Source organism: Rattus norvegicus, chromosome 5 (assembly GCF_036323735.1).
Source record: "Rattus norvegicus strain BN/NHsdMcwi chromosome 5, GRCr8, whole genome shotgun sequence".
Lineage (NCBI taxonomy): Eukaryota > Metazoa > Chordata > Mammalia > Rodentia > Muridae > Rattus > Rattus norvegicus.
Window position 1 is genome coordinate 82128899 of NC_086023.1, and position 72089 is coordinate 82200987.

The window sequence follows — 72089 nt, forward strand, 5'->3', positions numbered from 1 at the left end:
CAGTCTTCCAGGAGAGCCTGGATATCCCTTTTTGAAGTCACCCCTCGCTTTGTTGAGGGCCCCCCAACCCCCCAACTGTGTCTGTGCAGTTCACCTTTAATAAAGTGTTTTCTACCTGCTGATTCTGCCTGCTATGTATATCTGAGACTTCCCCTGCTGCTACTGGTTGTGCTTGAGATTTCCCCCTTGCCTTTTAATCCTTTAATTGACAGAGAAAATGAACCCATAAATGGCAACACAATGCCTTGATATTCTGGACTAGAGTCTTTCTTTTGGAGAGTCACTGTCTCCAGTGTTATTTTCATTGACACTGCTTAATGTGCCACAAAATGCTCAGACCGAGATAAGTACTTATTACTTTTTTGTGATTGAAATAGTTCAAGTCAGAATATATATATTTTTTTGGCATGGGAAGTTATTAGGTATGCCGGCATTGTAGTAGAGAGAACACTGTGCTGTGATAATAGATCCTGCTAAAACTTCAGGGAGAGATGTTAAGTCCTAGGCCAAAGACCTCCTCATGTGGAGGTTTTATCTGGGAGATACAGGGAGGAAACTTTGAGTCAGAAGTCTTGTGAGAGGAAGACTGATTTTGTGGACCATCAAGTCTCCTTCCCCTCCTCAGGGAGGAGCATTTTCTAACCTTCTCCAAAATGCTGGAGGAGGCTGATTATCCCTTTTCAGAAGTTCTGAACATCTGAAATTGTAGTGCTCCCAAGACCCTGGAGCTCCTGGTGTTGGTCTGGAGAAAGGAGTGAATGACAGCTGGTAGACCTGAGAGGGAAACCTGGGTCCCCAGGGAAATGCTGGGTGGACGGGATCTTCCTTCAGGGTGTGGAGTTCACTCCTTGGGGATTGAGACTTGTTAGTGTTTCTTTTAAGTAGAGGACAAATTTGAGGAAGGGCCTCTTGTAGGCAGAGACTGCATAATGGGCCAGCCAGAGACTGAACAGTTGAGAGAATGGGGTGGGGTGTTCAAACCTCCATAGAATCTAACACAGTGGTGGCCAGGAGAGTTTGGTTCCCAAATAGCAGTCTTAAGGAATCATATCTTGCTTCTTTAAGGAAGCTGTCTGTATCTGGTCCCTAGAAGGAATTTCAAGAGCTTGAGAGTCCGAGGACCCTGATCCTGGAGAGCTCAGCTTGTCCTTAACAGTCCTCTGTGGACAGGACTGTGAATGAATTCTGAGCAACAAGGAGATACAGCACACTCTGGCTGCAGAGGGGAATGGACAAGAAGGGTAATAGACCAATGGGCACAGAGGGAATGGACAAGAACAGTAATGGACCAATAGGCACCAGAGTTTTCAACACTCTTTATCCTAACCTTTACAATGAGGATGAGGGCACAGAGACAAGAGCTGCTTTATGAGATGGAAATTAAAAAAAAATGAACTAAGCTATAATAAAAGGCATGGGCTGTTTTAATATTTAAGATGTCTGAGGTAGAACTAGACTAGGGATCCAATTTTCTAGCAACAGATGATGATGAAGAAAGAATTTGAAATGTGGTGTTTTATGGTCTTCCTAATAGCTGTTTGGAATAGCTGCGGTCTTCAGTTCTAGTGACTTGCTAAAGATCGCCCTGTGGAAACCTGGATTGTTATTTTCCAGTGTGACAGCAACACAGACTTGAGAAGGTGTAGAAGGGAGGCAGCATTGCTGGTGTTTGGAGAATAGTGAATCTGGGGACAGATCCTGGAGGAACTGACACCTGAACTGAGGTTTGAATGGCAAGCAGGAATTTCCCATGGAAGGACCAGGTGGCTTAAGAATCTTCAGAGAGAGCAGAGGGGACAGGCCCAGGTTTGGTGATAAGGGAAATGAGATATGTTCTCAGAACTACACTGTATCCTATGCAGCTGGCACTTCTGTTGGCTACTGCTGTGGTCTTTTTCCCTGACAGGCATGTTCCTAAGTAGACATCCTCTAGTGATGTACAGTGGTGATGTGATGTGGAGATGTACTGCAGTACCATCTCCCCATGTCTCTTGCCTGACTTAGGTACTCACTGGAAACACTTCCTGTCAGAGATTTGGACAAATCTCATCTCAACACATTTTTTTTTGTGTTTTTATTTTTGGTTTTGAATTTTTTTTGGACTGCCAGTCAAGTTTCAATGTTTTGTTACATATTTATTGGCTATTTTTTTCTGATTTTGTCTATTTACTCTGTGTTCATTTTTTTCCCGAGATGTTTGATTTTCTTCTCGGTTTGTCAGAATGCCTTAATGGCAGATTTGTTAGTAGGTTTCCTAGTGTTTTGTTTTTCTAAAAGAAAAATCTGCACTGGGACTAAAGAGACGGGTCAGCAGTTAAGGGATTGCACTGCTCTGGCAGGGGATAGTGTTTGGCACCCAAAACCACATGGGAGGCTCATAGTCACCTGTAACTCCAGCACCAAGGATCTGACACCTCCTGTCTTTTCAGATATTCACACTTGTGTGCACACAGGAACACACATATACACACACAATTAAATATAAAAGTGAATCTTAAAAAAATCTTGCTCCATGGAAGCTTAAAATATTTATTTTGTCATAGTGCACTTTATTCAATCATCAACATTCTTATGGAGAGCTCAGTTTTTATATGTGCAAACTTTTGTGTGTTTATGTAGGGGGGTGTAGTTTGTTGAGCACACCCACGTGTGCATCCTTGGAGGCTAGTGGTTAGGTATCCTGTTTTATTACATTCTATCTCATTCTTTTGAGGCAGGGTACCTCACTGCATCCGGAGTTAAGCTGACAGCCAGCAAGCCCTAGGGATTGTCCTGTCTTCCCCACCCTCAGAGCTGGGGTTAGCATATTGCCAAGTCAGCTTTTTACATGTATCCTGGGGATTTGAACTCAGGTCCTTAATGCTTGTATAATAAATGTTCTTACCACGGATCCACTTCTTTGACCTCCATATGTAACTTTTAATTCCTGTATTCTTATAGCTCTCCTACTGTTTTCTTTTTTATGACCACTGAATTATTACTTCACATTGCTTAGTTTTGGTAGATTTATAAATTGGAAGTTAAGCTTAGTAAAATGAGGGATTTCATTTTAATTTTAGCTTGAGTACGTGCAACTGTGAATCATCTGAGAGTTTTCTTCTCTCTGAGTCACTTAAAATTCTTCTTCCAATGCTCTTCTAACCAGGCAACAATTCCGTGGAAGCTTAAAGCTGACCACATATTCCTTGCTAACTCCCTATTATTGAAAGGTTGAGTCTATGACTGCATTCCTTGGTCCTGGGCTTAGTTTCATCAGTAAGAAACAGTAAACACAGAGCTCTTGGACTTGTGAAACTATCTCTAAGGATCCCTGCAGCTTCTGCCTAGGTATTATGGTCCTTCTTTGAACTTTTTTCCCCCCCAGAGTTGAGATGTCTTAAGATCTCCAAACTGTATGGGGAGCTCATATATAAAAGCAATGATTAATGGACTAAGCTAAGCACCAGTCAGTAGATAGCATCAAATTTCAGTCATTGAGGGGGTCAGGTGACCATCACAACTTCCTTCCCAGTACCGCGTGGAAAAAGGTCTATGAGATCATGAGAGATGATAAACTGTACTTGTTACTCAGTGACCACCACATTGAGACTCTGTTTATCAGGTGTGTCAATGTTCTACACGCTGCCTAACTCTCATCTCTTTCCCAGTACCACTTCATGTGGTCTGCCAGCAGCATCACCACAACACTTAGAACACTCCCCCTTTCCTGCATACATAGGGCAAAACCTCCTCTACTCTTGCCTGAAATCATCTGAACAAATCTCCAAACTGTCGGCCTTCCTTCCAATCTTGCAGCAATGCAATCTGCTCTCCAGCCTGCCTACATATTGATCTTTGAAAATACAGCTCTGATTCCATCAATGCCTTGCTTAGCTTTAATGCCTATGGGCTGTGGCCCAATGCTTCTTCTTTATACAGAATCTCTTTGATCTGCCTCCTGCTGTTGCATCTCATCTTATAGCCTACCCCTTCCCTTTCCTTTCGTCTCTCCTTCTTGGGCTTTTTGTTGACTCCTCAAGCTCTTGCTCTTGACTCACGTTAAAGCCTTCCTATAGCTTACGCTCTCTGCCTGTGTTTGCCCCTTTGATCTGTAGTTGGCTCTTCACTGCTCACACTACCACATGGCACAGTCCATCACTGTATTTCTGATCTTTATGTAGTGGTTGGGTTCTTCCCTATTTCGTCCACTACGATACCATCTTCCCAAGTCCGCAGACCGTTATCTGTTTTGCTTCCTGTGAAGGTTCTAACCACTGGGCATGCTGTACACATTGCACGGTTACCTAAAGAACCATTCATTTCCATCTCTGAATTCTTTACAATTCCCTTCCACCCAGAGGTAAATAAAATGGTGTGTAAATGGAAAACACAGCGAGTCACCATGGCAGGAAGCCAGCTGGCAGAGAGCAGTCTCCTAGAAGCTCCAGCTTGCCTTTCTGTTTAGTTCCTGCAGCACTCTCCCGATGGAGGCCCAGCTCAGGAGGTCTGAAGTCTGCTTTCTACGTTGTTTGGATATAACCTGCATCACTGCTCTATGCCTTTTTCTCTCTCTAGCAAACTCATCTCCTCTAAATAACCAGCTCCCCTCCCTGTTTCTGTGTGTTCCTTACTGTTCCCATGGATGGAAAGCCCAATCAGTTTTTGTTTTCAAGAGCCACCCTATGCCCTACTTCATTATGGTCACACCTTTTATTTAGCTCCAATTACAAGCTAGCCATGTTTCAACATGAGCCTTCAGGTGGCCCTCTCAGCAGTAGGTAGGGCAGGACCACACCTGCCATTCATTTTAGGGATGGGTGACAAAACTCTGTCTCTAGACGAGTGGAGAAAACTGGGGGAGGCTGCACTGGAGTGAAGGAAACTCCTGGAATTGTCTCCCATGATTCTTCAGCAGAACAGCTTTACTTTATCTAGCATTGGATCTTGGACTCTGAAAATGCCTTTCTTTGGAAGATGCAAATCTGGAGAGCCATTCATGAACGTGGTCATTTATATCTCCAGGGGGACTGCTAGTTGTTTAGTGAATGGACATCTTCTATTTGCTGAGCACGCTGCGTGGGCAGTATCCATTTGTATCTTTTAATGATGGAATCACCTTTAGCTCACATTCTTAAAGGAAATGTGGGTTGAGACCTTCTAGAGGCCCAGCAGTTACATTTGTTCACTTGCAGAATCCCACAATACCTGTCTTACTAATGTTGCGTTCTTAGGCAGTGCCATGGTAGATTGGGATCCTGCCCACTGCCCACTGCCCACTACATTTTAAAAGCTGCTGACATTTCACTGTTTTTCAAGATGCAGGGGTTGAAGCCAAGGCTTGAATTTTGCCAGGCAAGTGCTGTACCACTGAGCTATATGCCACCCTGACATTTCATTTGAGTAAAAGGCTCTGCTACTAACATAGTGACACTCGAGCTGTGCAGCCTATGGTCTTATGTACATTAGCAATTGGTGAATTAACATTATGCAATATGCATCTGTAAGATGTCTTAGAGAGGATCTGAGGCTCACAGCATAATTACTGCTTTTTGAAGTTCTAGGAGCAGGGCATTCACTACCTTGTTCCATAAATACAAATCTGACGACAGCAATTTCCCTAGAAATATGAATTTGCTGAATTAAGTTCAACTGCTTTGAATAAAAAGAATGTTATCAAGTTCTTCTTGTGTGTGTGTGTGTGTGTGTGTGTGTGTGCGTGTGTGTGTAGGCCGTTTGATGCTGTCCTCAGTTGCTCTCCATCATGTGTAAATATATATGCATATATATGTGTGTGTGCGTGTATGATGCATACGCACATGTAATGTATATGTATAATGTATATGTATATGTATAACACACACACACACACACACACACACACACACATATACACATACAAAGTCTTTCACTGAGTCTGGGATTTGCTGGTTCAACTCAACTGGCTGACCAGCAAGCCCAGGAATCCTCCTTTGTTTGTAGCACTAGGTTCCAGGTGTCTGGTTTTATGTAGGTTCTGGAGATCAGTCTTAGTCCCCACAAGGTCCTCACATGGCCCTCACATGCAGACACAGTAAGCATTTTACCAACTTTTGTAACCCATGGTTTTCAATCCCACCTTCTCAGAGTTTAAGGTCCTTGAAGGGGTAAGTTTGAAGATTTGACAGGCAAAGGTTCTCTTTTTTCCTTCTCTTTTTGAAACAGGGTTTCTGTTTAGCCCTGGCTGTCCTAGAACTTTCTCTGTAAACTAGGCTGGCCTTGAACTCAGAGAGATAGGCCTGCTTCTGCCTCTTAAGTCCTGGGATTAAATGTTTGGGCCACTCCTTCCCAGTTTGGAAAAGATTCTTACCTGAGGAAGCTCTAGGCAGATTCATTAAGCATGTCTGAACAATCGAGATTTCTAATCCTTTGTTAAAATGTTCTGGTGAATTCAGAAGAAGAATCTTTCTGTCATCAACAGAGTGGTCCCATGGGCTTGATGGTATTTTAAGTTAATGTATTCAACTCAGTCATCCAATCTAAGCTTATCAAGTGCTTATCTTCTGCTCAGCAGTTTCATATGAACCATGCCAAGCCAATGGTACAGGCAGGGGCCTTACGCTCCAGAGCTTGCATTCCTGAGGAGCTTACAGAAAGAGATAGATCTCTGCTGTTTTGAGACAGGTTAAACCTCTTCTGTGCTCAGGGCCTTTGTCTCTGTGTTAGGCCCTCTTCCCTGACCTGAAAATGAATGGTCCCCTCCCCTCTAGTCAGGTTATCGTATTATAAACATCTCCCCAGACCACTGGCTTCTTCAATGAAGTAATTTTTTAAAATGAATTTCTTAGTTGTCTATCTCACTGAATCAGGGCACGAAGGATGAGACATTGTCTTTCTTGTGTGCTGCCAACATCTCCAGTGCCTAGAGTAGAGCTGGGCTCAACAAATATCTAAGAAATGAATGAATCCAATTTGCGCATGTTTAGGATGCCATTCCCCCTCTAGAATGCAAACATGATCTGTACTAAACTGCAGATAGAATTTCAAAGTGTGGAGCAAGTCAAAACCAGGTCTCCTAACCGAAGCAGTAGCAGGGCAGTGCACATCCTGTTAGGACAATGTCCTTTCCTGGTCTATAGTTCACTAGCTTCTGGAGAACAAGGAGCCTGTCTGTCCTATGTACCACTGGGTCTCAGATTCTTAAAACCTGGTGTGTAATATGTATCTAAAGTCATCCGGATAAATAATAGGTTGTGGTGATTTGAATAAGAATGACCCCCATTGGCTCATATATTTGAATCCTTAATCAGCAGGAAGTGGAGACTTTTACACTTGATCTTAGCCAAAAGGCCAAGAAACAGCGATGCAGTGGAGACTTTTAAAAGGGATTAGAAAGGATAGGAGGTGTAGCCTTGTTGTAAAAACTATGTTCCTGGGGGTGGGCTTTGAGGTTTCAAATGCCCAGACCAGGAGCAGGTTCTCTCCCTCTGCTTGAGTTTCAGAATGTAGCTCCCAGGTCCAGCTTCAGCTCCATGTGTGCCACCGTGCTTTCTGTCATGATGAGAATGGACTAAACCTCTGAACGCAAACCCTTAATTAAATCTTTCTTTTATCAGAGTTTCCTTGGTCATGGCGTCTCCTCTCAGCAGTAGGACAGTGACTAAGACATAAATAGATGCTAAGATTTGGTTTCATTTGAAATTAGTGATTGCCAGACACCTGGCTTGCCATTGCTGCACAACCATGAACGAGCCTCCAGAAATGAGAGCAGAAGCTCAGGTGGGCCGAGAGGTTGAATGACTGACTTCCTTCCTATCAGCACTGCAAGAACAGTCGAGCGATCCAAAAGCCCAGCCCTTGTGTTTGGGTGAGCCAGCGCCTAGGCCACAGCTTTGGGTTTCTCCTGCTTCTTTTACAGTCCAAATGATCCAAGGGGTAAATGTGTGTGTGTGTGCGTTCGTGTGTGTGTGTGTGTGTGTGTGTGTGTGTGTCTGTGTGTGTGTGTGTGTGTGTGTGAATATTCATGGCTATGTATGGGGTGAACACTATGTGTACAGAATGTGCATGAGGATGGATGTGAAAGTGCATGTTGCATGTCTGCAGTTGGATAAGGGTGAGGGGAAGCCTGAGAGCAAACACAATAAAGCAACCATGAACACATTTTCTGAGGCTCCGTTTTGTTCCGGAATCTGGGAGGTTAATGCTGTTTTCACAAAGCTAGCAACTTTGTCCAGAGATGCACCTGGCAGCTTATCTCACTCTCTCCAGGACTCCTGTTTTCACCCTTGCAGTAAAATTTAAATGAACTCAACATGCTTTGATGGTCTCCAGTCCACATGACAGATTTTACAAGTAAAATAGTGCCTACATTAGCAAAGAAAAAAAAAAAAAGAAAGAAAGAAAAGGAAAAGGGGTAAGAACATTCGATAGTGTTCTGTGCATGGGAATAGATTCCAGGTTAAAGACAATAATGGATACCACCCATGGAGCCCTCGAAGTGGCTAGTCCACACGTGGAACTAATGACTGCTCAGAGTCCTGCAGAGCGAGGAAGCACAATGATCTCTATGTTCATATTAGCCACGATGAGGTCACGGCCCGAGCAACTGCCCAAGGTCATGCAACTGATGCGTGGTGGTGGCCCTGAGCTTCTGTCAAGAAGGAACTGGAGAGCAAGACCTCAGATGCTTGACCCTAAGCCCCTGACTTTTCTAAGGTTTTTGCACCCTTGTGCTTTTCAAAGATTTCCCCTCACAGTGGGGTGTCATTTAGAAAGATGTCAATTGCTTTGCTTTTTAATGGATGAGAATAAATCCTTTTCCTTAGATTTCTCAGGGACCCACATCTCCCTGACTGACTCCCTGACACTTTGGTTTCAGAGTGTTCTGTGAGTCAGTACTAGGAGAGTTGAGATATCAGCTGCCCTGAGTTCTCTGGCTGACTGGAGATCGTCATTGTTTATATTTGGAGACACACCCTGGCTCACAGGCTGGGGAGTTGTCCAAAGGTCACATGGTGGAAAGTTTTGGGCTAGTGACTCTGAACACATAGTTGGTCTTTGTTTTACAACAGGTTCTGGGTCGTGCAGTTTCCTTGTTTTGGTGGAACTGGAAAATTCCACACAGTCAGGAACTCAAGTATGTGAGTTCTAGCTCTCCCTTCAAGAGAAGGGTTTGGTCATTCAGTTGGTCTTTGTTTTACAACAGGTTCTGGGTCATGCAGTTTCTTTGTTTTGGTGGAACTGGAAAATTCCACATGCTCAGGAACTCAAGTATGTTCAAGAGAAGGGTTCAGTCATTCACCAACTCCCAGTCTTGTTGGTGTTTGTTCTGGGTGTTGTTGGAAGGCTGAGCTCTCAATTGCTGTGGCTATGGAGCCATTGTCGAGCTAGGCCCAAACATTAGGACTCCTTTCTTGTTATTCTGGAATTAACATTCTAATTGGGTGATAAACACAGGCCCATGTTTATCAGAGTGTGTGGGGTGTGTGTGTGTAACTCACATTTCTCATAGGTTTTCATTTTAGAAAGTTCTTAGTATCATAGTATCTGTTCCCATTCCAAGTTCTCTTCTGCCCAGAGGAGACCATGGTTCCTGTTTCTGCCTTTGCAGCTTACATTGGTTTAATTTACAAGCACACACACATGGGCTATGCAGCCCGCACTGTTCGGGATCTCAGTTTCACCCCACACATATTTCTAAGAGCTGCACATGTGGTCACAAGCCAAGCACTATCTTGCTGTATAAAAAATTTGAAGTTTGGGCATTTGAGTTCTTTCCACATTTTGACTACTTTAAATAGTTCTTTTCTATTCATTCTTTTGGGAACACGATTCACTTTTCCTATGAAATAAACAGGTAGGTATAGAATGGCTGGGTCCTAGGCAGTTATACAAGTGAAACTGACAGACAACAGGGATGTAATACGGAAAAACCATTTTACATTCCCTCCAGCCACATGTAATGGTTCCAGTTGCTCCATATCCAAACATTAGGTAATGCCTGTGCTTTTACGGTGGGCCAGTGGTTCTTAACCTTCTTAATGCTGTGACCCTTTCACACAGCTCCTTATGTTATGGTAATAACCACTGCTTTCTGCTTTATAACTGTAATTTTGCTACTGTTATGAACCTTAATGCAAATATCTAATATGTGACCCCCAAAAGGGTCATGACCCACAGGTTGAGAACCTCTGCTCTATGCCATTCTAGTGTGTATACCATGGCTTCTTTTCCATTATTCTAATGACTAATTTTCTTAAGTGCATTTTCACATCTTCATGGTCATTTTCATATCATGTTCAAATCTTCACTCATTCTTTTTTATTGACAATGTTGTCTGATTTTTTTAAAATTAAGTTTTAGGCATCCTTGGTATATTCTAAAACCTGATTTTTCATTTATGGGGGAGATTTTCTCTGCAGAGTCTGAAAGTTATCTTTGCTTATCCTAGGGTTGGAAAGAAAAGATCTTCTCTTTTTTGTTTTTATATTTAGGGCCTGTGATTCTCACATGATATTATGATACGCGTGTTGTTAGTTTACAGGCATATATGGATGTTCTAGTATCATTTGTATAGAAGTTTTCCTTCTTTGATGCTATGCCATTTACGACACATATGTTGGAGGTTTTTTAATAAAGGAGTAGCTTTGGCTCTCCTTGTTTATTCTACTGGCATGATCATCTATTTCTGTGTCAGTAGCCCAGAGTCTTGGTTACCATAGCACTCTTCTATGTCTTAGAATCTGAGGGAGAATCCTTCAATTGTTGTCCCCTTCAGAGCATTTAAAGTGCTTTACCATCGCTCATGCATTTTAGAGTCATCCTGGGGGTATTAATTTTATGAAAGCCTACTGGGATTTGGGTTCCTATGATATTGAATTTATCAATAGTAATAGGTAGATATGACATCTCAGTCAGAGTGGGTTTTCTAATCTGAGCAGAATGAGTTATTTTCTGTAGCCTTAGGTCATCGTTAGTTTCTCTCATGTTACAGTTTCTAGTGTGGAGCAGAAGCTGGCACACTATTATTCATACAGGGCTAGATGGCAGCCGTTTAAGACTTTGGGACCGAGGTAAAATCAAAGATATTAGTTATAATCATGCATTATATTTTCATACTGGCAAAATTCAAAACATTAAGTAAAAACCTTATGGGTTCTTTTTGGGTTCAATGTTTCTATCTCATTCTACCTTTACTAACCTTTTTAAAGGATGAAAGTCACAGTTATGATTTCCCAAGTATCATGAACCTCTATTCTTATGTTAGCTCTTTTTATAGCTATCACTTATTGGAGTTTCTGGGAAGTGAAATTCTGAGGCCAGCAGAAATTCACATGTACTCAAGACTCTCTTACAAGGGGAACTTTGCTAAGGAAGAATAGCTATCTCTCTGTTTTTCCTTTAACGTCATTTGGAAAACAGGATTTAGGCTGAATCATTTTAAATATATTTCACAGATTTAGTGTCTCATAGATAGAGTTAAATCTTTCAGTTGATTTATGCTGTATATTTTGATTATGTGTTTTTCTTCCCAGAGCAGACAGCAAATATTTTGATAAGATTCTCTCTCTCTGTCTCTCTGTCTCTCTGTCTCTGTCTGTCTCTGTCTGTCTCTGTCTCTGTCTCTGTCTCTCTCTCTCTCTCTCTCTCTCTCTCTCTTTCTCAGGTTTATTTGTTTTAACATACCTGGTGGGGAAAAAAATCCCTTCTTTGTTTGAGACATACTATGGCCTGCATATTTTAGTCATGGGAACAGGACCACATTTAATTCACAGTTGCTAGGAAACCCTGTACAGATTTTCTATGCATCCTAAATTGGGACACGGGTTGATGAGTTCTCCATAGTTCCTCTCCACTCATCACTATCCCTAGCATGTTTTTGTTGTTGTTGTTGTTGTTAAAATTTCCAAAGAAAAAAATTCCCCAGAAAAAGTTTCCAAAACTTTTTGGTGGTGGTGGGGTATCTCTAGATGGACAAGTGGAAGTGGTTGTCCTTTTGATAGGAGATTGGCAAAGTCATGAGCCCTCTTATCCCATGAAGTGCTTATGATGGAATCCTTCTGCAGATGCCCAGATTACTGCAATGTTTCCCTTCTTACACACTAATGTCTACTTTGCCTTCCATGTACAGAATGGCTGAGTTGGGTGGGGACTGGTGTTCATTTATTGCTTCCTCCAGTTGATGAAATATGTAACCTTCCATCAACTGTGTTAAGCTGTGTTAAGCAGTTAGGAGTTACTTCTACCATTGTTTGCTATGACTGTCATTAAGAGTAGCACGGTAGCAGACAGACAGGCATGGTGCTAGAGCAGTAGCTGAGAGCTTACATGTATCCTAATCTGCAAGTGAGCTTGAGACATACAGGGAGAGAGGGAGAGAGAGAGAGAGAGAGAGACAGACAGACAGAAACACACACAGAGGGAGAGAGAGACAGACAGAGATAAAGGGATAGAAAGACACACACACACTTACAGAGGGAAGGAGGGAGGGAGGGAGGGAGAGAGAAAGAGAGAGAGAGAGAGAGAGAGAGAGAGAGAGAGAGAGAGAGAGAGAGAGAGAGAATGGATGAACTAAGAGGGAATGGTGGGTCTTTTCTTTTTATTCTCAAAGCCCACTTGCAGTGGCACACCTCCTCCAACAAGGCCACACACATCTCCTATCCTTCCCAAACAGTTCCACCAATTGGAATCCATGCACTCAAATATATGGGCTTATGGGGCCACTTTCATTCAAACCATCACTTGGTAATACTGGTGTTTATCTGTCTTTCTTTTATTCTGTCAGGATTTATCACATGTCCAGGCTTCTTTGTTCATTCCAGTGCTAGGGACTGAACCTTAGGCATACAAAACAAATACTCCATTACTGAGCTTTCTTCTCAAGTTTTGCTTTCCAGTCTCCTTGGGATGAGTACAATGCAGTACAGGCTACTGTTAAACATGGCTTTTCTGTTGTTGCTAGGGTTACAGAGACCTGGCTATGCGATGGCTTGTAATAACTTCATTTTATCCCTGTAGTAGGTGTGCTGTTGGGATTCTGCAGTCATTTCACACAATGCTTCTGTACATGTGTAGTCCTGCCTGAAGATGTCTGTAGCTCCTTCTTCTCCATCTCCAGCGCCCTTTTCTGTGTGCTTCTCCATGAAGTCCTCAACAGCCTCTGATGGGACATCTTACAGGCTAGGCATCCTTAGGTTAGAGACGGAAATACTTTCACAAAACAACTTAAAATAGGGTTCATTTGCCCTACAATTCCAGGTTACGGTTCATCTCTGCGGGGAATGTCAAGGTGGCAGTTCAAGCAACTGTGGATTGCATCTGCAGTTAAGAGCACAGAGGGATGAGTCAGTGTGTGCATACTGGTGCTTAGCAAACTCCCTCCTTTCCTTACAGTCCAGAGCCAGCCCATGAAATGCTGTGGCACACTTTCCAGGTGAGTTTTCCTATTTTAATTAACCCAGTCAAGAAAACTCTCCCACACATGCCTACAGACCAACCTGATCTGGACAGTACCTCATTGCAACGCCTGTCCCAGGTGTCTTCAGATTGTGTCCAGCTGACTCTTAAAAACTAAACATTACAGCCCCCAGAGCCAACGTGGGTTTCCCTCACCTTGTCGACACTGCACGCTGTCTTTGCGTTCCTCTTTCCAGAGTTCCTGTTAGGAAACTGGATGGGCAGCAAAGGTTGGTAAAGGTGGAAGAGACGCCATATACTTACTTCTTCCTAGGCTCACAGTTCCACGTGGCCTGCTATTCAGTGAGCAGAGTAGATGCTTCTAGTAGTATGTTGTCTAGTTTTACAGGGACAAGGTCACGGGGACAGTAAGATGTTGAGCCTTTAGTGTGTCACAGATAGAAGCAAAAGTCCCAGGCTCTTCTCCATCTGTTTTCTCAGATGTACCGCCCAGACCTAGATGCCTAAGGTTGACTGAATGGACGACAGTCAATCACTTTGTTATACAGACTGGCCAAGCACACAAGCAAAGGAAGATACAGACCCCGAGTCTCTCGGCACAGGGTTTGCTCTGCTGTCTTTCATTTTCTTCTCCTGTGGTTTTGAGTGAGGACTCAACGTTCACCGTGAATGGCTTTTTCTTCCCTTCTTGATGTAACCGACACCCACACTTGTAGTGAAACCACACTTAACCTTTTGGGATTCACTTTCAGGGTCTGTGGGGGAAGCACAGGGAAATGTCCAGGAATTTTCAGTATGATTTTTTTTTGGTTTCCTTCTTTTTTTAAAATAAAAATTATTATTATTTTTAACCACCACACACACACACACACACACACGTGTGTGTGTGTGTGTGTGTGTGTGTGTGTGTGTTTGTGCGCGCGAGAGTGCACGTGCCATGACGCATGTTCAGAAGTTAGAGAACAACTTTTTTGAGTGAGATTTTTTTTTGTTGCCGTCTTCCACCTTTCTGTGAGTAGTGGGGACTACATTCAGGTGCTTAGGTTGGTGAATTCAGTGCTTAAATCACAAAACCACCTTATCATCCCTGTGTTTCATTTCTCATTTAACAAAGCCACAGAATCCTTGGAGTATCTGTTTGATGAAATCAGCAGCTACCCCCCCCCCCCCTTTAAAATGTTCTTATTTTCTATTTTAGGTGCATGGGCAGTTTGCTTGCACGCACATTTGTATATCACAGGTGTGACTGGTGCCGATGGAAGCCAGAAGAGGGCTTTAGATCCCCTGAAATGGGAATTAGGAGGGTTGTAAGCTACCATATCGGTGCTGGGAATTGATCTTGGATCTTCTGGAGGAATAGTTAGTGCCCTTGATGGCAGAGCCATCATCTCTCCAGCCCCATTCCTGTTTTTTGAAAGACTCTAGTGAGTAGCCTAGTCCTCCTGTATTTCCTTCCTTTGTTTGTTTTCCTTCCTGTTAGATGATGATGCCATGCTGACTTCTGTTTAAGCCTCTCTGGGAACGATAGCTGCATGGGCAGGGGAGTCACAAGATTCTGTCAAAGAATTGTAAACCTCTAGAAGCTGAGTCCTGCTTTATAGGAAATTAGCAGCACTGTTCAGCCTTTTCAAGCTCTGTTAGCCTCAGTTTTATTTGTGGTAGTTACAGCATCTGCCTCCTAGGTAAGCTCAAAGGAATCAATAAGGGCAAGGCCTATGGTGCCTGCCTCAGAACCCACAGTGATGGGCTCAAACAGCCATTGACACACTATGAGTCCAAATCACTTTTTCTCTTGGAGTGGGTTTCCTTCAGGTGTATTGTCACAGTACAAAAGAACTGACTAACACAAGAACACTATGAGCCTCAGAAGTCGGCCTTAGGGAGTTATTAATGTGGGGGTAAAGGAGACCTCAGCCTGTCTTGGGGCACTTGATTGGAATTATAGATGTCTCCAAAATACCTTGTATCCCTGGATAGTTGGAGAAGGTGGATTACCCTAAGAGAACAGCAAGTCCTAAAGCCCTTGGACTCCACTTCCCTGTCTATGTCGGAGCCATAAACGCGTCTAAGGATTTAGTCTTAATGTGAGGTTTCTACAGTGGGGTTTCTCTGACCTTTTAGCACATGGACCATATTCCCCCTGGGAAAGCATCAAAGGGTTAGGTACATAGTGTCATGGCTATTCAGATTTGCTTAGACCCTGTATTCTTTGACTTTTTTAGCTTTTTCCTTTTTGAACCTCTCTTTATGTTCATTAAATGGACACTGTCTTTTAGGGCCCATCTCCTAACCACCACCATTCTTAAAACTCTTGGAAAGAGGAACATAGCTTATATTTTCCTTGTGATGTTAGACTACATTTTCTTATGCAAAGGTAAAAACTAAGAGAACTCCCCTGGACACAAAAAATAAAGCTTAGATGGACATGTTTTTTAAAGAACTGTGTGATAAGGTATTTTGGATCTTCTCCTAGCAGCTGTAAAAGAAACGCTTCCTGTCTGAGTGCACGGGACAGAGCATGCAGGCAGAGACCAAGGTGTGGCTTGCTGGCTTTGGCCCAGGGACAGCTGGCAACCAGCCAGTGTGTTTTGCCTCCTTGGTCTTTGACCCCCAAAGGTCTGTATATTGGAGTGAGTCACACTTGCTATTAGCTGATGATTGTATTGTGAAGTCACAAACCCAGTGTTACCTAAACCATGAAGTGTACAGTAAGCATCTGGGATACAAACCCTGAGTCACTTATCATAAAGGCCCTTTCTTTGATTTTAATCCTCAAATTCTTTCTTGTTTCTTTTATATCATTTATCACAATCACTTAGCAATTATTTAGTAATTCCTTTATTGTACCCTCTATTTCAACTCAATAGCGCAAAGCTTTGCTGAATCTGTTAACCTTATCTGTCTCACACATGGCACTTGGCAGAGCTTGACCTGCCACTGTGGCCTTATGGCTTCATATGTCCAGAGTTTAGTATGTCCTGTATCAGTGCAGGAGAAAAGAAGACCACAGACCATCAAGGTCATTTTCAGACAGAGTGACAGCTGGCTGTTTACTGAGCATGGACCAAGGATCTTGACAGAATAATCATCTGTCATTGTCATGTGTATTGTCTCAATTTTTCCACCTCAAGGGCATCACCCTAATCTTACTGCTTTGTAGATGGAGGAAGTAAGACTCAGACTGGTTCAGCTATCTGAGGTCTAAGAGCTGGAACACGGCAGAGGAGAGATCATACATCTATCAACCTCCATAGCTGTGCTCCATAGCCTCAGGCACCAGTGCTTTGAAAGCTCAACTAGGATGAATTAGCTGGGAGTTTAAAAACATACTATTCCTGTGTTCCACCTTAGAGATTGTGGTGGTTTGAATGAGAATGGCTCCCATAGGCTCATATATTTGAATGCTTCAGTAGATGAACTGTTTGGGAAGGATTAAGGGGTGTGTCTTTCTTGGAGGTGTGTTGCTCAGCATATGATTTGAGAATTCAAAAGCTCTCACTAGGCCCAGTCTCTCTCTCAATCTCTGTCTCTTTGTGTCTGTCTGTCTGTCTGTCTGTCTGTCCGTCTGTCTGTCTGTTTCTGCCTGCTGACTGCAGATCAAGATATAAACTTCTCAGCTACTGCTCCATTACTGTGCTTATCTCCTTCATGTCAAGATGATAATGAACCAACCCTCTGCAATCGAGTCCCCAATTAAATGCTTTTTAAATATTTAAAAAATAGGAATCACCTTGAGTTATGGTCTTCACAGCACTAGAATAGTAACTGTCTTAGGATTACTGTTGCTATGATGAAACACATTGACCAAAAGCAACTTGGGGAGGAAAGGATTTATTTAGCTTGTACTTCAACATCACTGTTTATTATTGGAGGAAGTCAGGACAAGAACTCAAGCAGAGCAGGAATCTGGAGCTGATGCAGAAGCCGTGGAAAAGTGCTGCTTACTGGATTTGTTCCTCGTGTCTTGCTCAGGCTGCTTTGTCATAGAACCCAGCACCATCAGTGCATAGATGATCCTACCCATTATTGGTTGGACCCATCCTATGAATCACTAATTAAGAAAATGCCACACAGCTGGATCTTTGGAGGGTTTTCTCAATTGAGGGTCCCTCCTTCCAGATGACATTGGCTTGTGTCAGGTTGACGTAAAACTAGCCAGCTGAGTAACTAAGACAGAGATTCTGATTGGATTGGTCTAGGACAGTCTATCCCTACCCTCTACTTTCACTAGTATGCATCCAAAATTGAGAACTTAGTGAGGTAAACATAGCCAGTTAGGACATTTTTCTTTGGCATGGATATAGGTATGGATTGTTGGAGAAGGTTTTGGTATAGGTATGGATTGTTGGAGAAGGTTTGGGCATGATGTTTCATGGTCCCTAGGACGAATAGCAACTTGGAGAGGAGAGGGCTCTGGGTATATCTTCTACAATAGCAAGGTTAGACTTCGTAGAACACAAGAATGATGACAGTTGTGCTAAAGTTAAACTAGAACCCGAGAGATTTAGATCTGTACTTGAATTTAGAGATCCCCTCTGAGGTCCAAAGGAGTTAGGTGACTTTGTCAATGATACACATAAGACACAGAGACACGGCTAAGACTGGAAGCAGAGTGAAACACTATGTGAGAAGATGGAATCACACTTATTGAAGGCCCAAGTCCACAGAGTTCCTGGGTTTCAGTGAACCTAACTTTCTTTATGTGTAGAAGAACCTCGATGAGAGGAGTTCCTGCTCTCCCAGTTCTGATGTGAAGATGAAGGGAAACTGTGCTTGCAAAATGCTAAGAAGGCTTGCCACAGGGCACAGGCTCCAATCAACTAAGGTTGAGTAGAGACTCTGCACCAGGAAGGAAACAGGGCTTACTTTTAGGGTGGGTGGTGGCATTTCAGAGGAACTAGAAGCCAATAGAGAAGAACCCCACATCGCTCTCTGGTTAGTAGCTGGAACTGGTCTGAGGACTTGAAGTGGCCAGAATTGAGGTTCCTGGTTTGGGCAAGGCTTGGGATGATGAACATTGCATGATGCTTGTACTTCTATAGGGTAGTAGGCATGAGGACCTAGTATGCCAGAAGAAAGGACATACCTGGGTAGGGTCTCTGCTGTGCTTACAGTGGTCAAACAATGCTTTGAATGGAAGACCCAGCCATCTTTTGAGGATTTCATGCTAATGCCTGAAGTTGCCAGTGGCAGTAGGATCAGGTATGGTTATTGACATGAACCCAAGGAAGTGATGCTCTGAGGAGTAAACGAGATGATGCGTGCCAAGTGCTTAGCTCTTACTTAGCTACTGCTGTAGATTACTGACTATGGGTTCTGAGAGGAGGATACTTTCTTCCTCTCTGGATTAGGATCTTGGCTTTGCAGAGTTACTTTGGGCCTGTGGGCTTAATCTTTCCAGCCTCATTTCCCTCACCTGTTCAGTGAGACAAGGCCAATTTTTATAACACTGTCGAATATGGTGAGTTATGGGAAGATTTAATCTCAGGACCTGGGAAACACCAGCTGTAAATACAATAGCAACCCAATAGGACAGTTTCCTTGATAATGTGGGATGGAGAGTGGGCCGCCAAGCCCCACGAAAGCCAAAAGGGACCAGTGGGAAGAGGGGGGTCAAAGAGTTGTGTTAACATGGAGCAGTATGAGTAGACCTCAGAATACACAGCTCAGGCCCAGTTAGCTTTCTGTTTCCTCCACTGAAAAGGAGAAAAATCCCTGTGCCTAGGGACATAGAGTTCTGCTTTCTCTTGGAGAAGTCCTCTTCACTCCCTACAGAAATCTGATAAAAGGAAGCACATTTGAAACTCACATGCTGTGGGCACAGACTTATTCAGCCCTGTTAGACTTATTCAGCCCTGTTATTTGTTTAATTAGATTTTTATTACTTTTATTCAGTATATTTTGATCATATTCTTTTCCTCTCTTAAATCTTCGATGGTCATCCCCATGTCCCCACCCACCCTATTTCATTCTTTCTTTCTCTTTCTCAAGGTTTCCCCCCCAAAAGCCAACAAACAAACAAATAAACAAGCAAGCAAGCAAGCAAGCAAGCAAGCAAGCAGGAAAACAAAGCAAAAAACAAATCAAAAACAAAAACCAAAAAGACTAAACTCAATAACCTGTAATGGAAACAACACCACCAAAAAGTACACAAAAAACCATGGAGTTTGTTTTGCATTGGTCAACCACTCCGGAGCATGGGGAATGTAACTTACATATCTAGTTTACCCCCATTGGAAAAAACTGATTGCCTCCCTCAGTGAGTACGAATTGCAAATAGCTTCTTGGTAAGGAGTGGGGCTTGCATCCACTCCCCTATGCTGGGATTGTGTCTGGCTTGAGCTCAGCAGGCCTTGTGCATACTGCTATGGTCTCTAAGTTCATACGTGCATCAGCCCTGGTGTGTTTGCAAATGCTGTTTCCTCGGGGTCATCCACCACTTCTCACTCTTAAAATCTTTCAGCTTCTCCTTCACTATAGATCCCAGAGTCTTTAAGGAAGGGGTTCGATGTAAACATTCCAGGGATAACTTTGAGCCCTGTTCAGAACAGAGAAGAAAATGGAAACTTACAGAGCCAAATTGCAACCACTGGGCAACATTAGTGATGATTATTATTGAGATGGGATCTGTGTATGTAGGGTGGGTAGATGGCAGATAAATACAGACTGTGATCACACTAGCTCACAGCCATAATGGTGACATCAGTCCTTTGGAATGGGGAATCTCATCTGTCCTGGGTGTCCCCCGTAGGTGACTAGGCTGACGCTGGAAAGAAGGTGAATGGCTTCAACTATTTGCTCTCCCAGGTTCTGGGGATGAAGAGTCCTTTTGAAAATCTGCTGGAAAACTTGTTTTTGGCGACCTACATTAGGCGTTCATCACTATTTTCCTCTGGAAAATGGAAATGAGTTTTCACTGGTATTAGCTTACAGTGATTCATTTTATGCTACAAGGATAAAGAACAAATTGTTCTCTGTCATTCCCAGGGATGGGCACAAAGGAATGAGAAGGGAACTGACCTCCAGAAGGACCAAGAGCCTTTCCCAGGCTCATTAGGAAGGAGATTGTGAGGCAGATGCTTCAGAGCAGAGCCTTAATCTCCCTACCCTTTGTGTCTGATTTTACCTGTAGAGGTAGAGATAAATTTTCTGATATGTGATTTTTTTTCTAACTCTTAAAAAATGTCAGTTTAATGCTGGGCATGGTGGGGCATTCTTTTCAGTCTCACTGCTTAGGAAGAAGAGGCAGGAGGATCTCTCTGAGTTTGAGGACCTCTTGGTCTACATAGTGAGTTCCAGGACAGCCATGGCTATATAGAGAGACCCTGTCTTCATACCTCCAAGAAACAGCTGGCAATTTAAAATAGTTCACATTAATTCCCAGTGAGCCCCAGAAGTGAACTGGTACCAGAAGTCCATTGCTCTGGGAAATGGGCAGAAATGGATGTCTTGAATCCTTTTGATTATTATTATTATTTCTGACAGAATCTCATTTTGCAGCTCAGGCTGGCCTTGACGTCATGTTCCTCCTGTCTCAGGCTCCTGAGTTCTGCAGTGACATGCATATACCCTAAGGCTAGCTGTATTTGAGTTCTTCCATTGTGGTTTGGGTACAAGTCTATGCATAGATTTGTGAAAGTGCATGTGCCTGTAGGCCAGAGGATGTTACCTGGGTGTCTGTCTCTATCACTTTCTACCATATGTATATGCGTGCGTGCATGCGTGCGTGCGTGTGTGCGTGTGTGTGATGGTTGATGTCAATAATCTTCCCCAATTGTTTTCAATCTTGCTCAGTGGGTGCAGGATCTCTCAGGTGAACCCAGAGCTCACTGACACAGCTCGTCTCAGCAGCTTGCTTTAAGGATCCCTGTTTTACCTTTCAAAGCTGGAGATATTGATAACTGGTACTCCCACCAGATATTCATGTAGCTTTAGGGAATCCAAACTCTATATTCTCTTGCTTCTATCATAAACACTTTAATGTCTTTGCCATCTACACAGCCCCTAGATGCATTTTTAAAAGAATCCCAAAGTTATCCTTGGAAAATAATCCAGAAAGAAATTAAGTGAACTGATTAACAAAAGAATTGAAACAATCAAAATTCTGTAGCCTTCAGTGTCAGTTTATTAAATTACAACCATTACATATGTTAACATATATAATTTTTCATTTACAGACATTAGAATTCATACATGGGATGCGTACTAGTTAATTATATACCCAACAACATACAATATGCATTTTTACCATGGTGATGTGACGTTTTAACATAAAACATACAACCAATGAAAGCACATGGGGCTTATCAATAAAATCAGGCGAACACCTACATCTGTTCAGCCTGTATACCCTCTGAAACAAAAGAGGGGCACGAGGTGTGTCTTAATGACTTTAAGACGAAAATCACATAAGTTTGCTTATCTGTTTACTTACTACTGTGAGCCTCCTTCATCTTGTGTGCGCACAGCAGAGTAGGACTTGCCTGTTATGGACCCTCTTGGCATGACAGTAACTGGGTGTGACAGGTGCTCAAAATAAAATAAAATAAAAAACTACTAAACAATCCATGGATCAAATTGAAAGGCTGTTGAGTGTGGTCAGGGGTAGGAAGTCTAGTTTTAGCCTCAAGACACCATCGAGCTACTGCTCAACACCAGGCTTCATAGGTTCCCTCTCCTAGCCTGTGTTTCTTCATTCTTGAAGAGACATAAGTTTGGATGGCAGCTCATGTTAACTTTAAAATCCCGTGACATTTTTCTCTACAGGCCAAGCCCCTAGAGTTGGTGAGGGAACAGATTACTCTTCTAGTTCTTTGGGAACCACTGAACTCTGGGCAGGGCTCTCAGTTTTGTCATGATCAAATAGAAGTCCACCAAAGGGTGGCCACATGGCTATAGATTTGGAGAAGGAATTCTTTGGATTAACCCCTCCCATGACCTCCATGATGCAATGGTTTCCACAAAGCTTTCTTTTTGCTTGACCCTTTCCAGAGACTACAAGAAAAATAATCCCTAAAGCTACAAGAAAAAAATCTATTTAGGGTCAGAAAATTGGTTTTAGGGATGAAACCAGAGATGTGACCACCATGTGTAAGCAGTCTCCTTGCTCTTCTACGTTGCCCCATGAATACTCAAAGATATTTCTGACTTCAATTTCTCCTTTAACTGAATCAAATTGAGTGCCACTTGCCAAGAGTAGAATTCTGGCTATTCCATTAAAAGAAACTTGTGAGTCTCCTCACAAGCTATATCTACAAGATGGGTAGATGGAAGAGCTGGGGGTAAGTGTGTTACGGAGCCCGGGAAGTTTTAACAGTAGTAGAATAGTGCAAGGCATGAATACAGACGCTCTGATCTAATACTGTCACTGCTAGTAAACTAGCCAGAGGCTAGCAGGCAATATCTTGGAACACTGCTAATATTCAGGACAATACTGCAAGCTTAAATAAAATACGACTGAAAACAGCAAAACACGCCCAGTATTCTCTAAGCACTAATAAAAGCAGGGGATTTTGAGGCCAGACATATCTGCATATATTTTGCAAGGGACAGAATATAAATAAACCTGCTTTAGCAATTAATTCCCAATGTCACAATCATGGAAACCTGATTGAGTCAGAGCTTGAGAGAAATACCATGCAAGAGAGAGCTGGCAATGGCTGTGCCTTGTGCACAGTGAACTCGTGGGGCTTCCACAATCCAGAGTAGTTGACAGGCACAAACTTGAAATTTCCCTTGGAGTGATGTAGCTTGTAGCAGAATGAATCCAAGGCTCTGGCATGTTCTCTGTTGAGTAGATTCTGACATGCACTGAGAAACAACATGGTACAAGTACACTTTCCTTTTTCCCCACTGTACCTTAGAAAATCAACAAATCCACCTTAGAGATTACAGCCTAGGAATTTGTGTTCTGTGAAACAGATGTAAAAACAGCTAAGGTAAAAATTCAAGTGACCTATTCTGCATGCTGATTATGCCTTTTGCTGTGAACATAGACTTTTCAAAGCACCTCTAGGCTGTCCATAAAGTCCTAACATTTTCAAAGGTGTTCATGTCAGAATTTGAGGCCAGTAAATAACAGTCTCTTTGAGAATGTTGTCTCAATGCTGGCTCTCACCACAGGGCACTGTATCCTGACACTCCCCTGGGCATTGATTTATGGGAAACTGCCCTTGATTAGCTAGTTTGTTTTTTTTTTTAAAAAAAAGAAAAAGAAAAAGAAAAAAGAAAACCACTTAAGTGGAAATTCAAACCATTTTGTTAATGATTGTTCTTTGTCAAATGCACCCATGTTCATAATAAGAAAGTATCAGTGTGTCTCAAGTTAGCTAATTAATTAGCTAATACAACCAGAGTGATTAAAAGCTCCACAGATGATGGAGATGCCAATCTGTTAGAACGAATGGATCTGAGACTAAAATAATTTATGTCTCTGTCTTCAGGGCAAGCAAGTACTAGGTAAATATTTATAGACTTGATTTGAGTTAAGCAACCTTTGAGACAGCATTCTCGCTAAATTAACTATTTTCCAAAACATATACCTCCTGATCCAAATCCATGAATATATTACCTTATCTCTAAGGACCAGCCTGTGGTCTTCTTCTTCTTTTTTTTTTTTTTAATTAAAGCAAGGTCTTGTTTTGTAGACTAGGCTTTCTTGAAAATCACAATTTAGCCCAGGCTCTCCTCAAACTCATGACAATCCTCCTGGCTCAGACTCCCATCGGCTGGGATTACAGATGTATGCCATTGACTCCATCACGTATTCTTAAAACTATTTTTTCCATTTTGATTAAAAAAAAAACCCATCATGCTCCTGTTTGCTATGGAAATGCTGGTTTGAGTCCAATATGTCAGGGACAAAGCCTCAAGCACCTTTGGATATCAGGAAATTCCTGTCTTGGATAAATTTCCAAGCCATCTAGATCACTTCTGGGCAGCTTTGAAGGGTGTTGGCACAAAGCTTGGGTTTAGTGGAGGAGGTGACCGGGTCACCCTGACTGCTTTTGGGCAAGTCTTTTCCCATAACTCTATGTTGCTCAGTGTTCTCATGCACCCGGAAGATAAACGTGGGCAGAGAGAGCATCTCACTCTCCTTTCTGACCTCGGAGCCAGACTGGAGTCATTGACAAAGCATCCTTAATTGACCAATGAACATTACTCTCAGGGTTTTAGACCTAAGCAATACCTCTTCCTCCTGGTCACCAAGTCTGCCCAGCTTCTTTCAGGTGTGATTTTCCCCTATGAAGAACAGGGGTGGGGGTGACCTCACTTTTCCCTGTGTTCTCACTGAGGCCTTTTTCAAGAAGTTGAAGACAGCAAAAGGACCAATGTAAGCCAGCTTAGCAGAAGTTAGATATTATACAACCTAGGTTTGGTAGGCAGTGGAGATGAATTTTGTAACAAATTATTACACAACAAATTTTGTTCAGCTACTACTACTCTACCAGTGGTTGTGAGGGAGCCACACTACCCAGCACTACTAATTTTTCCTAGCAGATGGCTCAGCAGTTATTTGGGGCCAAGTTTACCATCCGACTCCTTTGTGGCATCTGCCATCACATGAGCACTTCTAACAGAGATGTGGAATTGGAAGGAACTGACCACAGTTCACACCCACGTTTTATTCACCTGGTGGGATGTTGAATTTGGTCATGGAATCAAGCATCACTGTTAAAATATTATTGATCTTGTAAAGGTCACACAATAGGTCACATTATATCAAATGCATGAAGTTAATGTGCCTTCTTCTAATGGCCTCATTTGGTCTTGAAAAATGAATAAATTTTTGCTGAACAGACCAGTCAAGCAGCTAAAAGACCATGGTCACCCCCTCTTATCTCTGTTAGTATTAGAAAACCACACTAAAGAAATGAAACCAAGGAAGCACAGTAGGACCTCATCCTCCAAGTTCTCCTCCAAGAAGAGGCTTTGTCTGGGTTGGTTAATTAATTCCATATTTAAATCCCTTTGAATATTTTAAGGCAAAAATACCCATACAGCATTCTTCATTTAAAGCTGCAAACCAAACTTGAGAGCAGATCCAGATAGACTTCTCCAGATTTGATGATTGACACTTTGTTGGTTGTCGGAGAATAAGTACATTGAATCCTGGCATGAATCAAGTGTTCATACAGTGGTCCATTCCACCAGATATCTGTCTCTAATTTCCTTCAGTGTCTCTATCAGCTGGCTAGCCTACCCTGGACAGCAACAGAGAGAACATTTTCAGGAACGCTGTCTTGCATGACTTGAAATTTTTCTTTAAACTTTGCTTTAACATTTATTTATTTAGTTAGTATATGCATGCCATGGCATTTGTGTGAGGGTTGAGGATAGCTTGTGGGAGTCAGTTCTCTCCTTCCAGCTTTTGGGTTCTGGGAAGTCAAACTCGGGGTCTCAGGCTTGATAACAAGCACCATTACTTGCAAATCACCTTGATGGCTGACTTGAAGTTAGTCTTTGGAACATTCTGAGTGGTAGTTGATTAGGAAGTATGCATTGAGAATTCATTTAGTTTTTAAGTAAATTTGACTTTCTCTTCATGGTCCTGTGGACTGAGTGCCCAGAGCAGAGTAGGTACTCAAGAAACACGGTCTCACAACAATAAAAGTGTTCTATGTTCCATGTGCATGTGGAATTCCTACTGGCATGTTTGGATATTAAAGAATGCATTCAGAAGAAAGGTGAGCTTGCTCCGGCACAGCAGAAAACCATTTCCTTTTTGGAGAATATTCGTGAAAATACCAGTTCTTTTCTTTTTCCTTTCCTTTTCTTTTTGTCTTTTCTTTGTTTTTCTTCATTTCTTTGTTTCTTTGGGTTTTTTTTTTTTTTGTTGTTGTTGTTGTTTCTTTCTTTCTTAGTTTTTAGGTTAGGCACAAAAGAATGTTGAAATGCAAACAAAAGACTTTTGCCTCTGGAGGAATTAAATCGTTTTCTCAGACTTTCTTTGCATTCTGTCCTTAACTCTTGGACTGAAGTAAGTTTATTATCAAATTCAGCTATAACTGAACTGCTGGTTCAGAGAGGTCTAGGACAGAGGGCACCGTGAGACCAGTAGATTTGTGCCATTGGATGATGGGTGTTTGAATTTTTAAAACCCAGCAGGTCTCTATCAACCAGGAGCTGTTCTGAGTTCTTCATTTACTATTTCAGTCCATAAGGCATATAAGGATCAACTTTGGGTTCCTAAATTATATAGCTAAACCACTGTTCCCTATCCCTGATCCCTCTAAAGCCCCTGTTTATAGTTCCATATAAGCAAAGGAAATTGGGAAGTAGAAGGCAGGAAAACCCCGTGGAATGATGGTTGCTTCCTCCTCATATCAAGAAGGCTCCAAAGAAAGTTTTATCTTCTTTTGTGTAATCCACCAAGGAGATGTCACTGACATTTACCATCAGCCTGTCCCCTTCTTCCAAGGAGAACATGGCCCCAAGGTAGATGGGCTGAAACCAGTTGCTGCTTATTTCACACACAGACTTGGTCCCTGTAAGGAGGTGGGCAGGCTCAGGGTAGCTGTCTGCTACCTTGGTGATAACCACAGTGATGGAGTCTGGCTTTTTTGGCCGTCTCACCCTGCTGATGTCACCACACTCAGATGTGGTTCCTCGGAATGTGATCTGGGAGTAGATGAAATAGTCTCCTGACTCTGGGATCACCAGGAATTTGTTGGTGTAGTTCATTCGGTTCTTGGTGAAGGCCATCCCTAGGTTATTCTCCCAGTGTAGAGCAGCCAGTTCATTTTTCAGATGTGGTACAGGAGTTTGTCTCATAACTGCAAATACAGAAAGAGAAGTTTAATTGGCACAGATTAGAACCTGTGGTTTTGATACCTGGGGTAACAGAATAAAGTCTTGGGTTATTTTTCTGTCTGTTTCTCTCTCTCTCTCTCTCTCTCTCTCTCTCTCTCTCTCTCTGCTTATGTGTGTTTGTGTGTTTATGTTGTATCGACACATGTGCATGCAAGCACATGTGCGTGTGGAGGCCAGAAATAGAAGTTCCACATTTTGATATAGGGCTCACCAATTTGAGGAGACTGGCTGGCCAGAAAGTTCTAGGCATCTGCCTGTGTCTGTCCCACCAGTCTTAGGGATACAGGCATAAGTAACTGTGTCTAGATTTTCAAGTAGGTTCTGCTGATCCAAGATTAACTCCTCCTGCTTGCATAGCAGGCACTTTATACACTGAGCCATCTTTCCAGCCCCTGCCTCCTGCACTCACATTCCTTGGTGACCCTATGAGGTAAAGCAATCTTTTTCACAGTCAGAACTTTGCCATTCATGATAATTTAAGTGGCTCTGGGGCATGGCCACTCATATTTGGATCACTTTAAAAGATTTTCTTATTTACCAATTGTTGTTCTACATGGGTACAGTAAAAGTTAAGAAATCCTCTTACTTTGCTGTGTACCTAAACAGAATTTGCTGCTAAGTTGGCTTACCCAGGATAAGGCCAGACAGCAGGCCCTCTCGGTGCTTATTCCTGAAGCCATGTATAGATTTTTTTCAATGCTTCATCATTCTTACACAAATTTAGCATTTTACATTAGATTGGACTGACTGCCAGAGCTCCTGGAAACAATTATCCACCGGTATGGAATCTACAACTGTACTCTCCTCTCTTCCCTCCCTCTAGAAAAATTCCTTTTGCATAATGTGTCATCTTACTGAATCTGTGTTTGTTTTTATTTGGCATGTCTTTCCTTTGGGGAAAAAAGATAAATAATACTTGTAGGAAGAATTAAAAGAGGTGTAAAAACCCATGACTATTAGGGAATACATTAATCCTTACTAACTTTCTTGTTTAGAGAAGCTCTGTTCCAAAGGAAAGAGGGAGGGAGGAGAGAGGTGGGAGGGACAAAGGAGGAGGAAGGAGAATGAGAGGGAGAGAGAAGGAACAGGAGGAGAGGGAGAGGGAGGGGAGGAGGAGAGGACGGAGAGAGGGGGAGAGGGAGAAAGAGAGAGAGGGAGAAAGAGAGAGAGGGAGAAAGAGAGAGAGGGAGAGAGGGAGAGAGCTCATGAGAGGGAGAGCTCTAGTAACCAACCCTGTCATTACATCACAATGCTGTAGTCCAATGTCACAAAACAGGCCGTAATCAATAATGCATTACCTGGGGACATGTTGGGACCAGAGACTCAGAACATTTTGGCAATTCTTCTCCCACAGTGACAGGGCCAAATATAAGTCAGTGCAGTAGATTTGTAGAATGCAAGGAAGCTGGGCTTTGGGCCACTTGGGCCAAGTACCAAGTCTGATTCTGCACCATGCAAAGCTCTTTAACCATCTGTGCAGCTTGTTTCCCTCCTCTGTGCCTCAGTGTCTCAACTGGAAGCTGAGGCTAGGGTTCTTTAGAGCCCTGTTCTGAAGATTAAGTGGGCAGAACAAATGGGACCATTTTATAGATTACCATAAAGTGGGTACAGCTGGGATAATTTTTCCTGTTCAAATAAAGCAGCATGTTTCATTTAGAGAGATTAAAGAGTAAGCTTGTGTCATTTTTATGTGTTATATATTCTTATGCTTGCATCACTCCTAAATATACATTCTATAAAACATATTAGCCAATGATTTATGAAATATGCCTGTAGTTAAAGGAAATGAATAGAACCAAACTCGATTCAAACCACTGATGTCAAATAGGATAATTCGCAAGAAAACTGTTACTTTTAGAGGCAACAAAAACATCTTAATCCCCTATAACTATTTTAAAAACTCACAGCGATCACCATTATACACTGATACTATAGTTTGGGGATAGCTTCTGTTTTAAGGAATAATTTAATAACTTGTGCATGCAATGGGTGACCAGAAACCTAGATCTTGGATTTTCTTAACCTATGGGGTGTGAGCATCAGAAAACATGTATTCGCAATGGTCTTAGGAACAGAGGCATAGCGCAGTAGCAAAACTATAGTTATGAAATAGCAACAAAAATAATTTTGTGCTTGGGAGTTGCTACCACATGAGGAACTATATCAAAGGATCACAGCACTAGGAAGGTTGAGAATTAATATAATCTAAGATATCTTTCCTATCGCTGACTGGTCTAGGATATTTTATGCAAGCTTAGCACATGGCCTGAATGGGTGTGGAATCCTCGAGTCTCTACATTAAATGGCTCTTGGAAAGCTCTGGGGCTTCCGTCTTTAGCGGTCTCTGTCTCTTGACTGTGAATGATACAGTGATTGACATGACTTCAGATGATGCATAAACCCATCCTACTGTGTCTGCAGAGAGACAAGCCCTGTTGCACTAAATGCAATGAGTGGAGTTAGCTTAGCAGATGTTGGAGTTCAGATAGGAAGCATGTTGCTTGGTTTGAATTTTCCCACTACCTACCCATCTGACTTAGAACACGTCAAATCGATGTCTGATCCTGAGTTTTTTCAATGTTTTGTTCATGTGTGTAAGTGGTGTGTGTGTGTGTGTGTGTGTGTGTGTGTGTGTGTTCAATTGTCTGTGCCCCTGTGAAAACCAGAAGTTGACATCTAGTACTCTGCTGCTTACTTACCACCTTACTTTTTGAGATAGATCTTGATGGACCAGCTAGTCTGGGTGTCCAGTGAGCTTCTGGGATCTGACTGACTCTGCACCAGCACGACAGACACATAGCAGCATGCCTGGCTCTTTACATGGAAGCTAGGGATCTGGACTCAGGTTCTTAAACAATAAGCATCTCACTTACTGAGCTACCTCTCCAGCCCCTTCAAGTCAGTGCCGGGATCTTTCACCTGTCATGAGATCCAGACGTACTTGAGGGCCCGAGATGGAGGAAAGCCACTTGTGGATGGCCGAGTGTGAGCATGCCAGAGGAAAACAGGAGAGACAGGTAGAATGCTGACTACAGAGGAGAGAGCACCATGAGACAGGGGCCCTTGGATCTCACACAGGGAAGAAATTATCCAAAATCCTTGATCATTAATTCTGTTGCCAGTTTAAAGCCATCGCAGTGGAAAAAAAAACTCTCTCAGATCTATGAACTATGGCGCTTGAGGAAGTACAGGAAGGCTTACTTGTCAGGTGGGCTTTTGGCTTGTCTCTGGAAGGTGTGTCTGTAACAGGAGGAGAAATATGCTTTGAGTAATGGGGTAACAGACTGAAGAGCATCTGCAATGGAAGAGGAACATCAATCCTACGCACTGCGGTTCAATTCCATGCCTTGGGCTTTGGATTGTTACATGATATCTGTAGGATACACCACTGGGGATGTGGGGGGCTCAGGAGTAAAAGTCTTAGGTGCAAAAGGACCTTGGGCAAGTTGCCTAGTCTGGACTCCATTCTCTTATCTCTAAGATGGGCACAGTAATCTTTACCTTGAATGTCCCCATGGTTCTTTGTTCTTAGGGCCAAATAAACCATGGCTCATTGTTTCTTCTTCTAGGCTATTCTGTGAGGGCTAGATGATCTTTCAGAGTCTTTATGGTCCTTTTACTATATCCACTGAGGAGTAAGGATAACTCAGCTGAGAAGGGATGTGGAGCGGGCATGACCCACTCAATCGATTCATGACCTAGACAAATCCTTTTCCATTTCTGCGTTTTTTTCTCATTAGTCTTTGAGAAGGATGTTATCATTTCATGTTGATTTTTGTATTAAAGTTAAACAGGTTCTACAGTGATAAAGATGGCCTTAACTATAAACAGCAAAAGCTATTATTTACTTCTGTTGTTTTGGGAACTGCTCTCATCCCTGAATAGGGGTTGACCAATTTCATCTATACTCACCTTGCCAGAAAGGTTAACTACCATCAGAGGTGACTGATGGTAGGCCAGTTGGAATGATCTGTCTGAAAAACACATTGCCTAGCATATCCCTGAGCTGGGAGTTTAGATTCAGATCACAGTTCATACATGTGGTCAGAGCACTGTTTTGCCTTCTTAGCAATGAGGGAGGAGCCTCACTATTCTCTAGGTCTACATCTCTTGGCTTGGCAACTTGGCAACTATAGACCCACCTCCAAGGGCATGCATACTAAAACTGTCAGCAATGTCCTTATCCCCCACAAGGAAAGACATCAAAGATGAATACTTACAAACTGGTTGTGCTGAAGGGGCAGACCTCTCTTCTGTCACAGTCTGTTGAGAAAAAAGTATAGTTCAGCCTATTTAGAACCCTTCTTAACTCAAAATCCCACACAGCTGCCTATAAGACTCTGCTGTGTCTAAGCCTTGGTCCTCTGCTGGGAGGGGAAGAGCATTGGAATATCTCAGTTGGTAAAAATCTTACATCTCAGCTCTGCACTTCTTTTCTAGAGACCCCCAATGGCCTTCCTTTCTTCTGTCTTTGTCTCTTAGCTTGAGAGCGTTTCCTGCTGTATCTGAGGAGATTTCTGCATCCTGTCACTGCTTGTAGTAAACAAATTAGAGGTTACTTTATTTTTCCCTCACTATTTTGAAGGTTGGAACTGTTCTTGTTATTGATATATACTGATTGTGCATCATGAAGGACTTTGTGAAGACACTCATAATCCACTATATCATATATTCTGACCATATTCACCCTCCCATATTCTGTTCTGCTTCCCCCTTTCCCCGCCAGCTGCTCTTTTTCCCCAAGATAATCCTGCATTTAATCCCGTGCAATCCACCTCTCTGTAGCTGTATTTATATTGTCTGTATCCATCTCTCCCTATAAATGATTGTACATAATTGAGGATCCACATGTGAAGGGAAATACAGTTTTATTTGTCGCTCCAAGTCTTAAGATATTACTCAGATAAAGAAATGAATACCTCCCATTCCCATCAGCTTTGCATTCGTACTGGTTTCCACAGAACGCATGAAGAATTCTTCCACTATCACAACCCTAGTTCCTGAGTCATCTTAGATTTTCCGTGATAGAAGGAAAGCAACTGTCTTGGAACCAGATAGACATGCATTTGGATTGTGGTCCTGTCCTTTGTCAATGGTAAGTTCTTGTGAAAGACACCCTTTTCTCTGAGTTTTGTGTATCCACTTATAAACTGGAGATACTAACACCCCCAAACCTAAGTGACTTGCAGAGTCGAGGTGAAGATAATAAGAAAATGCCCCAGTCAGTTCAAAGGACCTGGGAAAACACAAGAACTACCATTCACAGGCCTGAGCACAAGGCTCTGGAACAAGGCAGGCTCCCAGCTTACTAACAATCACGCCGTTTTCACACACTTGCGTGCCTTTGCAAGACAGTTCTCTGACTTGGATCTTGTAATTACACAGCCCCCATTAACATATTACTTCCTACTTACTTCCTACTACCATGGACCTCTCATCTATGCCTGCAACTTAAAATTTACATGTGCACAGCACATTTGTGCTTGTGACTGAGGGGCTGTAACTGTGTGAGAGCAGGGGAGCAGGCTCTAACACAGGAGACTGTGCGTCAATGCGTCCAGGCCCTGCCTCCTGCTCTCTGGGTCCTCCTGCAGCTGCTTGGCAGACCTTCATGCCTTTGGTTTCTTCCTTTTGTCTATTTATAGCTTCTCTCTAGAGGGCTAACTAGGGAGGATTCTATTATGACCAAGATTCTATTGTGCTCATAATGTGTTGGTGGCTCCTCATGCCTTTCACAACATAGTTCTATTTTTTTTAAATTATATTTTATTTATTTTGCGTATGTGTGACTATGCATAGTCTGTGTATGGAAGTCTGAGGACAGCTTGTGTTAGGTCTGTTTTTTCACTTTCACAGTGAGGATTCTAAGGCAAGCGCCTTTACCCATTGACCCCTCCTCCCACTGCCCCACAGTTCTATCTTATCCTGACACCCCATATTCCACTGGTCACCTCTCTTTTTAGCGAGTGTTTGCTCTTTAATATGTCCTCTGTGTTTCCAGTTGTGAGAGGAAACCACAGTGTTCCTCAGTCAATAGATTTAAAAGTACAAAGAGTGCAGTTGTTGCTTATTTGTGCTGGCAGCACATCCTTCAGCCTCATGAAACACTCTATATAGATTCTATCCATATTCCCATAGTAACAGCGGGGCTTGCCGAATATCCTCCATTCCCACGTGTGGGGGAACAACATGTTAACTCCGGTCAGCTGACTTCAAAATGTCAAGATTGAAACTCTGCCCTTATAGCTTATGGACAAGCTCCTGACGTGTTGAGGCAGAAGGCATGAGAGTCAGTGTGGTGATAGCGGGGCAAGCTCAAGATTCATTAAACAGATGGCTGATCCAGAACTGTGGGGAGCTGTGGAAATCAGTCTGTACAGAGGCTTACAGGTCGTGTGCATGTTAGTCAGGTGATGAAGGACGAATAGCCACGCTGGAGAAGGTTAACAGCATGTACAAGAAGGAGGAGGGTCAATTGCACATGGGGGCAGCTGGTAAGGCTAGGGAATGAAGACATTATAGATATTCATTCACCCAGCATATTGAAAAGCCTAGCCAATTGCTGGGAAAGCTGTCTCACATTAATACATTTGCTGCCTTGAGATGTATTCCCAGAAGTGGCTTGGTTTCTCTCTGGTGCCTGAATTGCTATGGAGAGAGTTGGTAAAAGAATTGGTTATTTGGTGAGGCAGAAAGTGGGAAGTGGGGAGAAAATTGGGGAGGTCGTGAATCTCCTCATGGTAGAGAAAGGTATACCTGTCTTAGTTGGAGTTCTCTTGCTTCACTTACTTCTCTGTTGGGAAACCATATCACTCACCTTGCTTATTTTGGACTGAAGGGACACTCAGCAAAAGTTTTGGAGTGTTCCTTTTTGACTAAGAATTCTAGGGCTGTGACCTGGTACCTGGGCTATGCACACAAGTTCCTGGTGGACCTGTTGGACTTTTATTACTCAGACACATTTTATTTATATATATGGTTGGGATGCATGGGTTTTAGTGGTTCAGACTGCCACTAGGTATGAAGGCTGAGCCAGCTCCCCCACTGGAAGGTATTGAAGACCATACCACTCCCAGAATCTGAAGGAAAACCATGGGCTGGGACTCTCTTTTCCTTTCCTTCACTGATTTTTTTAAAAATAATGCCTGCTGTAGAGAGGAAGCTACTGTGATAGGGCACAACAACGGTGAGGTGAGAAGGGCTGGGACAGTCGTTTGTCTAGGGAAAGATTCAAGAACCAAGCTGTCCTACTGCGTACATTCCAGATGGTGGTTGGCAACCCCAGGACAATTAGACATCCTTCCTGTTCTCTATGTGTGGTTCCTTCAAACACTTCTAGATGACTCTGTGGTTCTGAGGAGCTCCCAAAGACTGCTGTATTTGTCTCCAAATCCAAATGGACCCTGGCTCCAGGCCACACCTCAAGAATTGGACATTTCCCCTTAACATGACTTTTCACGCCACGGGCTGAGAATCAGAATCCAATTCTATTTCTTGTGGTAGTGCTTTCTCTCTGTAGGAGACTTTGCTAGGCACAGTGTCTGTGTCTGCTCTTACCACTCTATCTCCAGCATGCAGGGAAATGCCCACTTCTTTACTGGAGTAGGGATCTGCCAAGGGTGAAGATCTCAGGCCTCGGGAAGTCAGAGGCAGAGAAGCATAGGTAATGGGGCAAAGCTAGGATTCAGTGACTTTAGCTAGGGCTTCACAGCTCAAAAATCTAGGAGACAGGTATTTTTGCCTAGATTGAAACTTTTGGAACGTGGGGAGATTGCTCAGCACTTGCTGGCCTTGCAGATGACCCAGGTTCAGTTCCCAGCATCTACATGGTCACCCCCAGTCATCTGTAGAGACAGTTTTAGGGGATCTGATGTTTTTTTTACCTTCTTGGGCACCAGGTATGCATGTGATACACATACACATGCTACCAAAACACTCACACATAAATAAAATAAGCAAATCATTATCAGTCTCGTCATTGTCAACCACAAGAAGCAAACACTATCTTAACAACTTAAAAGGTGAGTAGCAATGGCCTGTTGACACCACGGATTCTTGTTTCCCCCAAAGTCTGCATGGAACACAGCTGAGGCTCTGAAAACATTTACTGAGAATTGAAAGGGATGGCCAGAAACCACGTCAGAAAAAAAAAAACCCCAAAAATCAAAAAATAAAGTTAATATGCACACTCATGGGCATACATCTTAGTGGGACCGTGGGTGTCAGGACAAGCAGCACTAAAATGTAACTGGTGCTTTCCCCCTCCCTTTCCCCCTTGATTCTTGCAGGTTGTAACACACACTATTCTATGATTTTCTTTCTTTTGTATTTTTTTTGAAAAGCTTAAGATTCAATCTGTAATGTAATACTTCTATCTTATTCCAATGTCAATTAAAAAACAAAACACCCTCCAACAACCACAGAAACAGACTAACTAAGATCATAAGAGAACCAAAAAGATCCATCTCTGAAGAGCAGTGCCTCCCTCCTGGTGTCTTCACGTCCGCCTCTTCTGTGTTCTTATGGATAGCACATTGTTTCTGGAGATGAATGCATCTCCGTTCTTATTCTTCGGCTGTCCGTTTACATACTCCTGTCTGTCCCGGTGCTATATTCATGTAACCATCCAGGCAGGCCAAGACCCCTCAATAACCCATGGCAGAAATTAATTTCACCACAACTGGCCAGCCCATGATCTGCCTTAAGAAGTCACTAGGTGTTTGCTTCCGCAGACTCATTTTTAACAATGCGGCTTGGGTAGCTCATCACCATTTCACCTGTCATGGCCCCGGGCTCATCTTGCATCCAGATCCAGAACCCTCACAGGCCAGGCCTCCTCAGTCCCGTGAGCCAAAACCAGAAACAGCCCTATTCTATGATTTTTCTTTCTTTTTTTGGCATGTTGACTAGTAGTGACCCCTGGCTTAGACTGTCTGTGTCCTTTGATTTACATATTTCTTGATCCAGTCTTCTTTTTTAAACTGGGCAGAAAAAAGGCTGGGGTAAAGGGGGAGCCTCTTAGCCATGTGCTCCTGCCTGCAGGGCTGCGTCCTGGGGCCTGGTGTGTGAGCATTTTAATAGTCTGTGCAAGCTGATGTCACTACAGGTGTTTAAAAGCCATAAGAAAGTACTGACAGTCAAAGGTAGGGAGAGGAATCTGAACCTTTGGAGCAAATTCATATTCTGACACATATGCCAGGATCCGATAAGCATTATCAGGGGACACAACGTAAACAAGTTTGCGGTTGGCCTTGGAGATTTCCTGGCATTCCCCCAGAAAAATCCCTGTAAGTAGATATTAATTAATGATCCACTTAGCCTTCCCTCCCACTTCTGGAGTCACCTGCCCCATTGACTCTGTTCACAAACAGGAAATTCTATTCATTTCTTGCCGTCATAAACCCTGCAATTGAAAAGACATTCGTGTTTTATGACCCACAACACTTCTCTCCGTCTGTCTAGGGGAAATCAGTGTGTTTGAGGCTTCCTTTCCCTGTAGTCTCACAAGGATAAATACAACTGGAAATGGCATCTTTTGCGGTCACGTCGTTGCATCAGCCTCTGTATTGGCCTGGACCAGTCCAGGGTTGCCATGGTATATATTTGATCTGGCACAGAGCAGAGAGTCAGGGGTTTGCAGCAGAGCAAATGTGGAAATTCCGACTTTGTTATTTCTTGACTCCTGAGTCTGGCACACTAGCTGACCCCAGTGATTCTTTCCTGGCAGGCCTATGCTCCTGGCTCAGGGAAGCCACTCTTAAAGTCCATATCAGTGCATCTCATTTCCCTCTTTCTTTGGGCCCAAGCACTCCTCTTAGACTGTGGTGTCTTCACTTTCTCTTGGGTTCTACAACTTTGGCTGTAAACAGAATTTTCCCTTGGGTCTGTTTTCTGAGAACTGGCAGATTTTAGACTCTGTTAGGAGTCTGGGGTGACTTTTTTCCTTTCTCCAGACAGACACTGTGTAGGCTTCATAGGTCCATAGTTTACTTCTGGACTCTGCCTTCTCGGAACACAAATGTGGAGAGGAAGCAGAATGGACCAGTGGCCACTTTAGATCCTCAGCTTGCTGCTGCTGTCTGCTTCTGGGTGGCATGAGATTCAGGCTGCGAGACAACATCACGCAGTGCTAGAGCTGTGGTGTCTGGCACTCTGAGGTGGCTGGGTGAGGACGTGGGAGTTTACTAAGCTAGATTGGTGCAGGCTTACCTGAGGGACTGACAGCGTGGCTCAGGATGTGACCGGTATGTGCTGCAGCCCTGACCAACTAGAATGAGCTGCAGCTTGCTCTCTTCTTTCTTCTGTCTTTGAAACGCCACTGCCTTCCCTGCCAGCCGCTTCCAGCCTAACTTTTGGGGATAAGCTACTCTTCCGTGTGGGGCTTCCTTGGGTTATAGCAGGGGTGAATCCACTGTGGGAGCGACATGCGTTTGGGTCTTTCATCTCACTCGTTTGTGTCTTGTAGACAACGATGAGGATCGTAGCTATTGTTCGCCTTTAAAACAGGAAGAACAACTTGGGCACGATAAGAGGCCCATCCAAGGTGGAGTGGGTAGGGAAATCCTCTGGGTGGCGTCCCTTTTTTGCCTATAACTTTCTGGATGCCTTGCAGACTTCCCACGATAGTCCGAGGAAGAAGGCACATTCATTCCCTCGTTTTATGGGCGGAGAGTCTGAGGCCTAGGGAAAGCGGTTCTATTTCCCGGTACTTCATCCCCACTTTGTCAGGAAAACACAGGCGGATGTCTTGGCAAGTTGCCACTGTGTATCTTTCCAAGTGGAAATAGAGTTAGCATTTACCCATCATTTACTGCATCCCAGACTTTCCTGGGGTGTGGGGTAATTAGATGAGGTAGGAGAGGGAATACAGGAAACAGTGGAGTCTTGCAAGGGCTTTTGAGAAGGGTGGAGAAGTGAGATTAAAGGGCCCTGAGGTGAACGTGGGGAGAGTCTGTGAGGAATGTATATAGATGCAACAGGAGCACGGCACTGAGCAGGAAGCCCTACCACACAGCCGGGAGACTTACGGTCCAGAATTCAGTACCATCTATGCCTTGTGTGCAGCTGAGATTTAGTGTCCTGAGCCAGGGTGGCGTGAGGTTAGGGTAGGAACAAAGACCTGGCCTTAGGGCGCCAGTTCCAGAGGGGGTAGAACATCTGTTCTGGGGCAGTGACAACGATTCAGGCTCCTGGAGGATACCTGAACCATGGTCAAATGCTATCCATAAAGAGTGGTTTCAGGGAAGAGGTTGTGGTGATAGGACAAGACTGGAGTGCACGAGGAGGCACAGAGATACCCATAAGTCGGAAAAGCTCTGCAGCACACAAGCTACTCTCTGGCCTGCAATGTCAAATTCCACAGTAGGCAGGGAAGTTGTGCTCTGTGAAGTAATCTCTCCGAGCAGGGGATTTCCCTGGTCAGCATGATGTAAGTGCTGTTCTTGGCTAATCCCCACCACGGGAGACACCTTACATACCTTATTTCTAATTACCTGCATTTCATACAGAGGCAAGCAGACAAGAGAAGGGAGACGACATACTAGTGGTCAGCCTAGAATTCAGACTGGGGTTGAGATTTCAACTCATGACCCACGACTTTCCAAGACATCATCCTAGTGTCTTCCACAAATCTGAAGATCCTAAATCACTACACTACTGTCCTTTCTTAAAACAGGGAACACACACATTTTGTTCAAGGAGTGTTTGCAAACACTTCTTTCCTTCCATGGCGGCTTAGCCTTCCACTTCCCCTCCTTGGACGAGCACAGAAGCACCAATTTCTCAGTTCTTCATGGGACACTCCTTGCATTTATAAATACATACATGTAGATGAATGCTCTCAAAACCCAAGCATGTGCTATTATGTACACGTATGCCTCGAGCCCCTTGCCTCTTTACATTGAATTTATGGATGCTGGGCTGTATCTGCTTGCCCATATAAAACTGCAATCAATCTTTGTACCTCTGATCAGATTGTCTGTCTGGAATGTGCATCACATCTCCGTTTAAGGATTATTCGGTAATAGAAGTATTTGTTTCCCTTCTGGCTTTCCTGAAGGAGGGGTTTTCTAGGTTGGGAGACCATTTTGTTTTTAATTATATTTCCCTGGCACCAGAGTGTCAGGACACTTCTCTGATTCAACCTGCACCACACACACACCCCTGCCCCGCAGCCCTAATTTCCTGCTAAGCTCTGTGTCCGAGGTGGGTGCGTGATTCTCAGAGTGCAGTAGTAGAGTTGGTCTGTGAAACTCCTCACTGGACTGGCATGGGGGTACTGGTAGTGGCCCTGACTTTCTCCATGGCATTGCTGGAAGTTTTCTTCTTGTGGTGTGATATCTGGAACCTAACGCAGTGTGAATGAGCCCCGTGGTCTGAAGGCAGAGCAGGAGGCTCAGGCTGTCTGGTTTTAAGCTTGGATCTGCCTCTGACCAGAGGTACAGGCATAGGTAAGTATCTTCATCCCCCACTCCCACTCAGTTTTTCTATCTGCAAAACAAAGGAATGGCTTACTTCTAAATCAAAAGTAGTCTTTGATGGGGACCTCGGGAACGGCCTTTATTTCACAGGTGCCTTCCTGAACTCTTGCATAAAGCCTTCTTGGAGCCACATCACCCCTGCTCCGTGGCCAGGCGAAGGAACACCAGGACTTTCATAGCTCCCTTTTCAGTGTCCTGCATCAACCTCGAAGCTCCTTGTGGCTCAGGGTCAAGTTTCCCTGGTGGTTGTCTGCTGCCTAGCATAGAGTGCCAATCATATCTCAGGATCCCGGTGCATGTGGTTTAGCCACATTCCAAACATACAAAATGTTCCTGCACGTGTCTCATTAATAATGCCAGCATGCTGACAGAAACACCCTCTTTGGCAGACAAGGAAACAGCTCAAAGATATGAAACCAGGAACCTGTTTGCCACTTGGCCAAAAATGGCGGAGCTGACCGGAGAGCCTCATTTTAGCCCAATTAACTCTCTTTGGATCTCACATTCTGCCCTCTCCTCTGAGTCAGTAATTCTCTCTTAGGAACCCCCAGTTCCATCTCTGTCCTTCTCAGCGTGGCTCCTTCTTGGTGAGGCTAACTAACCTCTTAGCATAGCTGCTGCCTGGCTTCTTTGAGCCATGACTTTTACTTGACTCTGGTGATTGGGATCAAAGGTCTGGAGGGGAAAATGGCTCCCATTCCCTCTGCCTGCACTTTTCTCTGTCCAAACTTTTGCATCCTCCAGTGAGGCCCTTTCCCAGGGTTAGTACCCTACTAACTCTAAAATAGTACTTCTCCATAATCCTAACGCTGTGATCCTTTAATACAGTTCCTTATCTTGCGGTGCCCCCCCCCCCCATAACATTATTCTGTGGCTACTTCATAACTGAAACTCTGCTAGTGTTCTAAATCATAATGTAACTATCTGATATGCAGGATATCTGTGCATATGCTACCACTGTGCAGGTTGCGACCTACAGGTTGAGAATCGCTGTTCTAAAACTCCTGTTACATAATCCCAAGGAATTGGTGTTAGCAGCTTCTCAGGCCACTGACCCTGGATGCTCCCAGCTGTTCTGTGTTCCTTCTGTCTGCGCATCTCAGTAAATAGGCCCCCTTAAAGCCCTTACAAGCTGTTCATAAATATTTTCCTCCCGCAAGACCTCGCCGTAAGTGGCCAGCTGCTCCTTTTCAGGACCTGGTCTCTGCAGGCATCCCAGTCTCAGGTCCTTTACTTCTCTGTTTTGATGCACTGAGATGTCCTTTAGTCTGCTTAAGCAATAGTCTCAAGCATCCCTGTGTGCCTTCCCCCCAGGGAGATGGCTTTCTTCATGGTGGGATGGGGGTATTAGGTATTAAAATGGCTCATACCTAAAGCATCTGAGTTGTGAGGAGGGGACCCTGGGGTGTTACTGTTTGTGATGACACCTGGCACCTTCTTTATGATTCTTCCTGTTGGGTCATTTCCCTCTGCCAATTCCTATTTCTACACTGTACCTAGATGGCCTTCTCTGGTTTCTGCCAACATGGGGATTGTAGACAGCATCCTGAGTAATAGGATCCTATTGTGTACCAGGAATTGCTTCGGAGTCCAAGGACTCACAGGTTGCTGGAGGCCACTTAGCCACACTTTGTTCAAGAGCAGCTATCTCAGTATGAGTTGAGAATATCCTTGAGTGCCTCAGTCTGGTGTGTGTGCGTGTGTGTGCATGCGTGTGTGTGTGTGTGTGTGTGTGTGTGTGTGTGTGTGTGTGTTTCCTGGGATCGATCAGAGCCTGACATCCCATTTTCCAATCCTCCACAGGTCCCTTCTAACAGCAGCAGACTTCCTGGTCTATCTGCACATGTCCACACTTTATAAACCATGGCACGTGGCTGCCTGAATCACTGTTTGTTGACCCTGGTGGAGTAGCAGGAGTTACACATTAGCCCCAGAGTGGCAAATGCCCAGGATTGATTAGAGACCAGGTCTCTAATTAGACTATTTTTTTTTTTAGTCCTTAATCTTTGGGACTAAAGTGGAATCAGTCACTATAGGCTGCTTTTCTCCTAAAGAATATTCTTTAAATGACACACGTTGACCTGTTGGATTCTTCCTGCGTGTCCCCAGCTCTGGTTTTGTCACCTCCTCGACACTTTCCCCCTCATTCGATGAGTACCACCTCTATACCCTTGTGGTGGCTAAGCTTCTTTCTAGCCCCAACAAAATCTCAGAGTCAGTAGGTTCTTAGTTGAGCACTGAAAAAAATATTTCTAAACCCAAGAAGAGGAATTGGTTAAATACATTTTATCACACGCGTATAAGAACATAATACAGTCATCCATACATCATGCTGCCATGGAGTCATTATCATAGAAACAATTTTATACTATGTAGAAATCTCAGAGTAATACTTTGTTATAAATAAAAAGGAATTATATACTTTAGGTCATTAATAGTTTACATCTCTCTGGGTTTCTGAATAAGGCTTTTTCTTCATTTCCTTGTCTATGATTTCTGTTGCTTTCCCCTCAATAATCATGCATTATGTAATATAATTTAAGAGCTTTTTGTTTAAGGAAAAGGAATGTTTTCCAAAGTATTGGCACACTATAATTGTAATGACCTAAAAATAAATATCTGGAGTGTGAAGTTATTTTTGCATAAACACGAGATGAAATAATTCAATTCCCTGGAAATGCAGTTAAGAACCAGATTGGACCTTTCTACTTCTCGCTCTCCGGGTCTGTATTTGCTTTGTACAGGGCAGCCACCGGTGTTATTCATGAACAGCTCTGCCCCAAACTGGACTATGTGGCTGTCTGCAGAGAGACCACTGATTCCCTAGGCAAGAGAAAGTCTACTTACCGGAAACATACAGTCTTTTCCGGGGATCCGGAGCTGGCCAGTCATCAGGAGGGTGCTAAGTCCTGCGAGGATGGGAAATGATAACAGGCAGCAGGTGAGAGCCAAACAGGCTTTGCTCCTGGCTGCTAGCCCGGTCCTGGCCTCTCGCCTGTGCCGGCAGCCTTCCGGCAGCATTTCCACTGGGACTGCTTCCCCAAAGCCCAGCCCCAGCTCCTCTGCCATGCTTCTGCTGTCTTGGGGATACTTCTGATGCCTTCTGGCCAGAGAGCCCCCCATTAAATAAGAGAGCAGCTGTCACACCGCGTGAGTTAATGCCCTTCCTCTCCTCCCTTTTTACTCTCCCCTCCCCTTGACGGCCCTCTGCTACCCGCCCTGCCCAGCTAGGGAATGCACCGCCTACAACAGAAACCAAGTTTGGTGTAAGAAAAAAAAAAAGAAGAAGGAGAAGGAGAAAGCTTTCCCAAGCATATTTATATACAGTACGATCATGTGCTCTTTCCTTCATTTACAGAAGGAAGTCAGGAAAGTCCCCAGAAGAGGAGATGAAGAATGCATCAAGCCGATGGGTGGGGCAAGTTAAAATGTACCTGCTCCCTGCCCTGGACTGCAGCCAGCTGAGCTGGTCTGGGGAGTGTGTTTCTTCTGGAAGTGAAAGTGAGGGACTGGGAGGTGTGTGGCTTGCAACAGGAAATGGAAATCACGTTTACATCAGCCCTTTGCCAAGAGTCTCCAAGTCTCTTAATCTAATAACAACTCCCTGTCATTGTACACATGGAAGCACTGACAGTCAGAAAGGTACCTGCGCCAGGTAATCCTGGAAGCAAGAGAGCAGAGCCAGGAAGATGGCCATTCTAAGTTAAGGTCAGACATGGGCATTGCCTGTGAAACAGAAGGATATTTCTAACCTCAGTTCCAGCAGAGAATATCTGGTTGTGGTCGTAGTTAGAAGTGACTGTCAGAGAGATAAGGACATGGGCTTCTGTGCTCCTTTGTCCCAAAGTTAACTTAATGCCAGTGGTTTATGTTGGCTGTGGATGGGAGAGGGGTATGGCAGCTGATAAAGGCTAACATTACTAAACACTCGCTTTTTAACTAAATGCTGGGAACTAACCATATCAATCAACTTATTTCATCCTGAGACAACTGTTTTTATTTTTCTTTCTTTTCTTTCTTTTTTTCTCTTTCATTTCCCTTCTTCCTCCTCTTCTTCCTCTTCCTTTTACATACCAAAAGGTGTCCTGAAACTCACTAGGAGGACCAGACTGGCTTCGACTTCAAAGAGACCTTTCTGCCTCACTTCAGAGGAATGAACCCCCTCTAGTGAGGGTGTGAGGAGGCCTTCTGGAACTCAGTCTCGGAGGTAGGGAGGGCTGATGCCAGAGACATGTAGAGGACCCTATACAGAGGTGGGCTACAGAAATCAGGAATCCATTGCCCACGAGTTGGCTTAGCGGGTGCAGGTGTTTGTTACCAAGCCTGATGATTTGAGATTAATATTGGAAACCCACATGGTAGAAAGAAAGACCCAAGTTGTCCTGACTTCTACATATGTCCTGTGACACAGATTCAGGCAGAAAGAAAGAAAGAAAGAAAGAAAGAAAGAAGGAAAGAAAGAAAGAGTGAATGAATGACTAATAATAAAAGAGGGGTGGGGAGAAAGAATAAAGAAACCAGGAACCTAGAGTGGTCTATGGCATGCCCCTGTTTGGTGGCCTCTTGTGCCTTGAACACAACCCAAATCCTCTCAGTATTTGGGAAAGCTCTTATCCTGGACACTACCTATCAATCCTCCCAGGGCCCAGCCTCATCTCTTCTTATTTTCCCAAGATGTAGATTTTTCCAATCCTCTACAGACTAATGCTCACCTATGGTGTTTTCTCTGCTGTGGAAGCTTCTGTTTTTCTCTTCCTATTCCCATATCCCTATATTCCTTAGCCATACTCAGAAACCTTTCCTGCATCCCTTTCCTCCAGCTGGATATGATACTATCTTCACTGCCCTTGAGGTTCCCATCTTCCCTGACACCCAGTGCTCTGTGTTAGACTCGGTTGGGCTGTTTCTGTCACTTTCATTGTACTACCATCAAAACTGGGAGGGAAGATGCTAAGTCATGCTCTTTCCTGGAGCTGTTCCTCCTGGCTTGGTAGTGGTTACATACTGGTTTCGTACTAAGAACTATTAAAGTGAATTCCATGGAAGGGTGACTTTTATGACCCCTGTTTATCTATGCTTGATTTAACAACCTACTAAGAAATGGATCTTTGAGATTCACCCAAGCCTTTGCCATTGAAGCTTAACATTTCTTTCGATGACAAAGCGCTGTGCCCTGGTACAGATGTTCCAATTTGTTTAACCTTAATCACTGAAGAGCATTTGAGTTATGTCTAGTAATTACGCATAAAACTGTTATGAATATTCATGTACATGTCTTTGTGCAAACTCATTTTAATTCTTTGACATCAGTGACCCAGAGCGGCACTGTTGGGTTGTACGGTGAGCACAGGTTCGTTGTCTAAAAAAAAGTGCTGTAGTTGCTTCAGAGAATATTTTATTTTTATCAGCAAAATGTCTGAGATCCAATAGTCCTTTCAGAATTTGGTATTACCACTTGTATTTATTTTAGCCATTTTTTCTTTTTTCTTTTTTTTTCTCGGAGCTGGGGACCGAACCCAGGGCCTTGTGCTTGCTAGGCAAGCGCTCTACCACTGAGCTAAATCCCCAACCCCCATTTTTTTCTATTTGTGTGTGTGTGTGTGTGTGTGTGTACACAAGTGTCACAGTATGCATGCTGGTGGATATGTATGTGATATATATATATATATATATATGTGTGTGTGTGTATATATATATATATATATAATGTTTGTGTATACACATGTGCCACAGTATATGTATGCATATGGTGTGTGTACAAACAAGTACCACAATATGTGCATGTGTGTATATGATATATGTATGCATAGATCAGCGGAAAAACTTGGATATCAGTCCTTGCTTTCAGATAGGGATAGCTTGTTTGTCTAGGTCAGCCTAACTGGCCTGAGAACATCTGGGGATTCTCCTTCCTCTGCCTCCTATTTCCCTGTAGACGTTCCAGGATTACAGATGTGCACCACCACACCTGACTGTATGTGAGTTCTGGGAATTTGGAGCCCCCATGTTTAGGCTGCACACTTTACTCACTGAGCCATGTCCCTAGCTCTGCTTTATCCATTGTTTTTCTGATTTGAGATAGGGTTTCTCTGTGTAGTCCTGGAAATTTGGAACTCACTCTGTAGACTGGGATAACCTTGTACTCACAGACATTTGTTTGCCTCTGCCTCCCAAGTACTGGGACTAAAAGTTTGTACCTCCATGCCCAGCATGTTCTAGCTATTCTGATAGATGGGAAGTAGTAACCCATCATGATTTAGTGAGTGATGATGAGAATGTCCTTTTCTGTGTTTGCCTGCTCTGGTAAAAATTCTCTTCAGTGACATAAATATTTATTTCGGGGGCTTAAGTGTTTCTTCTTTTCTGCATTCTCAGAGGATTCAAAAGCACATGGCAGTCCACTTGTTAATAAAGAAGGAACTAATGTGCTCATTAATGAAACAGCAGAAGGTAGGTAAAAATCCCCCACTTTCACAAAGCTCACGAAGCAGTCCCCTGTTGTCTATAGGGAATATGTTTGCATACCTCTGCCAGATGCCTGAAACTACAAACAACCAAATCCTAAGAAGGCCCTCCTCCACCTACAATGTAGCTCATGATAGGGTGAAACCCAGAGAAATCTATTGAAGGCAAAGATATTGTAAGTTGAAATCAGATTTAACAACATTTCACCTCTTAAACTTCACAGCTTAGTACCATAGGGCACAACAGAGTTTTTATTGAGTGGCTGACAATGACTGGGGTTTATTGCCATCCCCCTAAATCCCCAGAGAGTGTCTGTCACAGACTGCTAGGTAGGAAAAGTTAAAAACTATGTTTTGCTTTTATACCATCGCAAAGGGGAAAATTGCAAGTCAAACTACAGGCACTGGGGGCCGTTGACGAGTACAATATTTTTCCTTTCCATATGTACCTGTGATAAATCTTAATTTATAAACTGAGGACACTAGGCAAATCACTGCAATAACTGACTATAAAATAGAACAACTGTAATAATCCACTGTAATAAAAATCGCCAGCATCACAACGGTCATACTTTGAAACCTCTCTCAAACAAAACGCTGGTTACTTTATTGCAAGCATGATGACAGTGTGGCAGGTGATCTGGTAATCGAGATGCCTGCTCACTGATTCACGGTAGCATATCACGGAGAGCATGAGCACTGGAGCCGAGGGGCTGCTTGTCTTGCATAGGACGGGGTAAGACACAGCAAGATTTCACGTGTCTCTGAATGGTCAGCAGTTCAGAATGCAGGGTTCGTTCGTTGCTGGAAAGAACACAGGGAATGCTTATCAGCAGTTTAGAAAATAAAGTAGACAGGTGGGGAGGGAGTGATTTTAATGTGAAAGATAGTGATTAGAAAGACCACCACTTTGTGACTAGCCCTGGAGAGGCTTGATGTGCCTGGATGGGTGGGTGAGATCTGGTCGGGGGACATCTGCTTAGAGGAGAAAGGGAGGAGGGATGGAGGGTAGGATTGTGAGAGGAGGTGACCAGGAAGGGGGCAGTAAGCATGTAAAGTGAATAAATAGAAAGGAAGGAAGGGAGGAAGGAAGGGAGAAAGGAAGGAAGGAAGGAAGGAAGGAAGGAAGGAAGGAAAGAAGGAAGGAAGGAAGGAAGGAAGAAAGCATCACCGAAAGGAGACCAAGAAGTGGAGAGCAGAGGAATTGAGGAGAGCAAGAGCAAGCACAGAGAAAATACAATGTCATGTCTGTGATAAAATGTCCTCAGGAAACTTGTTAGTACACCAACTAAAAAACGTTAATTAGAAAAGAAAAGAATAAGCCTCCTTCAGAGGAGATTCAGGAGCAATAACCCATAGGAGACAGGAAGGCTGTGGGTGGCTTGGTGAAGAGAGTTTCTGGTTGTAGAGAAGGCATGGGTATGTAGTCAACAAGGATAAAATCAAGGCACCTAGGTGAAGTGGGGGTAAGAACAAGGTGACCGGGTTGGGTAGCAACAGAGGCCACTCGGAAAGGGTAAGATTTACTTTCTCTAGTGAGATATGTGTCTTTGAAGGCATAGGGTACAGAAGTCATCAGGTTTTGATGTTATTATGAGAAGACCTTGCCAGGCTACTGTTTTGAAAACAGCCAAAGGGAAGGGACAGGCAGGGAGGCAAGCTGGGACATTTTTTCTGATCATCTGTGAGAAGCACGATGGCATTTCAGGTAAGTGTCAAAAGCAGGAAGGTCTCAGGAAAGAGTGAACTTAGGATATATTTTAGAGAAGAGTGTCTTTTCTTACAAAGCTGGGCAGAGGAAAATGTTTCAGTGCAGGGTTCCCTTTTCCTGTAAACCACTTTGAATGCCAAGCTGCCCCCCGCCCCCACAACTGGGACACATCCAAAGCATTTTCTTAGTGATTCAGCTATACTGAGAATAAGGATGGCATATCACATAACTAGGGGTGCTATTGGTGGTAGTGTCTCCCAGTGGAGGTGCTGGTGGTGGGTGTTCGCTGGATCTGTAGATGGAAGGCACCAAAAGGCACATTTCAGCTCAAATTTAAGCCCATGCCAATTTCATTTAGAAATACACCACGCTGCTCTTTCGAAGGCAAGACTTTGAGAGGAAATTCAATGACTGCAGGAGTGATCCAAATCATTTCTACTCTCCAGGTTCCATTTTTCCCAGCATGTGGGATTGGGATGTGAAATCTGTGCCTGTGAAGGATGTTTCTGCATAATGTCCAGGGTTTCTGGGACTCCCCCTGCCCTTCCTTTGCTCAGCCTTTGGTTTTCCCACCATCTTTGCATAGCTCTTTAGCACCCTAGTTTGGGAGTAGCTCTTTCCACAGAGTGTACTATAGAAAGTTCCCCATGGTGCACCACAGACAATAAGACTGGGCCATTGGGAGGTGTCAGCAGATGTCTTCTCTGTTGCTTCTTGACTGGGAGAAGTATTTGTTTTTAATTTAAAGCATTTTGGTTTTTTGAGATTATCATATAATCATTTTCCCTCCCCTTTCATGCCTCCAAAGCCTTCCACATACTCTTCCTTGTTCCGTTTTCAAGTTCATGACCTCTTTTTCATTAATTACTGTTACTTATATTCCCATGTATCTGTCCATAAATATGTAAGTACAACCTGCTCAGTCTGTAGATCGTTACTGGTATGGGTGTTTTCAGGGCTGGACATTTGGTATTGGGTAACCAGTTGCTGTGTTCTTCCCTGGGGAAGATTATTTCTCCCACTCTCAGCATCCTCAGATACTTATAGTACTTTGTGTAAGGTCAAGGCTTCCTGGACTTTCCCACATCCGTATTGGCATGCTTACTGTGGTCCTTCTTCTGCTCATGAATCCACCCTGGCAGTCCTGTGAAGATTCCAAACTCGCTCTTCTGAGTGTGCCAAGCCCATTGTTCAATTAGGGACGTCTTATCACACAGCTTTGTCATGACCTGTTTGTATAGCAATCTTGCCCACTGGCATGTAAACATCTCACAGAAAACAGATAGGAGTTTGTAATTGATAAATGTTTCATATTCAGGATGTAGCTGCTAGGTAAATGTTTGAGGGAACACTACATGTGGCCAGGGCCCAGTGGGTACACATCCGTGTTGAGACAGGCTATCACACGTTGAAGGATTCAGGCCAGTTCAAACAGGAGGAGTGGTTTGGTTAGGGTTTTCTGATAGATTCCATGGATGCAGTAAGGAGAATAAGGATGGAACCAAGGGCCATTTTAGTGGTGACATGGGAATATTCAAAGTAAATAATACCCACAAGAGCATGCTTGACCATACCTGGCTCTGGCTGCAGACAGTCACTATTACCACCCTTGTGGTTATTAGTTACGGGGAAGCCTAGACAATACCAGTGACTTGATGTTGGTTGGCCTAGGAAAGAGGGAAAACGAGAAGAAATGCCTCAGCATCGTTGTCCATATTCTGGATGGTTCCCAGAATCATGTGTATGAGCACATCTATGCACTCGGGTGTGCGCAAGTCCATTTGTGTGAACGGAGGCCAAAGGCAACCTCGAGTGTCATCCCCCAGGTGCTGTTCCCCACCTTGATTATTGGACAGTGTCTCAGTGATCTGGGGCTTGCCAACTAGCCTAGACTAGCTGGTCATGGAGCTCCAGGGGTCTTCTTTACCTCTCCCTATAGCTTCTGAGGGATTGAACTCAGGAGGTCCTCTTGGTCTTAAGGCAAACATTTCCCCAACTGAGATATTTTCCCTAATCCCAAGAATTTGTATCTGTATGGTCATTCTTGATTCCTACACAACCTTGGCAGGTAGGCACAGTCACTCTAATTTTGAAGAGCAGGAAACAGCCAGAAAAGTGAGGCTGCTTACTCAGAATCCCCAAAGTGAGTGGCAGAGTACTAACCAGCTCAGCTGACCCAGGCTCCCAAGACTGCTCGGTTCTTTCTGGAGGTTGTGGCCAGCAGAGGTCAGAGTACTTAGAGAAACAAGGCAGGGCTCCAGGCAGGGAAGGGTGTGGGGGATGAGCAGGAGATGAGGCAGCAGAGGAGAGTGGGTGGCTCCTCTGGTGAGGGCAGATGTAGCATTGTGTTTATGAACAGTTTGTCTAGTCAGTGTTCAGACTTCATAACCATGACAGCAGCCAAGGGGCACAAGTTTATCACGGCCTTCCTATGGAATGCTTCTGTAACGGGGCGTGAAGCTGAGGCTCTGTGGAAGGAAGTGTTAGAAGACATGCCAAATTCAACGGTTTTGGAAGTTAGAGTGACAAGGTGGCGAGGTGGTATGCAAGCAATGAGCAGTTGGGGCTTCGGATGAGTAACTGTTAGGGAATAGCTCCACTATCAGAGGAAAAGGAAGTGATTCAAAGCAGGCTAAGCAGACTGCCTAATCAGAAACCTCAGAACAAGTCAGTTAGCTTAAGACTGGCAGAGCCAAAGGACTGGTTCTCCCCGAGCTGGTTTTCCTAAAAGTACACAAGCTGCAGCACATTGCTGGAGGCAGTGCATGTGAGGGGGAGGGAGGGGGATGTGGGGGAAGGGAGAAGAAAGAACCAAAGACAAGAAATTCAAGAACTGGGATAACAAGCCAGAGATTCAGGGACAAGTGGAAACCAGGGCAAGCTCTCAGAGACTGAGAGACAGGAGCAGAGAGCAACAGGACACAGGACAGAGTGATGCGCGTAACTATGTAGTCACGGTAACTAGAGAACTCAGTAAGAACTCTTGAGGGATGACACATGGGCTTCCTTAGCAGCATGGGTTTGTGGCTTACGCTGCTGCACCGTCTTACACATCTAGGCTTTTGCCTCCTCTTAGTCGTTTGTGTTACTAGGGCAAAATACTTGGTCTGAGTAGTTTGTAAGTGCATTGCTCATTGTTGTAGATGTTGGTTTTGTCAAGACCAAAGAAAGGAGCAGATTTGATCCCTAGTAAGGGTTCACTCCCTCTTTCAAAGATGCAATCATGCTGCATCCTCCAAAAGCAGAGGGGGAGAAACAGCCTTAACACTTACAAAAGGGAATCCTTTCTAAGGGTACCAATCCCATCCACAAGGGCAGAGATTTGGGCGGCCTCTTCATATTAATGTGTCTAAGATGGCATTTTTTTCCTGTGCTAATTTTCTGAGGGAGGACTTAGGCCACTCCATGGTGCAGATTCCTCTGGGTCAAAGGCCACTGACATGAGACCCTGTGCATACTCATCCTCAGAGCCCCTTCCCTTGGGCTGAGCTGCTTCTCTGTGCCTGCATCAGTCTGTGAGGAGAAATGCAGCACTCTGAGGATAGGGCTGTCACACACTCAACACACACAGTCTGTTTAATGTGGGAGAAAATAAAGGGCAGGGGTTTGTCTGCTGATTGCTGCAGTAGACAACCTCCCAATGTGTCCTAAACGATAAAAGTTTGATTTTCATATCATGTTGGGAATGCTTGTTTTTCTGATCAGTAGATTTCTATTATGGACCTCAGAGGCCTGGCCATAAAGTGATTGTTCTCATTGATTTTGATATTAGAAAACACATTAAAGCAGTCGTGCATTGCTTTTACTGATATTCTCTGGTGCATCTCACTAGGTGATTCTCCACTCCCTCCTCTTCCTGTACAGCTTCTTTTTAGGAAAAATTTATTCTCTCTCTCTCCCTATCCTTCTCCCTCTCTCTTTTCCTCTCCCACTTCCTCCGTCCCTCCCTCCATCCCTCCCTCCATCCCTCCCTCCCCTCTCCTTCCCCTCTCCTCTCTCTCTCTCTCTCTCTCTCTTTCTCTCTCTCTCTCTCTTTTTGATAGTCTATCAAAGAATCTGGAGCTCACTGATTGGCTAGAGTGGCTGCCAGTGAACTCCAGGGGTCAACGTGTCACTCTTCCTCCAGGGCTGGGGTTGCAGACATACACACCGCACCCAGCTTTATGTAGGCTCTGGGGTGCTAACACAGGTCCTCATTTGGTACAGCAGGCACTTCTCTTACTGAGCCACCCGCCTAGCCACACTGCTTCTAAAACTGTTGGTTGCAGGGCCACACAGAATCAGGCCACTGAACTTGGTGGGCCATGACAGATTTTCTAACAACACTGCAAGCTTGGTTCTGAATAAATATGCACTTTGCCATGTGCTAGCCATCACTATGAACAACTCCGGTGAACCCTGCCTGTAGCACCTCAGCTCAGAGCCCAGTCTACTGTATGTGATGAGTTACGTTGTCCTTTTTGTGCATTCACAAAAGCGTCTTGCTCTTATGGGAGCAGAATGGCTTAATTATAGAAAACAGACGTTATTAACTTCCTGCTGTCATTCTTTAGCTTGTGAGTTTCAGATTGGTAATCTTTGGGTTGTGTTGTATTAGAGTGTTTGATGTAAAAGACAATCACTGTTAAAGTTGCCAATGAGTTTCATAAAATAATAATTAAGTGAATTTTGCTTAGGATTCTGGCAGAATTTCAGGCATCTTCTGAAGTGACCACAGACATGCTTTTGTCATGCTGTCCTATCTATTTAGGCGAACTAATCTTCTCATCATTGACAGTTGTAAAGTCAAGATGTCAGTCAACTCTGAAAAGTGTTGGAGACGCATTCCGTCATGTAGTGTCGAGCATTTAGCTGAGATCTAATGACTTATGTAAAAATAAGCAAATCCTTCCATCTTGTCAGTATGCAAACTTTCCTTCACCTTTAATAAATGGTAAAATTATATGCATATCGAGAAATTGACTTTGCACAAATAATGTTGTTCTGTGAGTAAAGATTTGATTTATATACTTACACAAATACTTGGAGTTTTATGAACATTTTGCAGGCACTCAGTGCAGACACCGCTGTTGCAATAGCTGCTTGTTGTCAACCATGCTCAACCTTACCATATTCTCCTCTATTTCTACCCATGGCAAGCCCTTGGGCTGTGCTGCCTTACAGCTGTTTGTAAACAAATTCCAAAGGCAGTAGACAACTGTCCTACTCTGAGTACCAGAGAAAAAAGATTTGTCTATAAGGGTTGCTTCCTTCACAGAATAATTCCAGGACTCAGGCGACTTGACACACTAAAATAGAACTGGCTATTAGTCCATTTACAGCAGAGGTTCTCAACCTGTGGGTCTCGACCCTTTTGGGAGTTACATAACCTTTTCACAGGGTTCGCCTAAGACCATTGGAAAATACAGATATTTACATTATGATTCATAATAGGAGCAAAATTACAGTTATGAAGTAGAAATAAAAATAATTTCATGGTAGCGGTTCACCACAACATGAAGACCTGTATTAAAGGGTCACAGCATTAGGAAGGCTGAGAGCCACCACTCTACAGAGAAACTCAAGGCTGAGGACTTCATCCTGAAGCACGTAGGTCCCAATATCTTTTCCATGGAAACCACTGAGCCATACACAAATATGTCCTAGGTTTTCATCTTACTGATAATCCTGAGTGGCTGGATGGCAAGACTGAGTACCAGGGCTCTGGGGGAGGGGCTCTCCAGCCTGGAGAGAGAGGGGAGTTGGAGGGTGTTTGCTGACAAGGTGGCCCATAGAGGAGACAAGGAGTCAGCAAGGGGAGGGAGTGAGGGAGTGAGTCAGGTGCGATGGTCAGGAGATGGGGGGGGATCTCTGAGCTGACTTCCTAACAATCAGGCTGCATCTGTGGCTCCGAGTGGCATCCAGGCCATTTCTGCTGCTCTCACTCACTGTCAATCAGTTGCTTCTTTCCTTATACAAGTTTCACAGAACAAAGACAGAATGACAATTGTCCAAGTGGTACGGAAGATACGTGTGACTTTTCATTACATGTCCAGGGTTACAAGTCCAGACATAATTAGAAAATACAAGTATTAGAAAATACAAGCAGAACAGATTTCTTTCTTCTTATTATCAGCCTATAACTTCGATTTAAGGAATCTAGAGAATGGCTCCTCCAAAGTGAACACATTCATTGTATGACAGACTGCTTTCGAGCTGGCAATGGTTGCTGTTGGAAAGATTTTCTCTGTTTGCCCTGCATCAAGTATACTGTTTTGAGTTTGCTCAGGGGCAGACAGGCAAACAAGATCCCTGAAGTAATGATGTCATCTAGCTATGTGCTTATCTGTACGTAGTAATCTCCAGAGCATAAGGAGACTTCTAAACAGTGGCCAGATAAAGTTAATTTTAGGATTTTCCTAAAAAGACTCAGGAAGAGACATAAAACGAATCATAATTCAGAAAGTCCCCAACAGTGAAACACTCAGAGACCAATACCCAAAAGTTAAAGATAGAAGGACAGAGATTACAGCAATCTGCTCAGTTTTGCTGGGATTGTGCAGTGGACATGGCTGTGCCACCCTTGGTCTCCTGGGAAGACAGTGTGAGCATCATCAAATCCTTGAATCCCTTCAAGTTCAGACCAGCAGGACCAGCATGAAGATTGTCATTGCCGACTGTGGACAGGTCTGATACCTTTGACTTGCATATGGCTTACCCAGCAGCCCCTTTCTTCTGTCACTCAGGACAGAGTTTCCCACTCTGTCTGTTCTCAGTTTCCCATAATCTTTTTGTTCTCAATTTCCCTCCAAGTCTGCCTGCATTGCAGAGATGGGTGTCTGACTATTAACAAGTAAACAAGAGTGGTTAAAAGTCTTCTTAGGCCAAAAGGGGTCACGAGTGGAAACACTGAGGAGCTTTGTCTAACTGTAGAGCTCATATGTTTGTCTGTTGCTTTAATATTCTTTGAATGAGGAAAAGCCTTCTGGCCAGCACATGGTTGCCTTGGAAGAGAAGTGACCTTTTCCTTTTGTGAAAAGGAAAGTGCCACTTCAGGCTCAGACTTGAAGATTTAAAGAACTGAAACCACCAGGGTTTGGTACCTTCTGTTAGCTTTGTTTACTCTATACTCAGCTCCTTCTAGTTGCTATTGTAACAATCCAAAGACCCACTTCAGTTGGGGGAAGAAAGGACACTAGAAAACACCTTCTGTAAGGCCTTCAGGGGAAATCACTTCATGCAAATATCTGTGTCTCAGAAGGAAACTGCCCAAGGTCAATCTTTTGTCCATCCTGAGAAGGCAGTAAGCCTAGTGGGCGCTTTTGCTTTTGCTTTCCTGTTTCCAAATATGAAAAAGTCAAGATGTCAGGAGACCGGTCACCAACTTATTGCATGACTTCAAGCCATACCCCTTCACCAGTCTCCAGTAAAACTAGGGTTTTCATGTGGGCATAAAGGGAGTGGGCTGTTGTGGGGAAATGTGCTTCCTGGTGAGCTTGGCTGATTTTTGTGACACCAAGCCTGATATTTTAGAAACTGGTTGTTTCCTATAAGCATGGGTGTGCAGGCCCACACTGGATCTCGATGATAGCATCTTGGTTAGCAATTCAAAGCCTAAGACCTGGATTGCTGTTCCTAGCTGTGTGCCTTACCTCCTTCAGACATGTGACCTTCTGCTAACTGTTAATCTTTCCCTTAGCTTCCATGTATTCTCCTTGGCAGTGACAAGGTGACAATGATATGGCCACACACTGTGAAGGCCCAAACGCACCATGTTCATACAATGTACACCCAAGGTACAATGCATGCTTCTCAGCTCTTCCTTTAATGAGGTCAGCCTTAGCTGGTACAGACTGGGTGCCCTCACCCTGTTTATTGCTGACAGACCTCTTTCTCCTTGAATTAGTTCAGAGAATAATTACTCCCAAGGACTTTTTCAGAAAGGATGGTGAGTAGGTCATGGAAACATCCTCCCCACTGAGTCTCCAGATAACTGTCCCTCAGTCTATAGCATCCCAGTCTTCTTCATCCCGCCAGATAACTGTCCCTCAGTCTATAGCATCCCAGTCTTCTTCATCCCGCCAGATAACTGTCCCTCAGTCTATAGCATCCCAGTCTTCTTCATCCCGCCAGATAACTGTCTCTCAGTCTATAGCATCCCAGTCTTCTTCATCTCGCCAGATAACTGTCTGTCCGTCTACAGCAACCTAGTCCTCTTTATATTGTCTCTTTCTGAGATATGTATGGCTCTTTTCCTTTTCTGGTTTTCCATATTCCCTTCTGCAAAACTAGTAAGCGAGATGAGAACGTCTCCAATGTAATTGACTTCTAACTCATCCTAGGCTGGATGATCTGAACTCAGTTAAAGCAGGGTTTCTTAGTCTGTTATTGATTTTGTATTTGCCTATGTATGTGTATATGCATATGTGCATATGTGCATACACCCACGCATGCATAGAAGCTAAGGGTAAAACTTGCATGTTGTTCTGCAGAACACAGTCCATTTTGATTATTTGAGACAGGATCTCTGACTTTTACTTGGAACCTTTTCCAGTTCAGCTAGGCTGTCTGGCCATGAAGTGCCAGGGATCAGCCTATCTCTATATCTCCAGAGCTGAGATTTCAAGTGTGTATTACATTACCTGGCAGTTTTCTTATATGAGTTCTGGGGATCCAACTCAGTACCTCAGACTTGTGTAGCAAGGCACTCCCATTGGCTTTTCAGAACAGGCAATTTTCTGTTGTCCTGTGTATAGAGACTATCTAGCAGCATCCATTGTCTCTTCCCCTTAGACACTAGGAACATCCCTTTCTCAGGTTGTGACAATCAACCTGAGACAATCAAGTGCTTCCAGACATTGCCACCAGTTCCTAAAGAACATCACTGACTTGGATGAGAAACATGCCTTAGGTGCACTAAACACCGACACTTCATGCCACCACTGTGTAAGAGTTTCACGTGCTCTCATCTTAGTCCGTCCTAATGCAACCTTCTGAAGTGAGCATGTTACCTTCATTTTGCACAGGAAGGCAATGAGCTGCTAATAAAACATTAACTTGGGATATAAACCTGAGTGTTCACCACTTCCAAACCTGGTTGCTGCACTCCTTTGAATGTCATAGAGGAGTAATCTTTTGCAGATGAAACTTATTTACTAAAAGAATCCCTGGAGCTGGGGCCAGACAGAGCTAATTCAAAAGCCCATGAGACCATGTCCAACTTCAGAATGATCTATATCGGGGGGTGAGGGTACTGGTCATGCAGGTGCTTTGCCTCTGACCAGGTCTTGATCTCTTGTTCTTAGAACAAAGCTCGGCTTCCTAACTAGCACACAAATCTCTTTTCATCAGCCTTCAATCTTTCTGCACCGTTACATCTGTCTTCTCCCTTTTCTTCGTTAGCATCAGGGGTTGACTCATGAATTCCCCGAAGGCGCTATGCTCATGATTCTCTTTGGTCATCCGAATTTGCCTTTGCCTCATGTGGAACACCTCTCTGCTACCCTGGGGCTGGCCTAGGTTAGTAGTACTTTTCCCTTGGGGACACTATCTGATCCCTAAGCTTGTGTATAGTATTCCTTTGGGGTTACCCCACAAACTGCTCTGAGTTTTCTGTTGGCCAGTCTGTCCCCCTCACCATACTTCGGTGTTTTAAACACATTTACTATTCCTTTTTAAAATCTGTAATCTCAGGTCAGGTAAAGGTGCTTGCTCAAGTTTGTTAATGTTGTCCTCTGGCCTTCATGTCTCCACAATACAAAATACACACAACAAATAAGATATATAAAAATAAATAGATAATCCCTCGTGTTCAACACTGGCATTGTTACAACAAATATTTGCCACATGGATGAGTGGCAGCTGATGTTGTATGTGTTGGATGGTTTGAGAGGTACTGTAGGAAGAGTGGTGTGAAAAAGTAAGCAACTTTTTTTTCAAGCTTATCAGAATCTGATAAGTGAATGATCAATTTGAAGCCTGGAATGGCCCAGGTTTCCCTCTTCTTACCTCAAAATCTTCAGTAACTTACCTGGAAGGTGATCCTATTCAGTAGAAATGTGACTCAGATAACTACCTTTGACACTAAGTTAGATAAGAAACTGATTTGGTTACATGGAAAGGAGTCAGTGTTCTCTCTGTGGCCTAAATATTAGCCAGGAGGGCTGAAGAACCAGGGGCTACATGACCCATGAACACTGCTTACTTTAGCCTTTAGCTCGACAAATCTACTTGATGAGATAACTTGAAGAACAGGTATTTGCGATACTTTAGAGCAAGCTTTCACAATGTTGGTAGCATGGCATTTGGTGTCATTGTGAGAGCTAGTCTATGTATGGGTAGCAGCCTCTACAGTTTCTACCTGTTAGCCACCAACAGTACCCTCTATGCTCTTATAATAACCACCATGGATATGTTCATAAATATCCTGATGCCCCAATTGAGAGCCTCTGTCTTCGAGGTGTTAGAAGTGGGGTCCATCTGATGGAGTTGTAGGAGCACTAGAGAAAATCTGAGCTGCCATTCACTGAAGAATTTTTATAAGTTCTATCTGAAGTTGGCTTTGGGAAAAAGCTTGTCACCCCCTCTGTGCTTTCCTGTGGAGTGTAGGTTTCTTTTTCTAATGAAGAGAACACTGCAAGTCCAGAACTTAGTGGATTCTTCTAAGTTCAGCTTTGATCTTAGGAGTCATCTGGAGGATGGGAAATCCTGGACCTTGGATAGGGACCAGTTATTTAGCATCCACAGTTGTGTGATAAGGGATAGAGCTGAGGCTCTTGCTTACGTGGCATAGTTTCTCTCTAGAGACTGACATTTCTCTTTTCCGTGGGCTTATTAAGAGTTTCTTGGAAGGACTCTATCTCATTGAATTTCTTATTAGTTGCCCTCTTTCCCACCACCTAAGACTATTAGACTTGAAGAATGAGTCAAGCCCTTTGTTACACTGGGGGAACTGAAGCTTAGAAAAATGAAGAGATTTGGCTAAGGCCGTATAGTCTGTGGGCCCCTGTTAACTTGCTTCTGGGATTCTATCTCCTGTGAGGGCAGTCCATCCCACATCTACTGAAGCAGAGGCTGGACCCTGTTGTAGATGTCTGCCAGTGTTCCTCTTATTTCATGGAAGCTTACTCCAGTTACACATCCTGCCCCCTGCTTTCTGTTTGCTGATGTATAGCCATGCAATTCCCACACCTGGGGCTCAGAGAACATTGTAGAAGAAGGAAAAGAAAGATGGTAAGAGCCAGGCCATCTGGAAGTTTGCTATGAGATTTTGTCTCCTAGATATGCCAGAAGTTACCCCATAAAGTCTAACCCAACCATGAGCTGACCAAGGAGGCCAACAATGAACATGCTAGCATAGAAAAGAGAACGCTCACCTGACTGAGAGAATTAGTCAACTTGGGAATGCTGAAAACAGGAGAAATAATCTTCAACAAAGTCATATAAGATTGTGAGGCCATAGGTTTGAAAAAGAGTAAGCAGGGATATATGAGAGAATTTGGGTGGAGGGGGAAATAGTGTAATTATATTGTAATGTCAAAAATAAAAAATATTTTAAAAAGAAATTATATGTTAATGTTACTTTTCAATTGACACTTTGGTTGTTGACTGAAAGTTTAACTCAATGAAATAAAACAGATGGGAAAAATCTGAAGGATTGCGCCAGGTCTAAAATGATTTGTGGAGAAATTAGATCCTTTTTGGAAAGCCCCCTGGGTCTGGAGGACATGAAGCCCTCTATCATGTAAAGTGGGGCATGGGTTGTTTTCCATCATGTGACTTAGAGGAATGAAACTGCGGTTTGGAGTCAGGTTCAGCTCCTAGCTCCTCCACATCCTCACCACTGAGAGACACCATTTTTTAATGCTCCCTCTGGGCTAATCTTGTTATCTAGATTCTCCATCTTATAATTCCAGCAAGTAGAGGAGTCATTAGAAGAGAAAACTGCATTACAGAGAGTTTAAAACACAAGGGGACAGTTAAGGAACAGAATTGGAAATCAAAGAGTCAGGGTGGACTCCAAGTCACCTGACACCAGACTGTAGATATCTAAATTGAGATTTTTATTAAATATTTTGTTGCAACGTAACACCTCTAAACTTCAGTTTCTTAGTCTACTGAGTCGGGGTGATGATACCTCCTTGGAAGAATCCCTATGGCGATAAATAATAATAATTCTTTAAAATATTTTTAATAATTAATTTTATGTATATGGGTGTTTTAGCTACGTATATGTCTGTGTATCACATGTCTGTCTGGAGCCCATGGAAACCAGAAGAGGACATCGGATCCTCTAGAACTAGTATTACAGATTGTGCTAAGAATTGAGCCCTGGTCCTCTGAAAGAGCAGCCAGCACTCTTAACCACTAAGCCATGTCATTATCGCCAAGGCTAAAGATAATTCTTGGATAGTATTTGGCACCCTTGAGAGTCTAGCATGTTCTCAGTTTTTCTTCCTTCAACATAGTAAGTTTAATATAAACTGTGATTTTTTTTAAATGCAATATTGGTTTAGGCAAACTAATGAGTGGATATATAGATGTGATTGTATTGAATTTAGCATAAAACTAAGCCATGTTTGTATTTTCTTCATTTGCCCTGAGGAAATGGAGGCTCGCGCGCACGTGCGCGTGCACAAACACACACACACACACACACACAGAGAGAGAGAGAGAGAGAGAGAGAGAGAGAGAGAGAGAGAGGAGAGAGAGAGAGAGAGAGAGAGGAGAGAGAGAGAGAGAGAGAGAGAGAGAGAGAGAGAGAGAGAGAGAGAGATCATTGATCTGCTCAAATTCACATATCAAAGACTTGGCTGAGCTAGAATTTGGTTTCATAATCGTTGAATTCCACAGTGGCCACTATTCTCAAGACTATATTCTAGCCTCATTTGAGTTCTAGAATTGTTCAACTGATTCAAGCCATTCTATGGACATGCTTTGAACCCTTCCAAATAAAAATAAGCTGAATGTTTATCTGAATTAGATCTCTTGTTTTAGAAGCTGCTTCTTTGAGGACCATCTGCTTTCTGTCAAACTTTGAGGACTCTAAAATCAATTCTTGTTCTAGTTTAGGTCTCCATCCATCCCTCTATTATCATGTCCCAGTACCACTTTAGTACCTCAGACTAACCTTCAGTAAAAATGGGGTGAAATGTTTTTAAAGCTCTTCCTGTTGTGGTCCCAGAGCACACAGCTAACCCCATTTCCCCTATGCCCTCCCTTCTATGAGTCCCCCGTGATTTATAACCTCCCCACCTCTCAGATTCCTTTCTTTAACCCACCAGGCTCCCCTGTTTGGCATTTTTAAAATTCATTTAGACCGGCCTTCACTTGATACAAATATTTTTCCTTTCCAAGTCTGTGTCTATACATGTGGGGACTCTGTGGCATCAACAGTCACATTTTACAGGTCAAAAATGTCTAAGACCAGAAGTCAGTTTTCTCTTCATATCTGTACCAGTCCAACATGTGCCCCTAACAGCATGTGCTGTTGGCTGCCTAAGGAAAAATCAGGGAACTCCATGTAACATAAAAGTAGGTACTTTGGAGATCCAGACTAAATATGCCTCCCAGTATTAACAAACTTTGTGATCTTGGATAAATTATAACGAACCATTGTGAGCCTCAGTTACTGGTGAATTGTGAAGAGCTCTGCGACTTTGAAGGTGTATGGTAGTCTGTTCCACAAAAGCACCATGAGGTCCAGGCAGAGGCTCTCTGCACACTGCTCCTCTTTGATTTGCACACAGTCTTACTGCATTTCATGAAGTCACTGAACACTTTTACCTTGCCTGTGATTCTGACACTTGAGCGTTTGAAAAACAGAGGCTTCAGAACAGACCCAAAGGCCGAAATTCCAGAGCACTTTTTGTAGACATGATTGGCAAGTTACCATTTTGTGAATGAACAGAATGGACAACTTTGGGAGGAAGAAGACTTTGTTGTTCTTCAAGGGGAAACACGTGGGAATCAGCTTGTGATTGTCTGAATCTCAGTGGACTCTCAATCATCACTTGGCTCAGAGACAGGTGAGATCCAGTGCCTGACACATACAATCTAGAAAGATGAATTCCATGTTTAGCCTAGCAGAGTACATAAGTCCCATTTGAGCTGACACTTACCCAATCGTAAAAAGAGAAACTAAGGCTTAGGATGGGAAAAACATCTAGTTTCCTAATGGCCAACAGTAGCATTTTAGTTTCTTTTTCATACAAGGCAATCTATAACCTGGTACCTATATAGTTCCTGGTTGACCAAGATGGACTCAGTGTGGCATATCAGAACTGAATTCAGCTCGATTCTCTTGTGGTTTCATGACTTTCAGGGCTGAGCAAATTTGAGGGTGAAAGAGGAAGAAGGTGCGAGGTCAGTAAGCAGACATAGTAATTGTTTTAGTCATTTTTTTTGCATTGTTATGACAAAAATCAATAGTAACTTAAGAAGATGTTCATTTTGGCTTATGAGAAGGCACAGCACCTCTTGGCAGACTAGGAATTAGAAAACAGGGAATGGTAGGCATCTGTTCTTTTTTAAAAAAAAATTCAGTCAGGTAGCACAGTTTATGAGATGCTGCTGTCTCCATTAAGGGCATTAAAGTACCCTCCCAGACATTCTGAAACTCATTTAGGTCAACTGTGAAGACAGCCATCGATGTCTTTCTCTCTGGATTATTGCTTCATCTAAAATGTGATATGAGTTAGGGTGAGCAGCTCTCAAGATGGTTGAAAACCAGAAAGGATATGATAATATTTTTATCAGTCTTCTTGAAGTTATTTGTTTCTGGATAATAGTGGACTATCAACTTGTAAGACCCTGTTACTGAATATACCACGTACAAAAAGTATAGAACACAGAGAAACCTAGCTGGTATTCAGTTGGAAACCCCATCCTTCATGACTAGTAGTGTCTATAGTGCTGGAAGGTACTATGAAGGATACCAAAGGTGAAAAGAAATCATCAGTCTCACCCAGCCGTGACTCCTGCAAGCTACCGTAATAACACTCCTGGTAAAATATGGTCAACCATGCAGTAGTGTCATGGATATTACAGATGTAACCAACCATTTAAAAATTGAATTTAAAACCTCCTTCCTGAGATGGAACATATCCAGAGCACTGGAAGGTCAGCTTTTCATTAGGGTGAATACAGACATTGCTGGGTGGCTGCTAACTGATGGGTTACAGATGTGTGTAGTGGCGAAGATGGAGAAAGTTTTGGGAACTCTTTCCTGAGACTAGTGATGTGTGCCTCTGTGGGGTGGTAAATGATACTGGGAGCAGTATCTGGATATCACTGGTGTCTAGGGAGAGGCTATGAGAGAGCTGCTGGGACAGTAGTGCTACTCTGGATGGGCATTTTGGAAAGATTGAAACTTGAAAATTTGGGCCAAAATTTGTCACAAAACATGAGAAGAAAAAAAAAAGACAGATGATAAAGACTATAGGGGCTGAGAACTTGTGAGGTTGTCCTGTCTTTTAAAAATGAGTTTATAGGAACTAGCTAACCCTTGACTTCTTAGAATTATATAACAGTGAATAAGATGTTATAATAAAAACCAAGCACTGCATCTGTCTTCCTGGGAGACGGAAATGGGTATAAATCCATTTTCTATGTATAAAATTGGCAAATAGGGTTAATTTGTTTTTATTAGTTATTATTTTCATGCCTTTTAACTCTTGTTCTTTCTCTTGTCCAGTTGCTCTGGATAAGAATATTCATAACATGTTGAATAAAAATGGTTATGGAGGACATTTTTGTTATGTTTTGCATCTTAGATGGGCAAATTAGACATCACTCTGATGTAAATTGTGAACTTGTTACATGGACTCTTATTCACAAATAGATTCAAAATAAAATATTTAGGAATAAATATATCAAAATCAGAGGAATATTTCAATAATGAGAATTATAAAACAGATGAAAGAAATTAAAGAGGGACACACACATTTAGAAGCCTTCCATATTCATGGACAAGAAGAACCAACATTGTTACTACACCATATATGTCCATGGCAGCTTATTAGATTTAATACAATTGTCATCCAAATGCTGATTGTTCTGTAGTTTTTTTGTAAACAACTCTAAACTTTCTATGAAAGCACAGAAGTCCCTGTATAGTCACAACAATCTTAGGTAAAAGGAACAAAGTTAGAGGTAGCATATTATCTTACAACATCCTGCAAATCTATAGTAATTGAATGCCATGGGGTTGTCATAAAAATAGAAACATAAATTAATGCAACAAAATAGATTGCCCAGAGATAATATCACATTTACAGTCATCTAATTTCCAGAAAAGCACACACACACACACACACACACACACACACACACACACACACACACAAAACCATGGAATAAAGACAACCTCTCAATAAATTGTGCTTATGTAGGAAGGAGATATATGTATGAAGGGCATAGAAATTTGACCTTTATTTCTCATCCAATAGAAAAGCAAAGAGCAATAGGAACAATTCAAAGGATCAAGGTTGGTCCAAGAGCAGAGTGTATTTATAGCTAATTGATCGTTCTCCTCCCAAGGCTCATGAATAATTGTGAAAGAGGGGGCAGAAAGAGTCTAAGAGGGGTGGATGACTTCATGGAAATAGTGTTTTCCAGATGTAGCAGGGCAGCTACCTATGTGAACTCACAGAAGTTATGACATCATGTATACGACCTTTGAAAGCTGAAGACAGAGAAAATCCCAGCATGGCACGAGGAAGTGAGCACAAATTTCCACATCTGGTAGAGGATCTATTAGCAATTGATAGCTTCTTAAAGATGGAGAGACAGTCTTGTTTAAGGGTGAAGCTCCTGGTAAGTTGACCATACTTCAGTGGAAGGGTAAACATACAAGTCTATATGGCCAGTACACATTGGCCTTGATGGGAGCAGGGGAGGACTCAAAAGTTGGGTCAGCAGGGATGGGTGTGTGTGGATCTGGGAGGAGTTGGGAAGAAGCAGATATGATCAAAATGTGTTGCATGACACTCTCAAAGAAATAACAGTTTTTTAAAAAAATCCAATCAAAGATTTAAACATGAGACTAGAAACTATGAAACTATTAGAAGAAAACATGGAGAAATCAAGACAGTAAAGACGACAAGGTGTCAAAATGGTGAGATAGCTCAGCAGGGGGGAAAATGCCTAGTGAGTTGAGTTTGATTTCTGGAATCTGTATAGTGGAAGGAGAGAGCAGACCCCTGAAGTTGTCCTCCATCCTCTACACACACACACATACATACACACACACACACACACATACACACACACATACACACACCACCTATGTCAAATACTGGCAAGGATGTGGAGAAAAGGAACCTATATACTGCTGGTAAGGATATAAGTTACTACAGTTACTGTGGAGCCCCATGCAGAGGGTTTCTATAATGCTGTCTACCATAGAATGTAGCAACCTCACCTCTGAGTGAACGTGGGAAAGAAATGACAGAGAGACCAGCTTGTTACTGCACTATCTACAATTGCTAAAATTTGGCTGCTCATTAAGAGGTTGATGAACAAAGAAAATGTGGTCTATATACACAATAGCAATTATTCACGTAGAAGCAGGAGTATTTCATTTTTTGCATCAAAATAGACAAAAAGTGTTATGTTTGGTGAAATGTCAGGAAGAGGAAGATAAATTTTGCATAGAGTATAGCAGTCACTACTAGAGGCAGGGAAAGGGGGATGGTGATGGGTTAGATGACAAGTACTCTAATACATAGACATCAGAGATAATTTTGTGTTATGTGGTTTAGAAGTGGGAAGGAAGTACAGTTTGAAGAAACCTATGATATACATATGAATGACTGGGAAGCATTAGAATCAATTTACAAAATGAATTAGAAGCCTCCAAGCCCAAAGATATTAAGGAACCATTTATAACCTCAAATTAATTAACACCTATTGTATATATAAGATACCACATAAATAAATATATGAATTCTAATTTAAAAAGTCTAAGAAAATTATATGGAAATGCAACTAACCCAAATTGGTCATTTCATACTACACGTAGGTGTCAAATTATTACACTGAATCATATAAATTTGTACAATTAAAAGAATAGTCAAAAACCTTATAAAAGCAGATGGTGTTTGAGATGAGACTGAAAGGATGGAGACATCTTTACCAGAAGAAGAAGCAATAACAATGCACCAAGTGACAACGTTCTTAAGGAGTAGCATGCTTATAGGTAGCAGGCTTCTTGGACAGCAAATTGTGACTTGGCACAGTCAGAGTAGGGCTTCATGGAGAAGTAGGGCAAGAAAAGATATTCAGATCCTAAGAGCTTACAGATCAGATTCAGAAGAACTTCTGTCCTGGACGGCAGCCATAAGCAGTGGAAAAATGATGATTGAGTGAGATTGGATGAAAGATGCTATCTCAAAACACTGCTGTCACAGCGGCGGGCATCTGTGGGAGGTGAGAGCGGATAGAGCAGAGCCAGCGGTGCAAACCTGATTCCCTTGTCCAGTCAAGACCTGAGAAATGTGAAACCTAGAGACTCATGATATGGGAGAGGCAGCGGACAGAGAAAAATAGAAGTAAGAAATATTTACATTTAAAATTTGTGGCTAGTTCTACAATGGCCCCACAGACAAGTATGGAGCTGGGATTTGGGATGCCCTGGGAAATGAGAAGCCTCAAGAGGAATGCCATTTTGTGAGTTCCCTTGACTGGTGTCTTAATTAGGGTTTTTTTAAATTGATGTAACAAAGGCAACTTGGAGAGGAAAGGCTTTACTTGACCTTAAAATTCTTTGGTCACACTCCATCAGTGAGGGAAACCAGAGCAAGAGTTCTTGGACTGCTGCTCACTGGCTTGCCCCCTTACCTTGCTCAGCCTGCTGGGGACTACCTGCCCAGAGTTCGCACTACCCACAATGGACTGTCTCCTCCCACATCAAGACAATAGTCCATAAGCTTGCCAAAGACCAACCTCACATGGATATTTTCTGTATTGCGAATCTCTTTTGCCAAATGACTCTGACTTGTGTCAAGTGGACATACTACTAATATACAGCTGGGTGTATTTGGTAGGAAGGACTATTACAGCCCATGTAAAAGGCTTGCTGAAGGTGGTGAAACTCAGTTAAGGAACTTGAGGAATGTGGCCTGAGGCTGGAGATTTCAATCATGGCAAAATGACCTCAGATGTTGAAGGGTATTGGAAGCTGCTATGACTTGAATGCTGGTGTCCCCTCCTACAGAAACTCAAAGGTCAATGTTTAGTGGGTTATTCAAGATGTGATTAAATCTTGAGACCTCCCTTATGAGTGGGTGCAGTGCGTATCATAGAGGTCTCACAGAGTTTCAATACGTTCAACCTTTCAACTTTTCACCATGTAAGGACATGGCCATCATCTTTTCTGGAAAGAGCATCTTTTAAGCAGAGAGCACTCCTCGCAAGATAAATTATACAGAATTTTCAGAAATAAATTTCTGGACTTTATAAACTAGCTAGTCCCAGGCATGTTGTTATAGTAGTAAAGACTTGTCTAAGACAAAAGCCAGTGTGTTGGGTCCCCTCAACACCTCCCTGCATATACACTAAACAGCTAGCTGTCCCCTCTTTGGTTGCCTCCCTCCTGTCACAAGAAGATGTCCACCTCTCCCATAGAGTGTCTGTGCTGAATCCTTTTGATACCAAATATCCACCCAACAATGCAGTTTCAACCTGTCTTAGCTAGAGAAACCTCTCTTTCAAAGAACTGTCTAAGAATTCTTGCACAAAAATAAATGATTAATGATGGCATTACCACAGTAAGCCAGTGCCTTGATTGAAATTGATTTTCATTTTCTCCCCTCATTTGGAGCTCAAAAGTATTTCAAGCTGCTTGTCAAACAAAGCAAAAACATGGCTGAATGAAAGAAAGTTTTTTTTTTTTTAAATCCACACAGAGTTCTAGCAGCAGATTCTAATGCTGGTTGTGGTCTGCACATGGAAACAGTTAAGAAATAAGGAACTTGCAGCAGTATGACCTGAGCATGGAAAAGCATTGTGGCCATGACTCTAAGCATGATGGGTTATGGTTCTGGGCTGCTCTCTCTCACTCCTGTTTCCTCTATCCTCCTCCTACTCCAAACCTCGTCTTCCTGGTTTCTTCCATTGTCATTTATCCAACTGCCTTCTTCCTCCTTCCTTCCCCACCCAGCTCTTTCTCACTCCAGGTTTCTGTGTCATTCCACACATAGAAGCAAAGTCTGACACGTCTGTGATGTTTCACAGATCATGAAGCCAGGTGGAACACATGAGCTCATCAACCTCATGGCCACACGTGGAGACTGGTGCTGTCCCCATTCTGCAGATGATGAAAACAGAGTCCAAGAAGGATGAGATCACTTGCCTGAAGCCACATAGCCATGGGAAGGCAGACGTAAGCTGGTAGCTTGTGTTGTTTTTCCTTCCAACTCTGTAAGTCACAGAAATTCCAACCTGAAAGCTTACACTGCATTTTTCTGCACAGGAATCGAATCTTCTCCATGTTCAAGGACCCCAGAGAATAGCTGCTGTGTCCTAAGAAGATTTTTCAGAGAACACCAGTGGAGTGTTTCTCTTCTTGAAACTTTTCTTGAATTATGGGGAAGCCCTCCTTTAAATAATTAGAAATCTTTTGATGCTCAAGATGCCTTGTGTATAACACTGTGCCCATAGGTAGATAGGCCTAGAGTCTGGAGCCAACCCGCTGCGACTCATTTGTTAGATTGTCAGGAGTTTTGTGAACTGTTGATTGAAGACAGCAGATTTCTAAATATTAAATTATTGGTGAACAAAGATCAGAGATATGCTAAATTCATGTCTTCTTGATTATTTTACTCTGATTTATGACCACTATTATAACCTCTGTAATCTGGAGGAGGCTCACACATTTGTGAGCAGAGAAAATAAGAACATTCCTGTACTTTTGCTTTTCTTTTCCTATGTCTGAGTCCAGTGCCATTCACTGGATTTTGGAATGTGCTGAAAAAGAAATATTTACACTTTGTAAACTGGCAAAAGTTATGAATGCAGGCCTCCCTTCTTCCTCAGGAAACCATCTGTTAAACATTTAGTAGTCCATTGCTGGCTAAAGAACTGTGGTCAAGAGTTGAGTGGCTTGTTTTATTGTCTTTCTTGCTGTCATGAACTTGGGCAGGAGAGAGAATGGTATCGACAGGAGAATGAAAAGGAAGTGATTCATGCCTCCCCTTTTCCACGTTTGTGGTGCTGATAAAAGTAGCAATGGTATGAATTATTTAACAGCACTCTGGACTCCAGAATCCCATTCATGGCCACTGGATGAACAATGGGGTCAGTTAACTTTTGTCCAAATTAATTACTAATTCCAAATAGAAGCCAGATTTGGGGGATTTATTTATTTATTTATTTATTTATTTATTTATTTATATATTTATTCATACATAAATTAACCTGATGTTAATTCAAGTGCTTGGAGCCCAACAGCAGATGTAGCAGCTCTGATCTTTGGCTTCTGATTGCTTTGGCTGGGAGTCTTAAGCTTGATGAGACATCTAAACAGCTGGCACCTTCCCAGTGATCTCAGTGCATGCTTGGAGATTATGCTCAGCAAACTGGGTGAACCACCTGGAAGGGAGGGAACTATCATGTCCTCTCCTGTCATCAGCAGACCTTGTCTGGACCTGGAAATCTCCACCCTTGTAGTTAAGAACACTTTTTCCTTTCTTCTCTTTAGTCAGATTGGTCATCAGATGTCTACGTTACTACTGTAAGAAACTGAACATGGCACTGGGCTTGGTCCATGCCTTATTTGATCTTTTGTGTAAAGGGGTTAAGAGAGAGAGGCTTATATAATCTCCTCAAATTGTGGCTTCTTTTTAGCTATGTACGTGACTTAAATCCTTCCCCGCTGCCCTTGGCAGTTATGTCTTCCATAGTCCAGTCAAACATGTGTTGAATTCCTTTTATGACCTGGCTTTGATGCTAGAGAGGAGACATCTGATTCCATCCTTGTCTTGGGAAGCCAAAGCTAATAGTAGTTTGTTTAACATTTTCAAGAGAAATGCCAGGCCATTCTAGGACACCCAGTTCTAAATATATTCAGATTGAAAATGGTGATACTTATTAAGCCTTTACTTTGGGAACTAGACTATGGAACTCTCATGGCAGGAAGAATGGGTACACTTATTTTGATCTGTGCCACATTGGTTTGATTAGTCTAGCTGAAGTTTCTTTCCATATCATGATGGTTGTAAAATCTCTTGAGAAGTCTGGAAGCCCACAGAGGAAAGCCCCTTGGGAAACCTGATTATTGACCGTGGCCTTTTCAAATAAGATTGGTTTCTAATGTTCTGAATGTTGGACATTCCATGTCTTCATTCTCTCTTCCTCTTGCCACTTGCAAGGGAGGGGATAATTGATTGTATTCGGAAAGTATGCCCAGAAGATGGCATCTATTCCAGTGGGATGGTAAGAGGAACACGTTGGCAGTAGGAAATGTCATGCTAGGAGTCTAGAGTGTCACAGGGGAAAGTACCGTAGACAGCCTATGAGGTGTGAGCACAGAGAGTCCCCGCCTGGCCAGGGAGGGGTTCAGAGCAGGTAAGATACACCAGCATTTCTCTCCCTTCCAACAAGGACATGACTTGATCTTTCTTGATGGGTTCCCTAAAGAAAGTCTTCCTTTGGTAATCCAGGATAGTGGGATGTTTCTAAGCTGGAATCCTATGTAGGAAGCATCAGCGTGTTTGCACTATTCTTCACTGCTTAGCTTCCAGAAAGAGCTATCACTTCCTCCATCAGAGACAGCTTTACTCTCCTACAATTGGGCTTTCTGAAAAACACCGTTTTAAAAGATGTTTTCCATTAATGGCATGTTTTTTTTCCAGTTCACATGGAGCTTCCAAGCTGTATGCTATTCTCTGAGGTCCCAACATGTGCACCCAGCCAAGGTTCAAAGGAACTCACTCTGTCTGGGAATGTGTTGATAAGCCTCCCTGTTCCGTTCAGATTCTCTTGAATCATCACACTGAGCAGGGAAGACGGTCAAACTGGAGTGCCTTTTGAAGTACCTGGGTCACTAACTCCACAGGCTTTCTGTGTCTGTGTTGTTTGGGGGGACTCTGCTTTGGCTATCTTTCCTCACTCATTTTGTGAAAACCTTTCCAAAGTTCCCTTTCCTCATTGTGCCTTATCTCCTGAGACTTTCCCGATTCTGGCTTCTCAGTGAATATTAATCTTGTGGGTATGCCGCCATCATCATAAAGTCATAGTGTATTTAGTTTTCTCTTTGCCCTGTCCTGAATGATGCTGGTTACTCCTTGCTTAACTCCTCAGCTAGCCTGACTATCTGGATCATCTTCAGTTTATCCCCTGTCTTCTGCTCTCCCCTTTTCATCATCAAATATGGAAGGATTCCAACACATATCTCAATCTTCCTGTAGATTACAATCATTCTTTTTCTGCCTCTAGTCTTGCTTCCTTTCTTAGTTAACTCAGATTGCAAAAACTAAAGCCTCGCATAGTGTCATAATCAGGGTGGCAAAGGCTGAGAAAAGAAATCCAAGAGCAAAATGCCAGCAAGTTCCCTTGAGGCTCTGCCCTGGCTCACAGTCAGTATCTGTGTGCTGTGTTCTCATGTGGTACAATGAGTGAGCGACTGCTGGAGCCTATTTCATAGGAGCACTGATCCGGTCTATCTTCTCTATCTTCTCTTACCTTCTCTCTGAGTTTCTACTTTGTCCCCGTTTGGGCCTTACCGCTCTCAATATTCTGTTCTTCATTTTCGTAGCAATTCTACTAAGGCCTCAAGTTCTTGAGAAGTCTCAGCTAGAGGCCTCTGCTCCCCTCCCCCAAACATATTATCTTTCTTGCTTCCAGGTCTATTTATATATTCCAATTTAAATAAAAAACATGAAAAATTGATATTATGATCTACAAGTGAGAGTGAACATGTGACACTTAACTTTTGGTACAAAAGTCACCTTGGTCAAATATATGATTCTTAATATTAGTAATCTGACTTAGTTCTTGCTACTATAAGAAAACACCTAAGCCTAGGTGATTTTAAAAGAACAGACAGTTGTTTCTGAGTATACTAGAGTAGATGAAGGTGACTGCTGAAAAGCAGTTGGTCAAGTTGCAGTCTGTGTCTTAGAGATGGTATGTTTTGGCTATACCTTTCCACCTTCTGGAATGAAGGCTCTGTCCTTTGATGGTGAAAGAGATGTAGAGGCTAAACTTGAGCCTTCAGATCCTTTCATAAGGCACTAATCTCATGTTATTCACATGAAACTCTCATGACTGCCC

At 43.1% G+C, this 72089-nt stretch overlaps 1 protein-coding gene, 1 long non-coding RNA gene and 1 pseudogene across 3 annotated transcripts; all 3 read right to left on the bottom strand.

Annotated features, from left to right (window-relative positions):
- Window positions 1-21477: 21477 nt before the first annotated feature.
- On the bottom strand, window positions 21478-42845 carry Tnfsf15 (TNF superfamily member 15). Of its 2 annotated transcripts, NM_145765.2 has the most exons (4): window positions 42510-42760; window positions 31404-31446; window positions 30385-30423; window positions 21478-27146 (listed from the first exon to the last, which is right to left on the bottom strand). In NM_145765.2, the coding sequence occupies exons 1-4, from the start codon at window positions 42729-42731 to the stop codon at window positions 26692-26694; spliced, it is 759 nt and encodes a 252-aa protein (NP_665708.1). In that variant the 5' UTR covers window positions 42732-42760; the 3' UTR covers window positions 21478-26691. The 2 variants fall into 2 exon arrangements, with proteins under 2 accessions (NP_665708.1, XP_063143246.1); XM_063287176.1 differs by lacking the exon at window positions 30385-30423 and having other exon boundaries at window positions 23576-27146; window positions 42510-42845.
- Window positions 31488-42454, bottom strand: LOC108350984 (U6 snRNA-associated Sm-like protein LSm6 pseudogene; annotated as a pseudogene).
- Window positions 42846-46698: 3853 nt separating the features above from the next.
- On the bottom strand, window positions 46699-49506 carry LOC134478996 (uncharacterized). Its single transcript, XR_010051834.1, has 2 exons — window positions 49412-49506; window positions 46699-46930 (listed from the first exon to the last, which is right to left on the bottom strand). It is a non-coding gene; the product is annotated as an uncharacterized LOC134478996 (long non-coding RNA).
- Window positions 49507-72089: the final 22583 nt, after the last annotated feature.

Excerpts from the sequence above, each read along its gene's own strand:
- Tnfsf15 (XM_063287176.1), bottom strand. The coding sequence starts at position 42,785 with ATGGGGGGCTCTCTGGCCAGAAGGCATCAGAAGTATCCCCAAGACAGC. Across the intron at positions 31,447-42,509 it reads GAAAAGACTGTATGTTTCCG|ACTGTGACAGAAGAGAGGTC; the intron begins GTAAGTAGACTT and ends TTTTCTCAACAG. Across the intron at positions 27,147-31,403 it reads CCCTTCAGCACAACCAGTTT|TTATGAGACAAACTCCTGTA; the intron begins GTAAGTATTCAT and ends CTGTATTTGCAG.